The sequence below is a fragment of the Cryptomeria japonica genome, chromosome 4 (assembly GCF_030272615.1).
Source record: "Cryptomeria japonica chromosome 4, Sugi_1.0, whole genome shotgun sequence".
Classification (NCBI taxonomy): Eukaryota; Viridiplantae; Streptophyta; class Pinopsida; order Cupressales; family Cupressaceae; genus Cryptomeria; species Cryptomeria japonica.
This window is the reverse complement of record NC_081408.1, coordinates 513,048,285-513,120,373: the sequence shown is the minus strand read 5'-3', so window position 1 is coordinate 513,120,373 and position 72,089 is coordinate 513,048,285.

Genomic DNA, 72,089 nt, shown 5'->3' with positions numbered 1-72,089 from the left:
GAAAACGGTCAATGAAGCTGGAAAGGACTGGCACATTCAGCTAAATCCTTCTCTTTGGGCATACCTAACTAGCGTCCGCACTCCAACAGGGGAAACTCCATATTGTCTAGTCTATGGATCAGAAGTTATATTACCTATAGAAGAAGAGATGCCTTTGTTACTACTTATCAAGTTGCCATTAGTTCTATATCCAAAGTCATTCTATATACTCCAGTCGGTTACTACTACCAAAATATTCAGTCGGTAAGAACATAGCAGTCAATTATAGAAGAAACTAGTCACAAAGCCTAGTATTCACCTAGCTATCTATCGAGTAACATTCCATGTCTACCGAGTAGCAATAATGATACACTGAGTGAAATGTGTTATCAGATTCATTGAACCTAGACACACATGGAAAAACGTGTTACAAGATCAAGGAATGACAAACCGTTATCACATTGGAAATTGCACTTAAAGATTTTGTATGATTTCAAGGTCATCTATCCAATGAAATATTTTGCATGGTTATTCATTCGATAAATCATGTTTTTAAGATCGAAGCAATGAACTTGATCACCAACATAAGATATCTATTTATACAGTATGAATTGAGGATCAGAGTGATGAGACGAATGTGTGTAAAGCAAGACACATGTGACAAATAAGGAAGCACTGAGTATTGCATCTGTCAGAGACACAGAGCTCACCGAGAAGCATTTCAGAGAATAGTCAAGGAATAGAGTAAACAAAAGGGTTTATCGAGTTACTCTATGGGTTACCGAGGTATTCTATAAGCAAGGTAATCTCATTTTGAGCACATAGAATCTGCTATAACATTCCAGATTTAAAGTTGCAGATATTTGAAAAGATTTTATTGTAATATTTTGAAGTTGTAAGAGAAACCTTTAATAGGGTAAAAGACTCTAACAAAGTCTATAAATTGTAAAGCCTTTAACCAGGTGCGACATTTAGAATAAGTGTTGTAAAATCCTTTAGCAAGTTAGATCTAACGATCTTAATACTCCTAACAGGGTAAGCTATCAAAAATAGCTGAACATGTAGCTCTAACCGAGCAACCTTTATTATTGCAGTAGTGAAGTTGTGGGTGCCATCCCCACCACAGTTTTTCTCTCTAACCAAGAGTTTCTGCGTAACCAAATTATATGTGTTATGGAGTGAATCATGTATGATTGTTATTTATTTATTTTAGCTTTATGTTATGTTACAATAGTTTTTGGTTTATGCATAATAGTAAAGATATTGTTAAAGAAAGGATTTGAAGTACTTATTCACCCCTCCCCTCTCAGTACATTAGCTTTCCATATTGGGCCTAACAATTGGTGTCAGAGCTTCAATCTTGGAAAAGAGTTTAACAGCCTAAAGAGAAAGATCTTATCAATGGAAGGCTATAAACAATCTCGGAGAATTGTGTATCTGCAAGAAGAGTTAGATCATGCTAATCAAGTGATTGGAGACATGCAAAGACAAATGCAAAAATCATTGAAAGTTAGAAGAAGATTATTTGATGATTTGCAAGACTCTCAAGAGTTAGTGGGACAAATTGAAACATCATCTGAAGAGACTAAAGAAATGATTGAAGAATTGAAGGAAAAGAACAAAGAACTGACTGATCAACTAAAAGGAATGAAAAGAGGACATGAACATTTCAGCATAAAGATGACTGAAAATCTTGATGCATTGAGGACAACTGAGGATAAAGTAAGAGATCTAGAAAGAGAAACTCAACAGCTTAAAGCATTAGTATCAGAAAAGAATGATGATATCACAAGGTTGATTGGGATTTAACAAAAAATGTCAGATCAGTTGGGATATGCACATCATGAAGCAAATTTGAAAGATGAAGAGAATCAAGCATTGAAACTTGAAGTATGAAGGTTGACCAATGAACTTGAAATAGAGAAGAAATCCAAGGAAACATTGAAAAAGAGTTATGAAGCATCAAAGATGTTGGATGAGAAACTTAATACAAAGAGACCCAACAAAGTTGCAGGACTCGGTTACAAAGGAAAAGACTCTACCGAGAAGGGAATTCATATTACCGAGAGAGGAGAATTATCAAAGCAAGTTGGAAATAAGAAGAATATCAAAGAAAAGAAGCCTATTTGCAACTACTGTGGAAAACAAGGTCACACTGCTAACATGTGCCAAATCAGAAAAGGTAAGTAACCGAATGTCACTTTGTCTAATGGTTATTGTCACAATTGCAATAAATATGGTCACACATCTAACCAATCTAAGACAAAGTCTGCTAGCAATTATCAGAAGGCAAAATTCAAAGGGTTTTGTAAAAATTGCAATAGATATGGACATAGTACCGAGGAGTGTTTGTTTAAGCAAAAGAACTATATGTGGTTTGCACACCGAGCAAATCCTAGAGGCTACCAAACCCACACAGATCCTTACCGACAATATTCTGCAGTACCATGGGATTACAATACAAGGATACGGTGTGAATGTTGTGGAAGATATGGACATATAAGTGCCAACTTCTTTATACGGTTTAGAATGAACAACCGAAGATCATGGAGAAATCTTGGTAGGGCATGTTTTCATTGTCACAAAGTTGGACACTTGGCTAGAGATTGTAAGGATCAACCTAGAGGAGACACCGAGGAAATAAAAGGCAAATTACAGATGATTTGGAAAAAGAAGGAAATTGTGTCAAATGAAGAAAGCACCTTATCTACCAAGCTAGGTGCACCTATTCCAAATTAATCGGTAAAGGTATGAAGGGACTACATTCTCTCAAAGGTTAAATCTTAACAGTTCCTATTTTATCATGTACTTAATTCAAAATCTGCATAATTAAAGATGCATTAGAAAATTTGAAATTTTATCAAGTCTTTTGGAATCCTGTCAAGTCGGTAAATACAGGAAGTCTGGCTACTTGGTAAAAGCATAAAAAGGAAGTGGCACCAAGTGCATTTAATGTTTTCTGACCTAACTGCACGAAGCCCGATAAGGTATAATGTATACTTAAAACTTTTGCATGGTCATTTTACACTCACCAAGTTTATAAGAAAGTAGAGCAAAGCGATTCAAAGGCGATCAAACCACCTCTTGAGCGAATTTCAAAGGTATTTACATCAATCACAATGCACTGTCAAGATAGTTTACCGATCATATCAAATTGTTATTATTTGCTAAGTAAAAAGCGTTTGCCATTTGAAAGTCTTCAAACCCTAAGGATCTTTTGTTAGTATTTATCTGAAATCTGCAATGGCACCTAAGATCCAGAAGCCCATTGTTGTTGAGAACATTGAAAAGCCCTCACTGAAATACTCTTTAACTCCCAAAGTTGCATCTGAACCGGATGATAAAATTGCATTCTCACTCATTCCGGATAGAGTTTTATTAGTTGAAGATGTGAGATTCTTCACTAAGTGTCGAGTTGAGGAATTAGGTCATGTTGAGATGAAAGACATATATGATGAATTGTGTACCGATGGTAAAATGGATAGCAAATTTGAACACATCAAAGTCAAGGGATTGACCGAAGCCCTAACCTACCCGCGAGTCTTCAAACCCCAGTGGGTCAAGTTTGTTCTGAGTAGAGTTCATGATGACTTCATGTGGCTAGAAGAGCAACCGTTTAAGATCACCAATAAAATCATCCATTTGATCACCGGTTACCCTATTTATGATCATGCCTGAGCTTAGAAAATGATATTACAGAAGGAATTGATCAGTCTAACCGGAGTAGAATCTGATTGCAGAGGACTGAAACTAAACAATGTGACAGATGCAGAGCTGAATTTTGCCATGAGAGTGATAGGTTATTGTTTCTTCCAATCAGCAAGGGAAAATAGTGTACCCTGTGTAGCAGTCGACTTAGCATATAAAATTGTGAAGAAAGACATGAAAATTGATTTATGCGAGGTATTGTTGAAAAACATGTTTGAGAATCTCAATACCACAAGGAAGCCGAAGAAGAAGAACTCGGCTAATATACTAAAGTTTTGATCACTTCTGGTATGCATGTTTTTCTATTTTGAGAAATTCTTTCCATCAGTTGGTAATGTTGTTTGGGAGCTACACCGACCAATCACCCATCAAATCAATGACTTCATCAAGAAGCTAGGTGATAAATTTAATGATATTATGGATGATTATTTCAGCAAGTTTCAGGAGAAGATGCATAATAGATATAGAATTCCACCCAAGTTAGTGGAGAAATAGAAGGATGACATATGCTTTGAAGTAGACACCAACTGCTTCTATGTTAATGTTGTGAAACTGAGAACTCAATCTTTGCCACCTATGGGTTATGAGATTAATTTTGACATCACACAACAACAGATAGATGCTTTTCTTACATTACCAAGGCATGCTACTGAGCTGAGATACGGTACATATGAAGAAGTAAAAGAAAAAGTTAAGATGAGCATTGTAGTGCCCAAGGCTACAAGGAAGGCAACAAAAATGATCGAGGTATTAATGGAGAAATTTGGAGAAGGTTCTTCCTCCACACCTATCAAGGGCACTCTAGCCATCACCAAAGAGGAATCTGAAGCCCAAGAGGCAGCTATTACATTGAGCACCGAGTTGCCTAAAGGAAAAGTTTTGAAAAGAAAGAAACAGGATACATCAAAAGTATCACTGACTCCTCCAACAAAGCGACCAAACACAAGAGCATCTGCAGCATCACCGAGTAAGAAACCAAAAAATGTTGTCACACCCAAGGTAACAAAAACATATAAGAAATCTACTCAGAGACTCATTTTGGCTAAAGAGTCTAGTGACACTGAATCTGAAGACAAAAACAAATTTCAGATTGTCAAGAGTAAAAAGGATAATGTACATAGTGTTGAAAATTTTTGTGCTAATCTGAAGCAATATGGTGGATTTGGATAATTTAGATATGTAAAATATGAATCCATAAATGATGCAAAAAAGAGACAAATTGAAGAAGTCATAATTTGCACTCTTTTGAAATTTTGATTGGTCCCATTGGAAGTAACTAATTCTCTTCCAAAAGAATTGTATGCACATATTGATAACAGGTGGACATATGCCATGGACTCAAAAAAGTAGATGAGAGAAAGAAGTCTGGTACATCTCTTTCCAGACATGTCGGTAGATGAAATCAAAGAACATTTGAAAAACTACCACAAAAAATTTCTGGTCAAGCAAAGAGCTTTAAAATTGATGAATGGACTTTATTTGGATGTAGAAAATGAAACCAAGGAAAAATGGTAGGAAATCTTTCGAATCAAGAATGCTGGTGAACAAGCTGAAGTTGAAATAGTTGATGTCACTGAGCAAGATCCTGATATCACTGAGCAAGACCCTGCTAACACTATACAAGTTGATGAGGATATCATGGACACCGAGGGACCAGAACAAGAAATGATAGAAGGGAATGCATATGCTCAACTGGTTTCAAGTGAATCCATTTTGGAACAAGTTCAGCCCTATCCTCCGGTCAATCAGCCTACTTCAATCGAGGCCCCTCAGGATACAGAACAAGGCACAAAAGGTCATAAGTCAATAGCAGGAGAAGCTACTTCTCAAGAATAGACCTCTCAAGCTCCATCTAACACTGAAAATGTTACAACGGAGACACCAAAGGACACTACAGAGGCTAAAGAAACCAACCAAAGTGTTGCCTCTACCGAGAAACCTACCGAGAGTCAACAAACCTCTCAAGCCCTTGTTTTAGTTCAACCAGTGAAAGGTAAAGAAAAGAAAATGAAAAAACATAGTTTCAAATTAGATTTGTCAAAATCAATAGTGTTGCCCAATGTTGATATATCCAAATTAAAAGGACAAACACTCATTGAATTCAGTGAACTATGCAAAGCCAAAGCCAAACAGGAAAAACATATGGCTATTCAAAAGAAAAATAATGTACTTCAGAAGGTGAAAGCACTCTTAACAAATATACTACCTAAAGCAATAGTGACAAAAGATGTCGCCATCCATATTCAACTGGATGAACTCCTAACTAAGATAGAGACATCTGGAGTAGATGCATCTAAATATTTGAGCAAATTAAAGGACAGGGAGATCATTGCTAAAATGATTGAAGAAGTACAGAAAGCTATTGCTATTGGCAAAGTTTAACTTGTCAAATTTATTGCTGAGTTGTACCCTCAACTCAAGCACATTCTTTATTTATTTTAGAAACTCTGTACATTCTCTTTAATCATTAAGGACATAAAAAATAAAAGAGAAGTAATTGACAAAGAGATCACCGATCTCTCAAATAAGTTGACCACTGAGCCCAATTCTATTCAACAATTCTATACAAAGTTACAAAAGCTCATGGCTCAACAATTGGAACTCAGGAATGAAGAGCACAAGATAAGGATGGACATAATGACTCTTCAAACATTATTCATTCCTCATCTTTCATCCGTCCAAGAACATCTCCACAAGGTTACCTCCCTATCCACTCAGCAAGAGGGAAGCACTTTAGATGGACTCATTTCACTGTTAGATGACATTACAACTCATAATTCACTTATGGACAGTGTCAAGGATGCCCTCTCTATCGCTCTCATCAATGCAAAGAGAAAGTATAAATCCATTTTTGACCAGTTGCCCCCACCGAATGGTAACAAAATTTTGATGTTTGTCAAAAAGGGGGAGTGAGTATAGCATCAAAGTATCAAAGGGGAATGTTATATACAGGGGGAGTATACCGAGCAAAACAGAGTATCCATATGTACAGTTAATTTTGACAGCACCGACCGGTGATCACTGAGCAGTAAACCAAGAAGTTAACACAGAATATTGATCACCGAGCATGCAAAATCAGAGTTTTTATAGTATATTGATAAGGGGAGTATATCTGAATATATTATTTCATTGACAAAAGTATATACTATCAGTTTTGTCAAAATTTTGTAAGTATATAGATTTTTGAGTTACGACATTGAAAGTAGTTTTGTCAAACATCTCAACTAATGTCAAAAGGGGAGATTGTTACTACTTATCAAGTTGCCATTAGTTTTATATCCAGAGTCATTCTATATACTCTAGTCGGTTACTACTACGGAAATATTCAGTCGGTAAGAACAGAACAGTCGGTTATAGAAGAAAGCAGTCAGAGAGCCTAGTATTCACTCAGCTATCTACCGAGTAACATTCCATGTCTACTGAGTAGCAATAATGATACATTGAGTGAAACGTGTTATAAAATTCATTAAACCTAGACACACATGGGAAAACATGTTACAAGATCAAGAAACAACGAACTGTTATCACATTGGAAATTGCACTTAAAGATTTTGTATGATTTTGAGGTCATCTATCCAATGAAATATTTTGCATGGTTATTCATTCAATAAATCATGTTTGTAAGATCAAAGCAATGAACTTGATCACCGACATAAGATATCTATTTATACAGGATGAATTGAGGATCAGAGTGATGAGAAGAATGTGTGTAAAGCAAGACACATGTGACAGATAAGTAAGCACTAAGTATTGCGACTGTCAGAGACACATAGGTCACCGAGAAGCATTTCAGAGAATAGTCAAGGAACAGAGTAAATAGAAGGGTTTACCAAGTTACTCTATGGGTTACCAAGGTATGCTATAAGCAAGGTAATCTCATTTTGAGCACATAGAATCTGCTATAACATTTCAGATATAAAGTTGCAGATATTTGTAAAGATTTTATTGTAATATTTTGAAGTTGTAAGAGAAACCTTTAATAGGGTAAAAGACCCTAACAAAGTCTATAAATTGTAAAGCCTTTAACCAGGTGCAACATTTAGAATAAGTGTTGTAAAATCCTTTAGCAAGGTAGATCTAACAATCTCAATACTCCTAACAGGGTAAGCTATCAGAAATAGCTGAACATGTATCTCTAATCGAGCAACCTTTATTATTGTAGTAGTGAAGTTGTGGGTGCCATCCCCACCGCATTTTCTCTCTCTAACCAAGAGTTTCTACGTAACCAAAATATATGTGTTATGGAGTGAATCATGTATGATTGTTATTTATTTGTTTTAGCTTTATGTTATGTTACAACAGTTTTTGGTTTATGCATAACAGTAAAGATATTGTTAGAGAAAGGATTTGAAGTACTGATTCACCCCTCCCCTCTCAGTATATTAGCTTTCCATATTGGGCCTAACAGCCTTCTCGATGAGTATCCTTGCACGGTCTTATACTAGAAGAAGAACAACGAGTCTCTCGACTCTAGGAACTAGAACTGATTCAGGAACATCACTAAAATGCAACAAAACATTTGAAAGTATACCAACAAAGAATGGAAAGAAGCTATAACCACAGAGTCAAGCCACGTATTTTCTAGATTGGAGATATAGTTCTAAGGGAGAATCCAAGAAATTAGCAAGATAGGGAAAAGAAGGGAAAATTTGAACCAAATTGGCTAGGACCTTTTGTCATAGTAGCAACATATGGATCAAGAGCATACAATTTATCTACCCCTGAAGGTGATTGGTTTGGTGAACCTATTAATTCTATCCATCTCAAGAAATTCTATGCTTGAGATATAAAGTCCTGAAAAATAATCAACCAAAAAAGCATATAAAGCCCTGAAAAAAAATCAATAAAAAGAATATCAAATCCAAAAAATTGAAATAAATTTATATGGTGAAAACCTGGTAAACAGGCACTATCTAAGAAATAGGTTCCTTCATCTATGAGATCACTTTGCGCATCTATCTAATCCATCCTATCACATCTATCACTTCCATAATATCCTAGCTTATCCACTCCATCTTTCGCATCCATTGCTCTGAACCATTTAGCAAGAAATATGCAACTTACCAATAGTTATCAATCTTTGACATACTTATCGTAGTCACTATCCTAGATTTTATCAACATCAATCATATCTACATTTGTATCCCTCCATGGTTTGGATCTTGATCAACTCATACATCCATAATAAATTATTGTTTCCGTTGGGGGCAAAATCCTAATTCCTTTTGCTAAGGTGATCTTTTGCATATTTGAAAATCCCAAAACATTTAGAAAATTTAGAAAAACCAAAAACACCTAGGATTTTGAAACAGATAGCGATTAAACAAAGCAAAAAAAATCAAGGCATTTCATCAACAATTGAATCATGCAACTCAGAAACTAAAGAATCAACTAACAAGTAACAAAGGATTATCAAAGATCATTCATCAAGATGATTATATCAATTAATGACCATAAGAACATGTGAATGACATACAAGATTCAATGTTTATATCTTGATTTTATTGCTAATCATGTACTATATGCAACTCAAGGATGTCCATGACTAGAGAAGCTATGATGGGGCATCATTATTCTCTTTGATTGTTGTTTGTGGTTTATCTCTTACTATGGTATGAATCTATCTTAGGATATGATCGACAAAAGATCAAGGAGGATGTTTTAAGTCATGCATGAAAGGAGATAATCCTTGTCTATTCTACAAGCAATACTCAGGTCAACTTGATTCATTATATCAAGTTCCTTGTATTAACTTTCTATATCAAAATCCATGTAAGAAATACTCAGGTCATCTTGAATCATTTTCTGAAGTTGGTTGTATTTTCTTACAGCATTTAAAGCTCAATACTGAAATCAAGCACTGTTACAAGATCACATATGAAGAATGGCGGTACAATTTTTAGTTAGCTCATTTTTTTTAGTTGCATTATATGAATTCATTTGTTAGTTGCATTATAAGCATATCATTTCATTAACAGATCAATGGTCATAAATAAAGATTGAGTATACTTGGACAAATAAAAAACAATTTTCATTTGATCATTATAGGTGCATTCATTTTAGAATCATTTTAGATCATTATAGATTTCATTTAGTTGTATATAAATCATTTACATTTCAAATAAGTGCATTTCATTCATGATGTAGTGTATTATCATTATTATTTACATTACCATTCCATTAACGATCATTTAGTTGCATCTTTGCACTTAGATTCATAATCATTATAAACATTACATATAAAATAAAAAATATTTCAGATAGATCATTTGCATCATCGTAAGCATTAAAACAATCATTCTTTTGCATTCCATATAGATCATTGCATTTAAAGATAATCATCATTTTCATTTGCATCCAAAACCAAAAATAAATACAAAAACATATAAATTGCATCCATATCATTATCACATAGAATAACATGCATAAAGAAACATCATCCATATAATCAAAGAATATAATCACAACATATAGATCATCATCAAATAAAAGTAAAAAACAAGCATAAAGATCATCATCATATAGAATCCATGTCTGCATATAGATCATCATAAAACAATAAAAGTACGAGTATAAAATGATATAAAATAAATAATACAAGTGCCTCAAATCAAGTCACGAATGTCCTGTACCATTACCACCTGACTCTGTCCATCTCTGTGGCTATGGGCAAGAAGATCCTCTAGATGTTTGTCTCCCATGATCACTACTCCTTTGAGGAGGTCCCATGACCCCACCACTGCTAGTATCCATCAACACGGTGGTCTGATAGCTACCTGCTCTCTGGCTCTCTATAACTGCCTCCTCATATCATCGCCGCCAGTGGGAAGTCTCCTTCCCAGCCCAAACTAATGCTCTATTAGTGTCAACCGAGAGAGTACCTGATCCAACCTGCTGAATGTGATCAAGAAGGCCCTGAATATTCTACTATCTCCTAACAACTATATCCCTCTCAGTCATAAGAGTCTTCACCCGTGCTTGAAGCTAATCAATATGTGCTCTCAGACTATCTATAGTATCCTACCCTAACACATCATGCTCTGGTGCATCTTGCTCTGGCACATCATGCACTAGTGCATCCTGCTCTGGTAAATCCTGCTATGGTGCATGAACCCCAATCCCCTCACCACCAACCTATCACACTGCTGGAATCTTAGTCCGAGTAACTCTCCAAACCTATCATCTAATTAGGGGAACATGATCCTCAGGATCCTGATCATATCCACTATGCACTGCAATAACCCTAGGATCTGGCTGAATCTGTCCAAAATCAATTCATCTCTCGCAACCCCCATCTAGTCCAGTCACCCTACCTCCTGTCAATGGAAACCCTCTCGGTGATCTCATACCTTCCCTACCATGCTCCCTCCTAATCTGTCCAACATCACTCCCACCCATAGGAAGTATTCTCTCAATCTTGCCAGCCGGTCCAAACGGTCCTCCACGTACTCTCAATCGACCTCCCCTCTATCTAGGTGACCTCCCACCACCACCACCACCTCCATCCCCACCCTCATCTCCACCTCTCTCAGCATCATAAGAAACTCTAAGCTCTCATCTCCGTCTACGTCTCCTAGAAACTGGATCATCTGAGTTATCATCATCATCTCTTGATCTAGGAGGAGGATTGCTGGATCAGTAATATGAGGAAATGGATGAACTAATATGTACTGTGCATAATTTGCAGTAACCATAGGATCAAGAATATGTAATCTCATATCATAATCCACTCTTAGAGTAGCAACAAACTCTCCATGAGGAATCTCAAATGACAACGAAGGTCCCCAATCTCGCTTATCTCTTTATCGCCTGGCATATATCGTCACACCAGTAGGCATAGGATGAATGATCCCAAACTATCTCAAAATACAACCAATCAATTGTCTCTCAATAATATAAGGTGTCTGACCAATGAGATATCTACTCTGCATGATAAATGGTAATGTATGTGCATCATCCATCCATGGCTCACAATCAAGATATGGTCTCCAAGTAATGCCATCCAATGAATCCAACACCCAATGCCAATACTCCATCTTTCCTAGCTTATGCTGAGTAAGGATACCTACATAGAAATACACATATGGCTGCCTCTCTCCATGAACTTTGTGATGGATAGGCCACGTAATAGCAATGTGCTCCCAGCACCAGATCTGCAATAAAGTGCATCCTGTAGATAAACTCACACTCTCATCATACACTACCTAGTGAAGATCATGATATAAATGTCCCAACATGCAAACACCCCAAGCATATCGAGTATGATGTTGCATCATACTCAGGAGAATCTCACCCCATCCAACCAAAAAGCCTTGTGATCTCCTATCAAGACATATAAATCCTCCAATCAGACCAACAAGAATAACAGAAAGAGCCCCGTAATAAATTACCATATCTACCCATCGGATCTCTCCTCTACCAATGCTATCATCAACAAACATGACTCTGCAAGCCTCTGTACCAATGCGATCCTGAAAAATCATACTGCACTAGCTCGCCGGTCACTAGGATATGTAGAATCCTGTACACATCCTCAAGAGTCACACTAATCTCACCTGTCGGCAAGTGGAAAGTGTTATGCTTGTTGTGCCATCTCTCAGCCAATGTCGTCAATAATCCTCTATTATGCATAATCTCAGGCATATACAACAAATGACGTAAACCACAGGCATCTATATGTCTAATCTTAGCTTGTGTCAACTCTGGAACTAAATGATGCACTGCTGGTAATTTCTCTCGACACTGGAGGACATCAAGTTTCTCCTATTTTGTTAAGAGAAATCAATCAATCAAATCAAAACTAAATCATCTATCTATCTATCTATCAAATCAAACTGAAGCAATCTATGCTATCTATCAATCAAATCAAAACTGAATCATCATCTATCTATCAAATCAAATTGAAGCAACTTATGCTATCAAAACATTTTAAAACCTAAAAATCATGGGTTTCTATCAATCACTGAGTTCACTCAAAACTCTGCTAAGCTCTTACATCAGAAACTTAATTGGTTTCTTAGAGCTACTCTATCAATCATGCTAATCAAAGCAATCCACTCTATCAATCACGCTAATCAAAGCAATTCATTCTATCAATCAAGCTAATTGAAGCAATCCTATTAATCAATCCAACAATCAAAGCTATCTATCGATCTATCAGTCATGTAATCGCTCAATCAAGACCCTATTACATCATCAATGCATATTAAACATGTTAAATCTAATCATCAAAGTGATTTTTAATCTTTGCACTTATCAAAAACATCAAATTGGAGCAAAAGCGCTATCCTATTGAGCAAAAGCGCTAAATCTAAAGGCATTTGTGCTAAACTAGAGCATATGCGCTATCTTTTTGAACAAATGTGATAGATCTACAAGCATACGTGCTAACCCATGCAAAAGTGCTACCTTTTTGAGCATACACGCTAACAAACGATGCATTTTCACTAAACCTAATTGCATATGTGCTAAAACAAATTGCAAAAGTGCTAACCTAACGCCGAATAAATTCAATTTTTTTTGAAAATTCAAAAATGAGCGAAAACATGAAAATTTGAATGCAAACTTGAAAACAAAGCTTGGGATATGATACCTGTCGGATATCCATGCTCGACAGGTCATTGATAACGTCGAACACACTCAAATTGATGATTCTCCATGGGAATCACCATTTCTCCACCTCAGCAAGAATATTTTCTCCACAAGCTGACAAGGATAACAATGAAATTAAAATTAGCCTTGGTTAAATTTTGTTTTTTGATCAGTAAAAGGCCGAAGCCGAATATTTTATTAAATTTAAAAACCTAATACAACCCAGCTCACTAGGGGCACTGGTAGGAAAGAGCTGGGTGGAGAAAACCTCCAGTCTTGCCCCATAAAAGTAGAAAAATTTAGTACATACACAACATCCAACAAGATAGGGTGAGATTAGAAGGAAATAGTCCTTTACTTAGTGTGGTAATGCATACAAACACCCCTTTTTAACAATCGGGGTAATAAATGAAGCTACAATTCATAAAATGACTAATAAACTTTCATCCTTTCGCATGATGGGTGCCAATACTTCTATCCAATTAGGATCTTCCCCTTTATGATACAAAATAAGCCTTTCCTTAATTGTTGTCTAGGATTTGGACAATTGCATTCCTGACACAAGATTTATCTTTGGTATCTGGTACTTCTTGTGAATCAATCTTACCTATTTCCTACATATTCAAGAACATGCTCCAACATATATAAAGTTACTGTAAAGGATATATGACCTTAATAATGACACTACCTTAGGAACCTTGAGATTACCATCTTGCAAGGTCCAGCTCTAAAACGTCTCATGCTGCATAAAACCTTGAACCTTCTGAAATGAAATTCAAGTTATAGAGGATTCTAATTTCCTATATAAACTCAGGCAAACAGTACCGCAAATATTATTCTGAGCTGTAAGAAACTTTCTTATTATAAGCATTTTTACAACAATAAAGATATTACCTGACTCCAGTTGTTGAGTGGGAACAGAAGGGGATCTGCAGATTAGTATTTAACACTAAGCATATCTGCTCAAGGCAACAAATATTAATTTATTTACTTTAATAATGAATTGAATCTAGGCAGTGTTAGTACACAGAATTTAGAACCTTATAACCACGAGAGAAGGCTAAGCATCACATTTACCTTAGAAAGTAGAGTTTATCATTAAGTCTAATTAATACAGGCTTCCTTATATTTTCTATTTAGTGGGTACAGTATCATATATACCTCTATCCATACTTTAAGCTATGACAAAGTTTTCAAAACTCCTACTTCTTGACTGCTATTCATTGCTATATCTTGAGCATAGAATTATTGTATCCTTATCCTTTTTAGCTGGAAGCTTGTTTTCAATTAGTCATTAATCCATTTTGCATTGTATTTATTACAATCTTAGAGTGAAGACTCCATTCCCATCTTGATGCTCGGAAGGGGTACTTCGAATGGGATAATCTCGCCAACTAACTAGAAAGGGAAATAACTAAGCTCCACCATATACAAACTATCAGAGCTTGATATCCCCAGATTTAAAAGAAATGATGACAAAGAAAAGTTTTAATTACTAACTTAGTTATAGGTCTGTATCCCCTCCATTTCCAATCCTACCCATACCACAAACCTTAGTTTATTTTCGTAACCATCAATCTAAATGTAATATTTCTACGATTTCACCATCAGCTCCTCTATTAGCCAAGTTGTTAGCATATTTATTTCCTTCTCTATAAATATGGTTTATCGTAAAATGATTAAAGTCTCTCAAAATATCCATTACACGATGAATATAACCATTGAGAAACCAATTAGGAGTACTCCCTTTTCTTACCGCATTAACTATAATAGCCGAGTCTCCTTCAATCTCAATGCTATCCAGACCCAACCTCCTACAGAGGAGAAGTCCCTCAGTGAGTGCATATACCTCAGCTAAATTGTTGGATGTTATTCCCAATGGTTTAGCTAAACTTGCTACTATTCTCCCTTCCCAATCATGAATACAACACCCGAATCCTGCTTTCCCTGAGTTACCACGCGAAGCCCCATCAAAGTTAAGGTTATACCAACCTTGATGGGGAGCCTGCCATACACATTCCTGTCTAGCCTGTTTTTTATCCCTACTTTCTTTTCCTATGAATGGAGGAATCTTAAGACCAAACCATCAATTTCTAATAGAATCATCCCATGGAGAGAAAAAATGATCACTATTAGGAAGTGAATTTTTGCTATTAACTACTTCTACAATACATGCCTCTATTTTGTTCCATAGTCTATCGACATCCAATTTTGAATCTTTAAATAGTCATCTATTTCTCTCCATCCATATCTCCCATATCAAGAGAGAAGGAGATGTCTCCCAAAGTATGCTATAAATTTTTTTTCCTTTATTTCTTGGCCAACATTGAAACAGACTCACCAAATCCTCTGGAATGGCCGATATCCAGTCCATCCGAGTTATGAGCTTCTGCCAACACTGCATTGTGTATTTACAATGTAACAAATTATGATTAACATATTCTTCATCTTTCTCATAGAGCACACATCTAGAAGGTCCATGGGACCCCATCTTCCTGAACCATTCCGTAGTTAGAATTCTTTTATGAAGGGAAGCCCATGCAAACATACCCACTTTTGGTAAACAATTCTTATTCTAGCACAGATCTAGGGGAAGGTGAGATTTCTTGTGTTGTGATCCATGGATGTTCATATAACCATCCTTAGTATTGTACTCACCATTCTTAGCTCTAGCCCAAACAATCCTATTTGGTTCAAATCTAGGGGTAATCCTTCTATTCAAAAGAGCATTATTCAATCTGTCTAGGAATACTGGAGGTAATCCAAGATTATCCCAGGGTTTCCACTACCAACCCAAGGCTGGATTACCATCTTTGAGGTCTATATAATCACACAGATGAATGTCCCTCTTAATGATAATATCATCAATTAACGGGTCATTCTCTAGTAGAGGTCTCAGAGGGGGATAAGCTCCCCATGAGTCATCTCAAAACAAAGCCTCCCTCCCATTACCAATATCCCAAGTTATCCCTCCTAAGATGATGTCTCTACATTTGAGCATAAAGTTCCATATTTTAGATCCCTTTGGTGTATTTTTGTGTCTAAAAATGCTTAAAGGATCCAAGCCATTTAGGTATTTGAATCTAAGAATTTTAACCCATGTGGCCCCTGGGTTCTTGTGCATGCGCCAAACCAATTTAGCTCCCAATGCCAAGTTCTAATGCCTTGTGTCTTTGAAATTCAGGCCTCCCCTGTCCTTTGATTTACATAAGTGATTCCAAGCAATTAACACCATTTTCTTCTTGTCCTCTGAGCCCTGCCAAAAGAAATTCCTAATTATCTTGACTACCTTGTCCCTCACCCCCGCAGACATACTGAAACACATCATTTGATAAATAGGTATCGCCGATAATACTGATCTGATCATTGTGGCTTTTCCAACTGCTAAGAGCCATTTACCCTTTCAGGATTTGACCTTTTTGTCCAGGTTACACAAAATATTATCCCAAAGCTTCGTTGAGCTGTTACCTTTGTCTAGAGGCATTCCTAAATATTTACATGGAAATGCACCTTTTCAAAACCCTAAATATCTACAAATATAATCCTCAATTATTCTAGTTGAATTAAAAAAGAAAATATCTGATTTTAATCTATTAATAAGTTGGCCTGAAGCATCAGAGTAGGAGTCCAAAATCTTCTTGATTGTCACTGCCTCTCTAATGCTAGTTGCCCCGCATATAAGATTGTCATCCACAAATTGTTGATGTGACAAAGGATCTACTCCTTGTGTAATTCTGAGTCCACGCAGTTCTCCGTTACTTTTTGCCGAGTTGATAGCTTTGCCTAATGCTTCAGCCATGATAATATAAAGAAAGGGGGATAATGGATCCCCTTGCCCGATTCCTTGGGATATCCCAAAATAACCTTTTGGAGATCCGTTAATCAACAGTATTGAGAATCTTGGGCTAGAAATGCATCCAAATATCAGATTTATCCATTGTCTTGAGAAGCTAAAGGTTTCTAGACATTGACATAGGAATCGCCAATCTACCTTATTGTAGGCTTTGCTAATATCCAGTTTAATAAGCATACTTGGATCATGATTCATTTGAACCGAATGAATGGCTTCATGTGCCAAGATTACCCTGTCCAATATAGACCTACCCGGAACAAAACCTGTTTGCTCCTCCGAGATAATATACGGTAAGATCTTTTTGAGCCTATTCGCTAATGTCTTAGTGAGTAATTTGTAAAAAGTATTACATAGGGATATTGGTCTAAAGTCGTTAAAGGTTTCAAGCCCAGTCTTCTTTGGAATAAGGGCTATAAATGTATTATTGATTTCTTTCAATATGTTTCCAGAGTTCCTAATACCTTCCAGAACATCTACTACTTCTTGCCCTATGAAAGACCAACACTTTTGAAAGAAAAGGGCAGGAAATCCATCCAGCCCTAGGGCCTTATTAGGATTAAGGCTTTTTAATGCAAGCTCTACTTCAGCATAAGTAAATTTCACATTCAAATTCCTATTCTGATCCTGAGTTATTATACGCGGAATATTAGATAACATGTTCTTCTACGCTATAAGATTGGAGCTCTCATTACTATTAAGGATACTCTTAAAATAATCCACTGCCTCCTTAGCTATGCCTTCCAGATCTTCAATCCTATTCCCACTGGTGTCCTTGATAGTCATGATCCTATTTACCATACTTCTTGCCTTAGTGCTATTATGAAAAAATTTCATGTTTTTATCTCCTTCTGCTAGCCATATTTCTCTTGATTTCTGTTTCCAAAAGATTTCTTCCTTTGATAATATGTCTTCATAATGCTGCCTACATTCCTTCTGCTCTAAATATTATGTCTGATCCATACCTATCCTCATAATTGCCTCATTTATTGCTGCTAATCGCTGTTCTAGACTCCTTTTCTTTTCAAATATATCTCCAAAACTATCTCTATTCCATTCCATAAGCTTTTTCTTAACATATTTAAGTTTTGATACGAAGATATAAGCTTTTGATCCCTCAAAGGAGCTTTCCCCCTGCCATTTCTCTATCAATTATAAATGATTCTCATCTTTTAACCACATTTTTTCGAATAAAAAAGGATATCTTGATGGTTGTCTATGTTCTACCAAAGTAAGTTAGACGGGTAAGCAATCCGAACCAATTGTTGATAAGATGGACGAACAGATATCAAAGTCAAAATTTGCAAGGTTTCCCTTAAAGAAAAACCTGTCTAACTTTTCAGCAATAAAGGTTGCCCCCGATCGTCTATTGGACCATGTATACTCTCCATTAGTAGTTTGAATTTCCATATAGTGGTTATTTTGTAGCCATTCCCGAAACTCTCTAATCGTTTGAGTTTCCTTTGTGGATCCTCCTTGCTTATTAGACATATTTAGAACTGCATTGAAGTCCCCCCCAAGAAATATCTGTTCACCACTAAAATCCTATGCGAGTCTGTCTATCTCTGCCCATACCTCCCTTTTTTCATGCAAAATTTTTGGACCATAAATATTGATGATAATGAAAGTTAGTTTACTCTTTAAACTCTGTACCTTGCCACAAATCCAATTACTACTACTCCCCATTTTGGAGAATAACACCCATCTAGGATCCCACAGTACTCCTAATCCACCTAAAGCCCCACTCGAGGGAACACCTACTACCTCCCAAATTCCTACTTTTTTCTTGAGAGACTTATATCCTTCTTCATCTAATTTTGTTTCCTGTATCAGCATTATGTCTCCTTCAAGAGAAGATAGACAACGTTTCAATATACACTACTTGTTAGGGGCATTAATACCCTTAACATTCCATGTAATTACCTTCATGGTGCCTTGGGAAGGTTCTTCCCCTTCCCTACATCGAAAAGTGAAGTAATTTTGGCCTGGCCTACTGCTAAGCTATCCATAAACCGTAGCTCCATTAAGGATTTTCTCCCCCTCTTTTTTGCATTCTTGGCACAATTTAGGGATTTCTTCCTTTCTTCAGTTTCACTAAGACCATAGGGCATTGTTCTTATTTTAGGAGTCTCATTATTCAGACACCCCATGTTCGCATCCTTGTCCTTTTCCAAGGATTCTAATACTTTTCCCAAAATATCCTGGTCTGATCTACCTTTTTCCATATCTTACCCCATGTAATTCGGATCGAGGCAAAGAAAATCATTAATGTTATCTAAATCCTCAATCCTACTATCTATATTTTTGTCTTCAAACTTCTCATCCATATTCTCCACTTCCTTCATAAACCAGTCACCATCCAAAGAGCCATCCTTGATATTACTAAGCTCCTTGACCACCATCTCTCTTACTGCTTCCGCTTGATCTTTAACCTTAACTAGAGAATCTCTGTATTCCTCTATGCTGATGTCCTTCAGTTCCTTTTCCCCTAAAATGTTATTCATATTACTATCCATCCCCATACCTCCTGTATTGCACTGAGTCTTGGCCTCTTTCGAATCATCCACAATTATATCCCTTACTTCCTTAATCTGATCTACCGTAGGAATCTCATCTAGCTTTCCATTCTCCTAATCTACAAGATTGGGGTCTAAAGAAGGTTCAATTACAAACCCTCCCTTATCATTATTTAAATATACAGAAACAGGCCACTTGTTTACATTCCCAATAGGCTGAGGGATACAAAATTTTGAAAAATCCACCTGTGCTTCTATAATTTCTGTAAGAAGGGTGGGTTCTATTATAAAAGATGCCGCTCTACTTTTAATTACTATGGGTTTCAAGGACTTCACGGTGGTATTAATTCTAACTATAATTGCTTTGTCTGATTGGGGGAAAATAGAGTCCATTGTACCTACATAAGTTCCAAACATATTACCAATTTTCCTGAAATATTCATCATTATGGAGCTCTACAGGCAAATTTTTTAAAATGATCGCTCTTCCCACCAATTTTTTTTTTAAGTTGCTAGGACTGAATGATGGGGACCAATCAATAAAGGAAAAATCTATCCCTCTAAACCTAGGGCAACCACCCTATAACAAATTATCCTTCATTTCCTTATTTATACAGCTAATGAAGATAAATTCATTCGGAAGTAAGACTATACCTACCTAGTTGGAGAATGTTGTCTTGAACCATTATGCAATTCTCTTAGAAGACGCTCCATAACTGTTCCATCTTGTGAAGACTCCATATTCTTTACACATCTCTTGCATTCTCTCAACCATTCCATCATGGATTTCTAGAGTCATCGCATTCGCATAGGGTTTGGTTGAAGGTTCACCTACTTCCTGAGGATTTGGACAGAGTGATCTGCGATGTGGAGGAGAATAAACATCAACTTTAGGGACTGAGCGCACCTTCTCATGCTTTGCAAATTTAGGTTCTTCCTTGACTTCCTTCTTATCCTGAAGATGATTAAAATTGTTGGCTATGGGAATCGGGTATCTATGGTCACCCATCCCTAGATTCCTCCCAAAACTTTGCACATTATGTCTATAGTTCGTCGTCCTCCCGTTCTTTTGATATGTAACCATTTTCCATTGCTTGTCGTCCATAATAGGGTTTGGAAATTGATTGGTTGCATGTTCCGAGCCAAAAACTGACTGTCGCCCATACCGTCTCCACTCTTTTGTTGCAGAATCTGGATTAGAATTACGACCTCGTGTTCCATGGAAGAACCTAGGTCACCAAATTTGGGAGTTCGCCCAAGTGTGAGTCGTGAAAGGGTTATAATCGTAGGGAGAACCCAAGCACCGTGATGGCAGAAAATATTTCATTTTTTGGAAAACCTCAAGCTGTTTTTTACCTCTATCTTTCCAGAATTTGTTGTTCACATTATTCGCAATGTTTGTTTGCAGAGCCATATTTTTCTAGAAAGATAATACAACCTTGGTTAATTTTATATTTACTATTTGAAGAGTAATTAATTTGAAATGGGGCAATTTAATTTGTTTTTTCCAAATGAATTTAATCGACTAAATTTTTATCAATTATCATGAGATCAATCATTCAAAACAGAATTTTTGAAAATTTCACGATCAATTTTTTGAGGGGGCACACAATCAAGATTTTTATCTCTATCACGCGCATTATCGAGACTTGATTTAATCTTTGAAACAATGTTGTCTTGACATTATTTCAAAGAGGGGCAAAATGTATACACATAAAAATGGCTAAGAGCAATTAAATAAATATTTTATATTTATTTAATAATTATTCTTCTATTAAATAGTTAATTTGAAAAGATTAATTTATTTAATTCATTTTCGTATCTTTCTATTAATTAATATTTATTAATTAATTCATCTATCCTATTCTTCTAATTAATTAAATATCTAATATTTAATTATTCCTCTAACCAAGTTAATTGAATATCTAAATATTTAATTATCTCCTCCAATCAATTAAATATCCAATATTTAATAGTTATTCTCCTATCCTATAGTCTCAAATATTAAATAATTTCTTAAATTATTTAATCCCCCTCTTCCAACTCACCTTCCATCTCCACTTCGTCTTCCCTTTGCCAACTCATCAAACATGTGGCCAAGGAAATTAATATTTCTTAAATATTAATTCATCATTTATCTCGAACTTCCAAATTTAATGAAAATTATGTATGTACATATATTTCATAACCATTTCCTATATTCTCTCCAACACCCTCTACATCTTAGGAAGGACTTGAGTCCACTTGTCCTATCATGCCTAAATTTCCTCTAACCATCCCTAGATTCTCTCAGTCAGCAACCCAGTCAAAGTCTTAGGTGAGATGAGTGACACTTGTCTTCTCCTTCCCCCTTTCTCTCAACCTTCACCTTTGCTCACAACCATTCAAATCTGCAGATCTGATCATGACCGTTTATCTGAGCCACATCATCTAATCATCTCAAGGTCTATAAAATCAAGAGCTTCAATTGAGAGAGAGAGTTAGTCTTTAAAATCAATCATATGCATCCGTGAGTTTTTGAAGCAAATAGAAAATAACAAATATCATATAGCATATAGCATTATCATGTAGTATTGCATATCATAGTATCAGTTAACTATAAGTTATCAGTCCATTCTTCATATGCCATCTTAGAAGCCATCAATGCATTGTCTGAGAGCACACTATCTACAACCAAGAACAATGAAGTTAGGACACAATGAGACATAAATCATGAAGGTAAAATAATGTTTTATTTTAATGTGTATTTCATGTAGTTTCATTGGTTGAATTTGGATTTCCTAAATGCATTTTCATTTGTATTTTGTGAAACTAATTTATTATAGGTAACATTCTAAGGATGAAATTCAAGCTCACACATTTTGGCACCCACCGTGGGGCTCATGGACCTCGCATATACTTTTAAAAATCTCGCAAAAAGTTAAATTAATGCATTTGTAATGCAAATTCATGCATGTATGAATTCTGACAAGGCTTTTGTTCCTCAGGTTAGCGCATTTGAAGCACATGTTAGCGCATGTGTCATGTAGGTTAGTGCTTTTGTCTAAAAGTTTGCACATTTGCATTACAGGATCGCGCATTTGTGTCTTAGGTTAGCGCATATGTCAAAGAAATCGCACTTTTGTATCCACAGAGCAACGCTTTTGTAGTCTAGGTTGGCGCTTTTGATCTGCAGGTTAGCGCTTTTGAGCAAAATGGTAACGCATATGTTAGATTAGCGCTTCTGGTCACAAACTGACAAAAAATTTCTTGTAGGTCCGAATGTCCAAGAAATCAGATTTTACAGATTAGTAACATGCATGTGCAGAATGGTAGTTAAGACAAATTTTATGCATTTCATCATCTAGTTAATTAAAAGTCTTGTTTTGGGAAGTAACATATCATATCTTGTTCATCTAGTTTAACTAAAAGAATGAATTGACAGCGTGCAACTTGCATTTTTTTTAGTATTTTCTCTAAAAATAGTTGCACATAGACTTTTAAGAGGTCTAAAATAAACACCATGCTTTTTGGAGCATCATCTCCAAATAGGACTTAGCCAACAATTGCTTTAAAAAGGTTAAAAAGAACGCTTGTATTCTGTGTCTCGAAAGTGGTAGGTGTATGCTGTCCCCTTAATTGGGTGACCAAAAAGCCAAACCCACTCTTTTATGCTTTCTTTACTTTCAAGCTATCAAATCCTTTAGAGGGTCTGCCTTCCTGAGCTTCCTTGAGGGGGCCAGTGAGAGGGGAATGACCTAAAGTGGAAACGGGCTAATACTGAGTCCTTCCAATCCACTATAAATAAATCGTGTTTGTGACAAAAGTGAGATAAGAGGCACAACAAAGAATTTTAAAGAAAAAAGCCCTAAAATAACATGAGAACTAGAAGAGAAAAAGAATTTTAAACCTTTATTTTCCCTCCTTCCTTCCCAAACTTGACCTTTCATGTGGAATAAGGCTTTAAAGAGACCTTCTTAACAAAACTTATCAATGTTTTATTTATTTGACATTTTTAAATATTAATAACCTTTTGATTATTATTTTGCCTCTTTATTCCTCTAAAATCCTTTTAATAAGACCTAAGGAATATCTTAAGGCTATTTTTGACTTGGAAGTAAAAAATAGGCAACAAGCATATTGGGGAATTCAAAGATGCACTAGTATGAAACCATATTCAACATCAAGATGTGGTGTGTTGACTTTTTCCATACTCTCTAGGAGAAAATGAATACAACTAGTATTTGACATTACCTAACAACTCTATCACCAATTGAGATATTTTGGAAGAAGCTTTCATTGCTCAATTTAGAGTGTATGTAGACCCCACTACTCTTTACCATTAATTTACCTCTTTGAAAAAGCAACCAAATAAACCTTTAGCCACTTTCAATATTGAGTTATAGAAGGAAAATAAGAGTTTACAAGATCCTTATCAAATCACAAAAGCAGTGGGCATAGAGGCATATTTTAGAGTTATAGATCCATGGATCACAATGTTCATAAAAAAGGTTGTTGAAGTACCAAATATAAATACCTTGGCTAAAGTGTACCAAGAGATGAATCAGACATCTGGGGGATATGACATAACCTTCCATTGGAGATGACTTATAAAAATTACAACCAAATGCCCGGTCCTGGGCCATCTATAGCAGTGGGAGCTCCCACAATGAATCCAATTCTTTTATATGGAGCACCACAAGCTATGAACCAATAAACCATAATACAAGCCTTACCTTGGTCTATAACCAACCCTGTCAATTCTCAAAGCAATATGAATGATCAAAGACATGGAATGGCACACTAGCAGAACATTTCCAACGTTGTAGTAGAAATCAAATGTCTGGCCCATCCTATTCCAACCAAGGTACTCACCTCTCAGCATAAGTAGAGGCACTCAAGATGATGCTCTCTTATGTTACCACCGAACTGAGTCAATTAAAAGTGAAACCCTCGAGTGGATACAACCATTCTCAATAATATAATAACCAAAGAGGTTATCAGAATCAAAATCAGAACCAAAGGTATAACCAAAGCCATACAATCAACAATGGAACATTGGTCCAATTAACGAGGGAGTAAATCATGATCATCCTAATGCTAGAGATAACATGAATGTCACTCAAACTGTTAACATGGATGAAATGAACTTAATGACTAATTGGTGAAAAATGCACTTGACTACATCCCATTTGAAAGTTGCCCAAATTGAAAAGGTTATAAGAATTTCCCAAGCAAATGCACAACCTAAAGGTAAATTTACAAATTGATGAACTCGACAGGGTAGACACTACCATGTTGGTTTATACCTTCCTCTTTCGGGAAGAAGAAGATGTTGAACCTGAACCACGGGTCTATGATGCTCAATCTTTTCAAAACACTAGGAATACTTATTGATGCACATGAAAGTGGAACAAGCCAAAAAAAAAAAGCTCAAGTAATCAATAGGTTAGTCTTCAACCAAAACTACAACAAATGAACTTCAAACCTTCACAATACATATCAAAGAAGAATAAAGCATACAATAGAAGTAAATAACAAGCCAAATAAGAGAGAAAATACTCCATAAGAAGCTCCCATTGTGCACTCAATGTCTCTCCCTTGTTCTTCTCCTCTCCAAGATCCAAAGCTTTCTTGAGTGTAGCCCTTAGTTTTTAGCACGAAGCCATGGATGCCAAATGAAGGATTGAATATGGTTGAGAACGAAATACTATTGCTATGAAAATGCACAAATGGAAATGTTATGCTATGAGAAAGATTAAAATATTATGTGACAATAGTAACAATTCTCACAATGCTCTCATTTTTGCGTGTGGAGAGGGTTCCTTTTATAGGCAAAATGGTTGATTGAATGGTCAAGATTGATCTGGCTTAGCAATGACTAGGATTTCATGATCCTCAATCCATGTTTGCAACTTCCAGCAATGCAATGGTGACAAGTGGCATCATGAGAGGGATTAGAAGAATCTTGAAGAAGGTTTAGTGAGAAAGTGGGTTTTGCAAGTGGGTGATATATTTGGGATTTTTAAATAAATAATTTTTTTATTCAAAATAATAGGTGCAACTTGCATTTGTTGGAGAATGCAAGTGGATGGGATTATTTTAAAATAAGTGCTTAATTTTTTTAAATGAGAGGAAAGGGGAATTAAGTAAATTTATGAAATGTATTTAATTAAATTAGAAGAATAGGATTGAAATGAATTAATTGAATGCGAATTTAATTAATAGAAGAACATTAGTGTATTAAACAAATACTAAATATTTATTTAATTTAATGGACAAATTAATGTGTCTACATTTTTTATAATAACAAACTCAAACTTGAGGATGGCGACTAGGAGTGGTGGATGTCGATGGGCGGATAGAAATTTTGAAAATGTTTACTAGAACAGGATCCAGAATAGTGACAGAGGATGGAATAAGTTTTTTTAGGGAGTTGGTGGAGGGTACATAGGTCAGAAGGGAAATCACTTTTAGGGTATACGTCATCAGTTATCTTTGCAACAATATCCACAGTTCAAAAGAATTTTCAAGAAAAAGTAACCAGTCTTTGATATCTGCGAGGATACTTGGCCTGATTATTCTTGCAAATTAGACAAAGACAAAGAATTTTTGGAAAATATGTGAAAGGATTCTGAGGCGGATCTCAAATTTAGTAGCTCCCATGAGGGTTACTTGAATGGGAAGATCCCTTCTTTTTTATCCTGGCCAAACACCATACCCCTGCGTAAGCCTTTTATTTCATGACCAAATACTATGCCTCTTCATTAACCTACTTTTTTGTCATACCCAAATAATATTCCCTTTCATGATGATGGGAGCTCTCAATTTTCAAATTCTAAAGGTAGAGAACCCTTCAATCCAAATCTCACAAAGAATTCTAAGTGGCAGCCAAGTGTGGAAGCTATCAATCGTCCTCCATAACAAACCCTAAAAGTCTAGAGGAGAAAACAAGCATTGAAAAAATCTGCTCAAGGCATGGATGCACCTGCTAATGTTCACCCTAGCCAACATGATCCAAACTGTTTGGTTACTTTGCCTGATCATTTACTTCTCTCGCAAATTTCACATCTCAAGAATCGAGTGCTCATTGGTAAGTTTTGGAATTCCCCACCCTCTCCCTCTATTTGATCGACATGGGCAAAAACATTTTGGAAAGGGATCAAAGAGGTCTTTAACATTGATAGTGGATTCTATTTCTTTACTGCAATTTTTGAGTCAAAAGTAGACAGAGACCTAGTCCATAGATTTAAAGGTTGGTTGTGTAAGGGCTTTGGACACTTTACAGTCCCATGGATACCAAACTTTAAGGCATATTTAGATATTTGTAAGTTTGCCCCTTTCTGGATTTTGTTTCCTTCGTTACCTTTGGAATATAGAGACTTGGATTTAATTGAGATCTTTTCAAATTAGTTGGGAATTTTTGTTAAACATGATCTCATTCCCTTTGAATTGACTCATCTTCCAATTCAAGGGTGCTTACTTTTAGATCTTTCAAAACTATTTCTAGGTAGTATGTCAGTTGTTGCTAAATTTGGAGGATGGAAGCAATCCATTATTATAGAGAATTCTAAAATAATTGACCACCATTTTGAATTTTTGGGTCATTTTAATTCTCAATGTCAAGGGTCTGATTGCTCATCTATAAGGGTCTACGATGAAAATTCCTCTAATCCCTTATTCTTCTCACTTTTTAATACTTCAGATCAAGGATGTGACTCCAATCTTGAGGTGAACTTTGTGAATAGAACTGCAATTCCTAGCAAATAGGGTACACATGTTGCACAGGAAGAGCATAATTTCTATCTTATTGCAAAAAATTTGAGAAACATTTCCCCATTTTTCGATAAGAATATTGTACTATATGTTTCCTAGCTTATTAATCAAGAGAAATATATTTTGATCCATCCTTGACTTAAATCTCCTCAGACTCCTAATGATTATATCAATATTGAGGTAAGTCATATCAACACTCAGGTGCATAATACTAAGGAATCTTTGTAGCCATTGTTAGAGAGTTTCATTAAGAGGAATTTGGGTTTTTCATCAACACCTTTTACACATATGGAGGATTTAGTTCACAAGATAGTCACTAAGAACCAACCAATTGACATTATGTCTACTTTTAAGAAGGGAAATTTCAAACAAAAGTGTAAACTTCAATGGCATCAACAATAAGAATCACAAAGACCTCTAGAAAAGTTAGAGCAAGTTTTTGATTATTTGATGCAATCAATAGGATCCCAATTGTTTAATGATATTGCAAAGGAAGCATTAAATGAAGATGATGATTCATATAATTTGCCAACCTCTCAACAAGATGCACAACATTCCTCTCCCCTACCTTTTATGGAAGTGGATAAAAAAACCACCCAAGATGATCATGATAAACAAAATGAATTGCATTTTGACTTCTCCTAGTAAGATGATCATGATAAACATCACGAATTGGACTTTTATTTCTCCCAACAAGATGATCATGATAAAAAACATGAATTAGAGTTTGATTTCTTACAACATCTTTCTATCTCTTAGTCCCCTCCTAATCTATCTCAGGCTCAGAGTACTCCAAAGCCAAGAGGGAGAAAACCAAAATCAGTTAAAATGAAGAAGGAAATTGAGGCAGGCATCCAAACCACCTTAAAAGAGGAAATTTTCTGTCACTAAGAGGTAGAGCAGGGTATGTTACTCTCCTAGGCTTCAATAAAAATTATTTCATGGAATGTCAGAGGTATTAATGCCTCTGACAAGAGAAGTCGGGTCAAGAAACAACTTGATTTGTCAGGGGCTAACATTATTTTGCTACAAGAAACAAAAATTTCCCAAGACACCTTTCAAGCAACAGTTCAAAAATGATCTAACTGGAAAGTTGCCCATGTTCCTGCTTTGGGTGCTTCTGGAGGTCCTATGACCCTCTGGAATCTAAAATCACTTACTGCAGAAGTATTCAATGAAGAGAGTAATTGGGAATTATGAATATACAAAGTTTTGACCTTTCTTTCATGTTAATCAATTTTTATGGTCCTACTCCCACTCATGACAAAAAGAGACTCTAGGACACTTCGATAGTCTTCATTCGATAGTTTGCAAATAAAAAAAAATATACTAGCTAGAGATTTTAATGCAATTGTTTCAAGTAAAGAAAAAGAAGATGGAATCTTCCCTCCCCCTAAGACCATTGAGGACTTGTGGGTTTTATTTTTGACAATGACTTGAGAAACATCATACCTAAGAATGTTCACTTCACATGGACAAATAAAAGAAAATAAAAATCACAGATTGCAGAGAGACTAGACAAATTTCTCATCTTGCATAAATGGCTTTCTCACAACTACAATCTTGAAACAAATATCTTGCCTCTTATATGCTCAGATCAAATTTCCATCTCAGTAAAAATTTCAACTAATGTCATGACTTCACTACATTGAACTTCCTTCAAATTTCAAAGAATGTGATTTAGAAATCCATATTTTCTTCCCCTATTGTGTCAGTGGTGGGTTAGTGCACCCTTACATAATGACACCAAAATGTTCCAATTTCATAGGAAGATACAATATGTAAAATTGCAAATCAAAGAGTAGAATGTATGAGTTTTTAAGAACTTTTTTACTGAAAAAGAAGCTATTAAAAAAGAGTTGACTAAAATTCATGATCATATTATTCTTCATGGTTTGGATCCACCTACGCCTGATAAGAAAAAAAATCTACAATAAATATGAGAAGAACTATGCAAAAGAGAGGAAACAAATTGGCGACAAAAATATAGGGCATTAGCTTCAATTTTTGCAATCAATGATGTTGTAACAGGTATTAAACTTACCAATTTTAAGGATATTCAAGAAGAAGGTATTAATTTATTCAAAAAACTTCTAGCTCCTCCTCCTTCACCTAATCTAGATATGAATCCCAATGAGCAAGAAAATTTAGGTAGCATTCAATGCATCATTAATCAAAAAAATAATGAGGATCTTATGAAATCGTTTATTGGAGAAGAAGTTACAGGGGTGGTTTTTTCATTAGCTCTAGATAAAGCATCAGGCCCTGATGGATTCACTGGTCTCTTCTTCCTAAAATGTTGGGATGTATTAAGTCTTGATCTATTGGCAACACTTGAGGAATCAAGAAGAAGCACTTATATTCTAACAAACTTTAATGCCACAAATGGAGCAATTCTACCCAAAATCAAGAACCCTAAGACATTTGTAGAATTCAGGCCTATTTCTTTATGCAATACAATTTACAAAAAAATAACAAAAGCAATTTACTTGAGATTACAACACTTAATCCCAAAAATCATTTTCTTGGAGCAAGATGGCTTTGTTCCAGGTAGGGAGACCATGGAAGGGGCATTAGTTGCACATGAAGTTCTTCACTCAATTCATACATCTCAGTTGTCTTCTTTTGTGGTTAGACTTGATATGATGAAAGCATATGACATAGTAGACTAGGGTTTCCTTTTAAAAGTTCTTCATAAATGGTGTAAATGGATCAAGGCATGTATTTCAAGTGCATTTTTTTTATAATCGTAAATGAGGCACCAATGGGTTTCTTTGTAGCTACTAAAGGGATTAGGTAAGGAGATCCTCTATCTCCTTTTTTATTCATTATCATGGCAGAAGCTTTTAGCAGGTTAGTGAGATATAATAATGAAAGAGGTGTTTGGCAAGGTGTCCACATTACATCTACATCTATCTCAGTCACACACACTCTTTTTGCAGATGACACCCTTTTATATGGAAAGTCAATTATCCCTAAGGATAAATAGATGAAAAGTAGTTTTGGAAATGTATAATTCAACTTCAGGTCAGAAAATAAATGCTCACAAATCAAAGATTTACATTTTTAACACAAGAGCAGCCGTCCAAAGAAAGATTGTCAAAATCGTGTGTTTCAAGGTTGACTAGCTCCCTTCTACATATTTAGGTATCCCCTTTTTTATGGGATCAAACAAGCCATCTTATTAGACTAGTGTTATTGAAAGGATTAAATCTAGGGTTTCAGCTTGGAAAGCTAGGTGGCTTTCCCTCTCAGACCACATTCTCCTCATTAAAATTGTCCTCACAGCCATTCTGAATTATTTTATTTCTGTACTCAAGGCCTCTAAATTAGTGATCCTCCAAATTGAGAAAATCATTAGGAATTTTTTATTGAAAGGAAATCTGTCTGAGGAAAAAAAGATTCCTTTAGTTTTACTAAGTAACATGCCTTTTGGTAAGAAAATGGGAGGAGTAGGGCTGCATGACTTGTCCAAGCACAATAAATCTTTTGGAGGAAAATTAGTTTGGAAAATGTACTTAATTCATAATAATAAAAGGTGTCAAATCATGCAAGTAAAGTATCTAGACTCTCCTAACCCCCTTAGAGTTCTAACTATTTCTATTCCTCCAGATGGGTCAGCTATGTAGAATTTCATGATGTCATATAGGGAAGTGGTAATGACATATATATCTTGGCAAGTGCACAATGGCGAATCAATCCATGGAATGGTTACCCCCCTTAGTCCATCTACACCAATTGCAAGATGTAGTCCCAATATTTATTCATTCATGGGGATCTAGATTAATTGACTACATAAATGGAATTGAGTTACACTTAGGGAAGGTTATTTGGAAATATATTACAAAGTTACTCATTGAAGATAGTCAAAGGAGGTTAGTTTAGAAACTACTATAAAAAAGAATAGTGTTCTTATCAAACAAAGATGATAAAGTCATAAGGGCACCAGCTAAGGATAGTATTTTCTCTATCAAAACTAGGTACTCAGCATTGCAGCACATGTTGGATCAACAACAAGTGCACATAGCATAGTATTTCTATTGGAATAACATAGTTTTACCAAAGGCAGGGTGCTTCTCTTGGTTGGCTCTTCAAAATAAAATTCTAACTAGTGACAAGATAGTTAATTTGCAAATTGCACAACCCTTTTTTTGTGTTTTATGTGATAATATTAATGAATATGTTGACCATTTATTTATACAATGCTCATTCACTCAACAATATTGGTATTTCATTATGGAGAAATTGGACCTTTCTCAGCCTTTACCAAACATAATTTGGTATTTATTTCAATCATGGCCTACTCTCTGTAAGTCATCCCTGCTCTCTTGCATTTGGAAGGTTATCCCAGCCATAGTCCTATGGTCCATTTGGTGGAAGCATATTAAAAGAATTTTTAGAAAAGTTATATCTCCTACTCAGAAAGTACAAGAGGTAATTGAGAAAACTATTTCATAACTAGTTAATGCATATGTACAAAAGCATTACAATGGTATCTCGCTCTTTACTTCATGGGATGGCAACATTATGAAGAGCTGGAAATTAATTTGCTTACCACCTATAGCCAATTTGTCATCATCCTCTAAACCAAAGGCTGACAGATCCCTCATTACTTGGTAGCCTCCACACCAAAACTTTGTAAAGGTATATTTTGATGGGTCTTCTCGAGAAAATCCAGGTGAATCAGGAATTGACATCTGTATTAGGGACCATTTAGGTGATTTGAAATCTTTCAAATACTTTGCATTACCACTAGGGACTAATAATATGGTTGAAGCCTAAGCACTCTTGAGTGGCTTGATACTTGCCAAATCTTTGGGATACTCTAGAAATCATATTGAAGGGGACTCTTCAATAATTATTAATGCATGCAAAAACAAAAAATCTATCAATTGGTATATTAACTATATTTTGATGCAAACTTGGGCCCTTTTGGATTCCTTTGAATCGTACTACATATCACACTCATGCAAAGAGGATAACAGGCTAGCAGACAACCTACCAAATATGGGTTGTAATAAAATACAAGTGGAATCGACGATAGATGACACTGATTTAAAACTATTCCTTCACCTAGAGGACATTGTAAAGGAGGAGTTGTGTTCAACAAAGAGGAAGTATTCATGAAATATAACCATTCCATTTATAACAAAGTATCTAAAATAATCTCATGAAAAATGGTAGTTTTTATTAAACATTTTGCCACTTACAAGGCATCGAGTATGATGAGCTAGCTATGTTTTATGAAAAAGGCAATCATTAAGGATGAGCATCATTATAGAGAAAGATTTAAATTTTGCATTCATTTGATAGGAAATGATAACAAATAATACTTGGCAGGGGGAAAACTTATATGAACGTTTCATTCATCAGAGTCCTATGTTCACATGTGCGAAAGGCCTTTTCGCATTGTTAAGGGGGCTAATATGTGATGTGTTATTACATGAAATAAATTATGCTTCATAGGATTCCAAAGCTGACAATGTGTGTAAGATTACCATATATGGTGTATTCATTTGCCTCCATAGGTAATTATGTTCTCTCAAGTTTAAAGAAATAGGTGGTAATTTTTGTCATAGAAATTGCATAATAAATCTCCCTAAGTTTACTCCGCCTTCTACATTGATATAAAAAAGAAATAAAAAGGGTCCAAAGTGCTCTGTAAAATAAGCCCTGTTTCAAATTTAGCAAAGCCCATCTTCCTTGAACAAAGGCGAATTTCAAATAGCTTGTTAGTATTTAGGTTTTTGATTGGTGCCCATGGAGTATATGCCACAGAGCTACATGGTGAACATTTCAGTTGCATAATGGGAAATGCCTTTCACAAAATAAATTTCAGATGAAATTCTAGGGCAAGTGTTCAAAGTCCACAATTATCAAGTTAGGAAATGTGTTAAAAGGCTAATTGGGGATGAAATTCTATATTTTTGTCATAATGCCCTAAATTTGTTACAATTGTTGGCTTATCTCGAGTTAATTGCAAGTAGGGTTCTAAGAGAAGAATTTCTTCCTGCCAACAAACTCTTTCTTGCGGTGTAGCATTGCAATTTTTGGAGAGGGCAAGCACATATTGGGGGTCTTTTTCCCCGCCACTTTCTCCTCAATAGTCATGCTTATATCTCAGTTTATGATAATATAAAACACACATTGGACATGTAGAGTGTTAGGTTCATTCAACAAGCATTGGATAGACACAATAGGGTGCTTGGGCAATATATGATAGAGAGACTTTATATAAAGATTAATGCGCTCTTATTTTTATTATGCCATGACAATGCAGACAATGTCCCTCCTTCTCAATATCCTTTGATTGCTCACAACTTTCATGACCAAGTTAATGTCCCCCCTCCCCAACACCCTCTTGTTGTTCAATACTCTCACATTCACGACAATAATTAACCTCCAATCTTGGATCTTAACAATCCTCCAAGGATGGTAAATGCAGATGATTTAGAGACAACCAATAACTCAGAATTGGCACTTGCATAAGAAGTCGAGGTTCCTCAACAACAACATGATGGAAATGAAGTTGACTTGCAAGCCATGGAGGATCGAGGATAGTTGTGTATAATGTTTTTTTGCGGGTGGTATGTAAAGCCTTCTCTGTGATTATGTCTTGATCAATTTTTTCAACCTCAGTAACTTGGTGAATTGGTCATTTTGTTATGACGCTATTCATGATTGTATGGGAACATTTTATGGCCTTGACCAATCAAGTAATTTTTGTTAGAGTAAAGTAATTAATTAACTTTGCTCTCCTCTTAAGATTTCCCTTTATGCACATATTAGTCATTTAATAATTAATATTTAATTATTAAATGCTCACACCTTAGGGTTAGGTTTTCCTTTTGGTGTTGATCTCCTTTATAAGGATTGATCTCTTGTATTATTCATATTCTTGATTCATATTTTTCTCTGATAATATCTTTTCTCTTTGTCAGAGCCAAAACCCTTGTATTTGTTCTCTCTCTTTCTCTGTGACAGGTTTCTTGCATGCAGGTTTCTTTTGGGTTCTGTGGATTTGTATTTCTCAAATCCTACATGGTATCAGAGCTGGATCTGCTGCAGCTTGTTCAGACTTTTGAAAGATTTTGAGATCCAGGTTTTGGTTGCATCAGATCTGTGTTTGTATTCTGTTTTTTATTTTGGAATAGGGGGTATTTTTTTTTCGGTGCACTTTGAGCCCAAACGGACCTCACCGTTGAGCTCGTAGCGCCCAAAAACCCCTATTTCCATATAAAATTCGTCCGATTTGGACACAGTTGCACCAGGAGGCAAATTTTTTTTGGCCCCAAGGCCGTACGGCCCTAGGGCACGACAATCGAGGCGAAAATTTCAAAAAAATTAAACAAAAATCGTAGTTTTTGTTTAAATCGGGCGCAGCCTCTTTTGGAGGCACGCGCAGCCCGGCGGCCACCGCCGCCGGCGGTAACCCCCATCGCGCCCCCGCTGCACCGCCTGCCGCCCACCGCGCCGCCCACCGAGAACCCCCGCCCGAGCGCCGCCCGCCCGCAGCCAGCGCGCCGCCCGCCGCTAGCTGCGCCGCCGCCTCCTGCGCCCGCCCTTGGTCGCCCAGCGGACCAGGGGCTTATTTTTTTTAAGCCCTTGAGGGCTTAAAGGGTCTATTTGGGCTCTTTTGAAGCAGTTTTACTAAATCGGGTATAACTCTGGTATTTTAGCTTGGATTTTCGAATGAAAATAGGTGTTGGAAAGCTGGTTCCGAGCCCAATCTAAAAGATGCAGATCTTTTTTTCTGATTTTTCCGTTTTGCAGTGTTTTTTGCAAGTCGAAGTCAGAACAATTTTTTTGCACTCCAGGAGCCATATCTTTTGCATACGGACTCCGTTTTTCGAAAGCGAATAGGCGTCGGAAAGGTGGTTCTATGCTCTTTCCAGATCTATAGTCTATTTCATCAGAAAAATCTTCAGGTGCTCCAAATTTTGTCTCAACCCGTTATTGCTTTCTATCATTTTCTGGCTTTCAATTTGTACTGGGGATTAGTTTTTTGCATTGTGGGGGGGTGTTTTCTCTTGCTTTCTGTTATTTACATCAGAAAACTAGAATTTACAAACACCAATACAAAAAAAATCAAACCCCCTTCTGCATCTTCTGTCTAGTTCTGAAAGACCACTTAATAATAATTAAAATTTCAGAGCAGTTGAGGCACAGTTCACAGGATGGCAGACAGACCTATTGAATCTCTCACACCGCATAATTACCACACTTGGAAGGGTTGCATGATGACTCTTCTCCAGTAAAAAGGGTTATGGTCCTGTTTGGATGAGGTTCAGCCTCAGTTGACACGTCCTTTTGAGATTATGCAGCACAGGAACAATATGGATCAGGCTATGGGATTGATGGCTTTACACATTTCCGACAGTCTCCAGTTTCATCTTGAGGGTTGTATCACTCCTCGAGCCATTTGGACCAAGTTTGAGGGACTTTTTGGTACTATCAACGAGTTCAGAGCTTTGCAGCTTGAGGCAGAGTTAACTTCCTTGGTACCTGATTCATTTCCTTCTATTGAGGACTTTCTGATGAAGTTCAAACAACAAAGATCTATCTTGCAAGGTTGTGGTAAGACTAAGACTGATACAGAGTGCATTTTCCTGATTCTCTCTAAGCTTCGGGGTCCATTTCAGATCTTCTCTTCGACCTTCTATTCCACCATGGATGCCTTGGGTGCTTGACATGTCATGCCTTCTTTTGAGGTCTTTTGTGATCGTCTGACTCGTGAGCAAGCTAAGCTTAAGCAGTTGGATTCACTTTCAGGTTCACAGAACCAAGCATTGGTAGCCCAGTCCTCCAAAGGAAAACAGAAGCAGAAACCGAAGCCTAAGAAAGATTCAGAGGCTAGTGAGAATCCCTCCAAGCCACCACCTAAGTCTGATTCAAAACCACAATTCAATTCTAAACAGGGCAAATCTTCAAAGTCTGGTGAGTCTTCCTCCAAGACTAAGAAGAAATCAAGTGATCCTTGCAGTTTTTGTGGCAAGGAAGGACATCCCGTTTCCAGGTGTTGGAAACATTTAGAGGCTTTGGAGGAAGCCATGCAACAGCATAATATCAGTGCACCACAGCCTCCTTCACAGCCCACAGGGAAAGGTCATGCTCTTTCTGCACGAGCATTGTCCTCAGCGTCCACTTGGATTCTAGATTCTGGTGCCTCTCACCATATGACACACACACAGGATTTGGTCACCGCTCTTGCTCCTACAGGCACTCGACATATTGCAGTTGGTGACTCAGCACAACTTTCCATTCAGGGTTCTGGTACTGTTTCATTGGATGGTGGTTCTCTTCAGGATGTGCTTTTGGTTCCTGACATTTCGACAAACCTTCTATCTGTTTATCAGATTTGCCACTCTGGCTCTGGTAAGACAGTTGAGTTCTCTCCACATGATGTGGTTATTCGAGATCTTCATGATCCTGACTTGGTTGTGGCTACTGGGAGTGTGGATTCTGCATCTCACTTATATAGTTTTGATGGCTTTGAGAGTTCAGACACTGTTGGTTCCTCTCTTATAGCACATGCAGATTCAGTGAGCAGGCTTTGGCATGAGCGTTTTGGTCATGTCAATTACAGATATCTACAGCAGATGAGTACACAGGCACTTGTGATTGGGCTTCCACAGATTTCTTGTACAGATGGTGTATGTCATGGTTGTGTCCTTGACAAACATCATCAAGATCTTTTTCCTAAGGGTCGAGCCTCTCGTGCTAGGGCAGCCCTAGAGTTGGTACACAGTGATCTTATGTCCTTTCCGACTCCTTCTTTTTCAGGGGCCCGTTATGTACTCACTTTTATTGATGACTTCTCCAGACGTACATGGGTGTACTTTCTTAAGTACAAGTCTGATGTCTTTGACTCTTTCAGGAAGTTTAAGACATTTGTGGAGAAGCAATCTGGACTTTCTATCAGGAGGATACGCACAGATAATGGGGGGGAGTATGTAAATCAGGCTTTCAGAGATTTTTGCACTGAGCATGGTTTACAGCATCAGTTTACAGTTCCTTATACCCCTCAACAGAATGGTGTTGCTGAGAGAAAGAACAGAACCTTACGAGAGATGGCAAATTGTATGATACAGTCTCAAGCTATGAGTTCTTCATTTTGGGCTGAGGCAGTCAATTGTGCCAATTATATTCAGAACCGGATGCCCCATAAGGCATTACGACATATAACTCCTGAGGAGGCTTGGACCCATGTCAAGCCTGATGTTTCTACATTCCGAGTTTTTGGTAGTGAGGCTTGGGCATTTATTCCTGATGCTCAGCGGATAGCCATGGAGAGGAAGAGCCGACCACTCATATTTGTTGGCTACTGTGAGGATGTTAAGGCATACAGGTTGTTTGATCCTGATTCTAGAGAGGTCTTGTTTCGGCGGGATGTCCAGTTTGATGAGTGCTATCCTCAGATGGATTCTCCATCACCAGCTTCTCCCTCATTGCCTACTCCTTCCTCTTCATCTCTTGAGGATTACTTATCTCTTGAGGATGATGTAGATCATGATCCACCATCTCCACCACCACCAGTTGCTCCGTCTTTGCCGAAGTGGGCCCGTGATACTGTTGATGCAGCTGGTTCTTTGGCAGGTGATCCTTCAGATACTCGTCGCACTCGTGCTCAGACATCTGGTTCTAGTCTTTTGAGTCATACCCTTTCAGATGATCCTCAAAAGTTTTCAGAGGCGACAGGACACCCAGAGTGGGATAGGGCCATGGATGAGGAGTATTCTTCTTTGATGAAGAATCATACTTGGGATCTTTGTTCTCTTCCTAAGGGAAGAAAGTTGGTTCGGTGCAAGTGGGTGTATCGTACCAAGTATGCTGCAGATGGTTCTATTGATAAGTATAAGGCCCGTCTTGTTGCGAAGGGGTTTTCTCAGGTAGAGGGTATTGACTACTCTGAGACCTTTGCTCCTGTCACCAAGATGAATTCTATACGCTTGGTACTTTCACTTGCAGCTTCACAGGGATGGACAGTGTTTCAGATGGATGTGAAGAGTGCCTTCTTGCATGGAGACCTACATGAGGAGATCTATATGGAGCAGCCTCAGGGTTTTGTGCAGGACACTTCTTTGGTTTGCAGACTTCGACGTTCATTGTATGGTCTCAAACAAGCCCCCAGGGCTTGGTATGAGAAGATGGACTCCTTCTTGCTTTCCTCGCACTTCACACGCTGTCATTCCGATCACACAGTCTATATTCAGCGTCAGGAGGGTGATCTTTTGATTCTAGTGCTATATGTAGATGATCTCATCATTACAGGTAGCTCATCCTCCATGATTCAGAGTGTTCAGAGAGCTTTGATGGAGCAGTTTGAGATGACCGATCTTGGTCTCTTGCACTTCTTTCTGGGTCTACAGGTTATTCAGTCTTCGGATGGGATTTCCATTTTTCAGGAGAAGTATGCTCTTGATATGCTTCAGCGATTTGGCATGCTTGATTGCAAGTCTGCCCCCACTCCATTTCAGTCAGGTGTTGTTTTGTCTTCCACTTGCTCTACTCCTTCAGTAGACCCCACTTTATACAGGCAGTTGGTTGGCAATCTGTTGTACCTGACACATTCTCGTCCTGATCTTTCCTTTGCGGTTGGCCTTGTCTCTCGGTTCTCCCATGATCCTCATGAGAGCCATTGGCAAGCAGCCAAACGTATTTTGAGATATATTCAGGGCACCACACATTATGGCATTCACTACTCTTCAGGATCCCCTCATATCATTGGCTTCACTGACTCCGATTGGGCTGGTGATGTCAATGATCGGAAGTCTACTTCTGGCTTCGTTTTTTGCCTTGGTTCTGGTCCTATCACATGGTCTTGCAAGAAGCAATCTGCTATTGCATTATCATCTACAGAGGCTGAGTACCGTGCAGCAGTGTTAGCCAGTCAGGAGGTTTTATGGCTTCGGCAATCGATGACAGAGTTTGGGTTTCCTCCAGATTGTCCCACTATTCTTTGGTGTGACAACCAGAGTGCCATTCACATTTCTCGCAACCCAGTGGAGCATCAGCGGACAAAGCATATTGAAATCCACATGCACTTCATCAGACAGTTGATTCAGGATGGTTCTCTCATCTTGGAGTATATTCCTACAGAGGAGCAGGTTGCAGACATCTTCACTAAACCTTTGGCATCTCCACGCTATCTTCAGTTGCGCTCAATGCTTGGGGTGAAGGAAGTTGTCCTTGGGGGGTCTCAGTGAGGCCTTCCTTCCTTCATTCATGTTTTCTTTTCAGCATGATTCTTTATCTCTTTTTGGAGAGGAGTTTTTTCCCACTGGGTTTTCTCCTTTACGCCACTTTATAGAGATTTTCTTGTATTTGGGTACCTCATCAGGCCTTGTTGCCGGGACCCTCTTTTGCATTGTAGTTCCTTTTCTTTCTTCTGCATTGTTTGTAGCTGCATTGTAGCTCATCTTAAGGGGGGGTGTTAGAGTAAAGTAATTAATTAACTTTGCTCTCCTCTTAAGATTTCCCTTTATGCACATATTAGTCATTTAATAATTAATATTTAATTATTAAATGCTCACACCTTAGGGTTAGGTTTTCCTTTTGGTGTTGATCTCCTTTATAAGGATTGATCTCTTGTATTATTCATATTCTTGATTCATATTTTTCTCTGATAATATCTTTTCTCTTTGTCAGAGCCAAAACCCTTGTATTTGTTCTCTCTCTTTCTCTGTGACAGGTTTCTTGCATGCAGGTTTCTTTTGGGTTCTGTGGATTTGTATTTCTCAAATCCTACAATTTTGGCCTTGTATAAACAAAAATTAAATTTGTAATTAGGTTAGTAGTAGAAGTTTTTTAGTTAATTATCTACTGGATTGTAACTCGAGATATAACCAATGTTTTTCTTTTTGGTTCCTTCCTCTCGGTATGCTCTTCAGACCAGATTTTGTAATCTATTACTATATTAATATATATTAGTGGCTTGCCACTTTTGCCAAAAAAAAAAGTGTTTACATTTGCCTCTCTTTGAGACGGTGCAATTTATCAAGCCATTTTAAAGAAAAATAGATAGGTATGGTACATGCCCCAGCATGCACCAAGTTGGTGGCTAGGTATGCCCCCTCGAGAGATGGGATGAAATTTTGAAAATTCGGGCGATCTCTCAAAAATTTTAAGAAAATTAGGTATGGTAGATAGAGGATTTTGGAATGAATGAGGGTGAATGAAAAATAGTAGAGAATAATGGAAAGCCAGTAAGTACCCTTAGGTCATGTAGGAGATATGATGCAAATGTGGTGTTGTGGTGCATTTGATTGATATTGTTCAATTGATCAATATTGTTTTTACAATTTGGTACAATTGGTTGAATTGCCTTAATTTTAGTCAAAGCATGACAGTTGATGTCATTTGTTCGCTTGGATAGGATAAAGTCTATGTAATTGAGTCAAATTGACCTATTGGAAGAGAAAGATTAAATGAGAGAATTGATCAATCAAGTCAAGAAGTTGTCAACTGAAGTGACCTATTTGAAAGGTCAAAATAGCTAGATACAAAATATACAAAGAAGTTACCAAGGGAATTACCAAGGACAAGGTCCTTCTGGGTATCAAAAGGATAATTAGAATTATCAAGGGAACAATCAAGGTTTCCAAAACAACAACCAAGCTTTCTAGAAGAAGACATGGAATACCAGACCTAATAATGGCACTGTGCCATCTCCCTTGGATAATCAACCCGTTGCTGATAATCATCCTCGAGACAAGGTATTTTTAGGAAAAGTTTCTCTGTCAGGATGGAGCAGATTGCACAATACCAGTCAACATTCTAAACTACAATGCCATGAGTTTTGAGTAGCTGCAAATATTTTTTGGAATGAAAAAATAAATTCAGAGGCTGAAGATTCCTAAGTAATTGGATAAGAATTGGTTCCTGTAACAAGGTATGATCAAGCTTTAGTCATTTAGAATGTCAAATCATACCATCCCAATCAAAGATTCCTACCCGTGTCTACTAATGACCTAGTTGAGTCACCATAATGTCAACTAGAGGTCCAAGTTGCATCAAACCAACAATTCTCAGCTAATGGCTACAATTTCCCTCCATTATACAACAATCTCTTGGTAGAAGGAACTAAAGAAGTACAAGCCTTCCAACAAATGTTTGGAAACCAACCTAGGATATACCAAAGAAATACTCATTATATTGAGCCCTTAACCATGTCTATTCCTCCAAATAATTTCTAGATGTCATCAAACCACAATGCTACCAATTACCCAACTGCCCCTAGGGATTCTCCCGAGTACCGTCAGCAGACTATCCAATCTAATAGAACAAGGCTAGGGAATGCATCACAAGTCGAGCAAAGGCAACCAACAATTCTTCAGCCACAACTAACTCAAGCACAAACACAAGATTGTCCCAAAGAGGAGTTGAAAAGATTAAGTTCATTTGTATTAGAGGAATTTAAGAAAATAAAAGTTAGCTTGCCCTTAATCAAGTTACCAAATTTTTTTTGAGATTAGAGATACCCTTTTAAGAAGTTTAAATGAAACTGTTGCTCCAAGAACTCCTCCACAAGACACAACAAATCGAGGATCATTCAATTCTCCTACCAATACTAATGTTATCCAAAATGAACTAGAGATGTCATTCGATGCTCCACAATAGCCTCCTAATTTTGTAGGAATGATCCAAATATCATCTGAGAATCAAAAGGGTGTGACACAAGAAGAGGTCCTTAGGGACATAGATATATTTCAAGAGTATGTTTTAATGAATGAGTTGCCATAAGCCTCATAGAAGATTGGATTTCCTTCAAGGAAACAAGAAGAGGAGAAACCTGAGAAACATCATGTAGTCTTCTACCAGGATAAAGATGAGTCTGCCCCATTCTTATTGTCAATAAGAATATTTGGCAAAATGATACACAATTACTTAGTTAATTCTGGTGCCTCTAGAAACATAATGTCTCTAGATGTTTGTAAAAATTTGGGACTTGTTCCTACAAGGACTAATAAGAAAGTCACACAGCTAGATAAAAAAGAGGTCCTTGTCATGGGAGAATTGAATAACATCCACATGTAGCTAGCAGTAGACCCGAGAGTTCAAAGTTGTATCGACATTTCTTTCGTAGATGTTCTTGATGGATATGACATGTTGTTGAGCAGAGATCGGTCAAGAAGGCTGAAATATTATATTTCCACTGACTTCTCGCACATGTGGCTACCATGGAAAGGAGTTCCTAATCAAATTAAAATTGATAGCACACCAAGACTTAAATTGATAATTACAAAGCATGAAGAAAATAATGAGATATTGTTTCTCAAGACAAACCTAGGATCCTACGGACCTAAGGTGAATGAAGTCTTGATGTTGCGGACATAATCTAATGGAAAGAGAACCAGTGGAGGATTAGACCCTGCAATGATTGAAGACCAAAACAAAGACGAGAAACTATTTGAGATTTTCAAATATTTAATCTAGATGAGTATATGCCAGAAAGTAGAGTTGAGAAGAAAGATTCATGAACTACTATTAACCAACTAGTGTTAGATCCATGACACATCTCACTCAGAGTTCACTTGGAAGATGTACCACAAAGAAATCAAAGAAGCTCATCAAATTCTTCTACAATTTGTAGATCCCAAAAGTGACACAGAGAGTAAAGAAGATCATCAGAAGCATGAATCTCAAGAAAACATAGTTGAATACACAAAAGAAGATCAATTACAAGACTCTTGCAATCATACCTTTGAAATCCAAGCTTCATCGTCCTCTTGAATAATCAAGAAAGAGCTTGAAGGTGAAATAGACCAATTGATAAATTGCCTTGATTATAGTGCCATTAAGAAGAAAGTCCCACCATCTTCTCCAATAAAAGAACAAGTTTTACTATCATCTCAGTCAGAAGAGCAAGTTTAGATCCTGAGATTTGATGGATCCCATTCAAAAAAGGGAGGAAGAATCGGGTTCAAGTTAACTAGTCCCAATGGGGAAATTTATCTCATAGCTCACAGACTCTAGTTTCCCTGCACTAATAATGTAGTCGAATATGAATCATTGGTTCATGGGTTATTGTTCGCTATAAGAAAAGGAGCCAAAATTTTGCATGCCTTTGGAGATTCAGAGATAGTAGTGAGACAAGTAAGGAAGTAGTATGTCTGTCATGACAAAATATTATCTCATTATTGTAACCGAGTTTGGGATCTCATTGAGAGCTTTGATGCTTTAAATATTCAGTTAGTAGGGTGGGCAGATAATCAAATTGCCAATTCTTTAGCCAAGGCAACAAGTTCACTTGAACCTCTCTCTATAGAGAGCATGGATCAGTTTTCCATAGAATTGTCATCAATTCCATCAATCCTAACCAATTTCACAAATTTCCAAATGTTTGATGATAATGATCATATTCAAGATTTTTTTACAAATTCAAATGTATTTGCAACTCAGATAATTGATGAGGATGAGATAGTAGAAGAGGTTGAATTTGATGATGATGGCATCTTGAATCTGAAAACAAACATCATCCCCAAAGGAATGATACATCTAAAAAGGATGTTTGATCAAGACCAAATAAATAAAATGAAGAATCAAAAGATCGATGGCGACCAATATGAAAAAGTAAATATGCGAAACAAAGAGTAAAGTTTGCACACCAGAATAAATAACTGGAATAATTCAAAGCCTGAAGGAATTTGTTGATGTCATAGCATGGAGTTATGAAGATCTAAAAAATTATGATACCTCTATCATAACACACACAATTCCTCTCAAGAAGGACAATAAGCCCTTCAAACAACACCAAAGGCCAATCAATCCACTGTTAGAACCCCTTATCCATCAGGAAGTAAAGAAATTATTGACAACAGGGATTATATTCATAGTATGCCATTCAACGTGGGTCACCAACCTAGTCCTAGTCAAAAAGAAGAATGGAGAAATCAGATTATGTGTTGATTTCTAGAATTTGAACAGAGCCTCAAAAAAGGACAATTACCCCCTACCATCTCTTGATGAAGTTTTACAAATTGTGAATGGGTCGCAGATGATGTCCTTTTTGGATAGATATTCAGTCTACAATCAGGTACTTGTTCAATATGAAGATAGGATGAAGACAAAATTCATGACAAAATGGGGAACATTTGCTTACAAAAGGGTGCCCTTTGGGCTAATCAAGTAGGGGCCACATTTTAGAGGGCCATGGATATTGCCTTCAGAGATATAATTGGAAAGTGTATAATCATCTACATGGATGATCTCACTGTGTTCTCAAAGGAAATAAAGGATCATGTTGACGACCTCAGAAAGATATTTTAGAGGTGTAGAAGGTATGGGATTTCCTTAAATCCAAAGAAGTGCATATTTGGGGTTACCGAAGGCAAATTGTTGGGACACTTACTTACAAAGAAGGGCATATTGATTGATCCTTAATGCATAGAAGCTATTTCTAGAGTCAATTTACCCACCAAGCAAAAGGAATTGAGATCTTTATTTAGAAAGATCAATTTTGTCAAAAAGTTTATCACCGATTTTGCTGAAATACTAAAACCCTTGAATGAAATGTTGAAAAATAATGCAAGGATAGAATGGACACCATAGGAAAAGAAAGCATTTGAAGAAATTAAGAAAGTCATAGCTGATGTTCTTGTCTTGGTCAGCCCAGATTACACCAAGTTGTTTTACTTAGATTATTTTGCATCAGAGAAATCATGTTCTACAATACTCATGCAGTGAACAAAGGAGAAAGATAAGCATCCTATAGCTTTCATGAGTTCACCTCTCAAGGATGCAGAATTGAGGTACCCCAATATTGAGAAACAGTCTTATGCATTGGTAAAGGCCATTAAAAAGTTCAGGCACTATATTTTAAGAAGTAAGATTTTTTCCATCATTCTTGATGTCGCGGTTAAGACACTCCTGATGCAAAATGAGCTAGGAGAAAGATGAGGAAAGTGGGTCGCCACTATCTAGGAATATGATATTGAGCTATAGTTGATGATGCTAGTAAGTGGGAAAGATTTGACACAAACTATGGCTATTGAAGGACCCAGATTGGTGCAACAAACATATGTTTTAACCGATACTCCACAAGAGGAATGGTACCATGATATAATGCCATATCTGTTGAGTCACATATATCCTTCTCCCATGAACTCAGCCCAGAAAAGAGCTTTCAAGATCAAGTGTCAACTTTATATGCTTCAAGGATCAATCCTTTATAGGAATAATCATGAGGGGATCTACCTCATATGTGTGGGAGATGATGAAGTGAAAAGAATAATGGAATACTTCCACTCCAAATTTGGAACGGGTCATGGATGAAGTCAAGCAACCACACACCAGATCTTGAGAGTCACATATTATTGGCCTATTGTTTTTAAAGATGCATATAAGCATATGAAGACCTGCCACACTTGCCAAGTTGTTGCAACACGAGAGAAGAATCCCACTATGCCATTACAGCCAATCACAGAGGTGAAACCATTTTCTATGTGGGGACTTGATTTTATTGGTGCAATAAACCCACCATCATCAGCACAACATAAATAGATTTTGACTACAACTAATCACTACACTAGATGGTCTGAAGCTCAAGCTTTGAATAATTGTACAACAGATGTAGTTACTAAATTCCTAGAAGAACACATTATCACAAGATTTGGATGTCCTAATGCTCTAGTATGTGACAATCATTCCACTTTCACCTCTTTAAGATTTTCAAACTAGGCATTCGATTATGGGATCACCCTAAAGTTATTTTCAAATTATTATCCTCAAGGTAATGGACTAGCAAAGTCAACTAACAAGAATCTACTCAGCGTAATCAAGAGATTGTTAGAGAATAACTCAAAAGACTGGCATACTCAACTAAGATTTTCTCTATGGGCAGACAGGACAAGAGCCAAAAGATCATGGACACTTCTTTGTATCATTTGTTTTATGGACAGGATCCAATTTTTCCAATCCAATTGAGGATTCCAACACTAAAATTTATGCAAGAATATTTGGATCCATAAGAGAGAGTTCAGCTCTGTCTTTCACAACTACTGCTATTAGAAGAACAGAGAGAGAAATACCTAGAGAATTTTGCAAAATATCAAGGGACCATCAAGAGATGGTTTTATAGACATGCTACTATAAAGGCATTCAGAATTTATGATCTGGTCCTTTATTGGGACAAAGACCACAAACGGAGGGGAGATAATGACAAGTTTGATTTCCTCTAGAAAGGACCGTATCAAATTGCAGAGATATTGGGAGAGAATGCATTCAAGTTGAAAACTCTAACATGAGAAGACATTTTGTTGCCCATCAATGGGCAGTATCTGAAACATTATTTCAAGCCCTGAGTTCCATGGTGGAACTTATTTTGTACATAGTTAGAGTAGTTGTCTTGCTTTGGTAGTTTATTTGCTTGTTCCCATTTTCTTAGATTATTTTGCTTTTGCTTGCTTAGTCATCTTTGATTTTGCTTGCTTTCACATGCTTTAGGTTAGAAATAAAAAGGATTCCCATTAGCGAAAGGGTGATGTTGCATAACACACACACTCTGGTTTGACCCTGCTAAGTTGTGTTTGGGATATTTCTTTTGGTAAATATTTGTGGAGAACTTGTGAATCTTAGATTAATTATTCCTAAAGTATCTTAAAGTTGGGATTGATAATTGACTAGAGAGAGAATCATCTATTGTGTCTTGACACTGAATCTTTCAATAATTGTATCTTACACACAACAAATTATTTGAGTCATTTTGGTTTCCTAGGTGAAATCATGGCAAGCAAAACAACAGAAAAAAATCAAAAGTCTTACTTCAGCGCCACTATAATGCTGAAGCCCATTGTGAGCTTCATTTCTTACGAGCCAAAGTGTGGAAATATGTGAAAAGAAAAGACTATCAAGAAAGAATAAAAGAAAAGGAACAAAATCAAAATACTTGGCTTTTGGGTTTGCAGAAATCTATATAGGTGTACCATCAAAGAAAAACATAAATCGCTAGAAGTAGAGAAATATCCATGAGATTATAGAGATAACCTCGTCGGGGCTATGGATGCTCACTAGCAGTGAGGCTCTATCCAAGGATGCTTTTGAAGTTAAGAAAAAATAACACTTAAACTATACATTGTTATAATGGTCTTTTGAGATGGGAATGAATGCATTTTCACACACTTGTAATTGGAGGATGAAATATCTTGATATAGTTTAGGATTCCTCTTCCTTTTTGGGTACCCTTCTTGACCAGCAGGTAAGTTAGCTGCAATTAATTTTTGATTCTAAGTTTGAAATGGGTTTTATCTTGGAAATGTCCAAGAACATTTCCCATGTGGAGTCGCCAGATGTTGTGACCTTTTCACACATCACCCCATTGTAAACGGGGATGCTCCCTTTTTCCTTCTTTCTAGGGTTTTTGTTAGTCCCTTGTGACCTCTCACTTCAAGTTTGTCTATTTTGAGCAACTTGATTTTTGAACATTATGAGTCAGTTTGTGCAAGCCATGGTTAAAACAAAATCTAGATGTCGTCATTGTGTCTAGGAAGCCCAAAGGATGAAGATCACAATTAATTTGAGCTAATTTGGACAACTTTCTATTTTTAGAAAGTTTTTCTTTTTTCTTTTTCCTATTTTTTAGGAAGTTTTGTTTTTGGCATTTTGAGCACAATCCCCAAAATGGCTATTTTTAGAAAAAATTTCCTATTTTTTAGGGAACCTTGCTTTTTCTATATTTAAAAAGTGGATCTAGGGTTTGCACTGTTTACACCGAGATCCACTAAAATGATCGACAAATTCCTCCTAAAATCCAAGTTTTGACCCAAAAAACTAATCTCCTAAATTTTAGGAATTCAGTGAATGATTGAAGCACACTTCTCAAATTTCAAGGTGATCCAGTAAAAATTGCACACGTTATGGAGATTTCAAGTTTTGATCGTGTGGTTCTTGACAATGATGAAGTCTGCCCTTGTTTAAGGTTGTGGTTCTTGAGATCCACCAAGACCACCTAGGAAAAGGTGAGGTGGGTCATCAACTTGAAAAAGTCCACCCTACGATGAAGTTGAAGGTGCAAGCAAATGTTGAAGTTCGCCCTAAGTAAAGAGCATCAAACTTGATTAAGTCTACCTTAGATAAGGGGCTAGTAAGAAAGTCCGCCTTCCAAAGGGTCATACATCAAGCCAAGTCCATCCTAAGGCATATCATTTCATGCATGAAGCTAACGAAGTCCACCGTTGGAGAGTGTGGTGTGCATGAAAGATATGAATTCCACCCCATGGACATAAAAAATGTGGTGCACAAGTTTGAAGAACTTCGCCCTCTTTGGTGCATGAAATTAGTTAAGTCCACTCTCACTGATCACAAGTTGAGATGAAGTCTTCCTAAGGTCATGAGCATATGGCTCCTAAGTGTGAAGAATTCTTCCCTAGCATGACACATAATGCACAATGATAATGAAGTCTGCTCTACCTTTGATTGAAGAAGAAACAAGCCTAAGAAAGTCTGCCCAAGAGAGATACATGCTAAGTTTGAGAAAAAGAAATATTCTCGGATGATGTCAGCAAGATTTGATGATGAAGTTTGAATTGAGACCAAATTGGAAAGTTTTTCAGAGAAGAATATTGCAGATTTAGTTCGAATTATGGACTGAAAATAAATTTAGAAACTTGCATTCGAAAGACAAGATGAAGTTCAAACTTTCTTAAGAGATGGCAAGTCAACTGAGCACCAAAATTGGAAACTTTCTAAGTTATTCAAATCGAGCCCATTAACTGAATGTCCAAGTTCAATGTATGAAGGACAAATTAGAAATAAAATTTAGAAGATCCTCTATGTTTCTAAATGAAGAATTCGAACTCCAATACAAATTCCTTTCATTCTCTCATTTTATCATGTGAAGTTCGAATTTCAAGAACAAGTTGAGAGGTATTTTGAGATGAGTTTTGTGTAGGTTGAGAATATTTTAAAGAGTTTTTCTACAGATTAAAGTAATTTCAAGAAGGATTTCAAGCATAAGTCTGAGATTTTCAACCATTTTTCACAAGATGCACACAAATTTTGGAGGGACCTTGACTATTTGGAAGAAAAATTCATTAATTTGCTGATTAACATTTGATTTTTCATCCTCCAAGTAGCTTCTTTTCTCACTCTTCTTCTTTCTTTGAAGGTGAAAATTAGTTTTGAATGTAGGGTATTGGGTTTTGAACCCAACTTTTTTCTCAAAGTTTAAAGAGAAAGAATAAATTTAGTAGATTTCCCTTTCTTTCTTTCTCATTTTCCGCCTTTAAACAAGTTAGAATAAATTTCAAGGAGTTTGAATGAACTTAAATTTTTCCAAATTATGATTTTCAAATTGAAATCAAACTAAAAACTCCTCAAGTTTAATGTTTTTCAAGGGATTTTCTTAAAAAATTTAAAATATCGAAGTATTTGAAAATCAAATTTTCAAGGCTAAGTGTTGAGAAGAGAGTAAACTATAAATTAATTACCCTCCAAACTCTGAAATTGCACCTAAAATGTAGATTATAACTTAAGTTTATTTGTTTTCTTATGCAGATTTGGATGACCTTCAAAGTGGGGACATCACACAAAATGAAGTTTCTAGTGAAAAAAGATTCCCCTCTGGAATTGAAGATGAATTTTAAATGGAAGCAAGTTGGTGACACAAACTTGGGTCACATCAACCTCTAGGAATTTAAGAAGAGAATGTATGGCATAGGCGTTTAGTTACCTACTGTAATTGCATGAAGGATGATGAACAATGGAATTGTACAAGCTACTGGCTTCCTTCTACCAATGAAGTGTACTAAGTTATTAGCAGAATGCTCCAAACATTACAACCCAACAAGCAAAGAAATAGTATCCCCTAATGGAAGAATCCTAGAAAACATCGGAGAAGTAGCGATCAGAGAAGCATTATGTATCCTCGAGTACCACAAAATTGTTTACATAACCAGGGATGAGGTGACATAATTGTACAAGGATCACATAGAGGAATATAAAGCTAACATCAACCATCAATGGTTGGAAAAGCCAAGGAAAGGAAGTTCTAAAATACCCAAACTCCTTGTACGGGCATACTTCAAGGAAGATTATGGAGACCTCATCGTCCTATCGAACATGGTTATGGGAAGCCAAGAGGGTGCTCCTTTTGAAACTACTTTATCCATGAGGTCACCATTGGAGTGAAGATGATTAATTGAGCAAGGATTATTAATGATAACCTTGATGATCAATTGAGAAATTTAGAAAAGAATAGGACTTTCTCCATGAGTTCCTACTTGTTCTATTCTTTAGCCAGAACATATAGGTACAGAGGTATTGTATGTAGAGGCATTGTCGGGAACAAAGAAAACCAGTTTCATGTTTATGACCATTATCCCCAGCTGCACTTAGAAGAAAAGTTCCACTTGAAGAGAGTTAATGATGCATTCTTGATGTATATCACTAGAACCCTTCTAAGGGGTACCCATTAGTGAATCTCTCACGAGTAGATGGACTTCAATAGTAGATTTGGATATTGGTTTATCCAGTACCCCAAATTCACTTATCCGAGGATTCATGGATTCTTAGGACAACCATACAAATTGCCTATGTTTCCCACAAACAGAATGGTACTACTCGACGTAGTACGACAGTTAGAAAATTTTATGAGTGTCAAGAAGAAGAAGAAGAAGATAGGAGCATCTTTGCTTACTATTGGGAATGGATTAGAAACATTTCCTTGATCCCAAGTTGTTGCATTTGTTGATAAGGAGATCCAGTGGTACCCATTTTTCTAGTACCGGGCTAGGAGTCATTTTGACCCTTTTCATAAAATGAGGAAAGTAAATGAAGTGAAATTCGAGCATAGGCCAGACTTAGAAGAGTATTAGGATGACACTATTGAAAGCTTCAACATAAGGAGGAGGTTGTGGTCTATAATTCCACTAAATTCAATTAGAGTTTTTGAAGTATTCGGGGTAGCGCGGACCAGCTTGAGGAGGATAGTGAGTATGAGCAACTGCATTATGTTGTCTTGAAAAATGAGCCCCTTGCCCCTATTGATTAGTCAAATGTTGCGAGGTTTAACCTTGGAGATCTTATGAGGCCAGTAATTGAATATTCCAAATGGTGGGAAACTCAAAAGACAAAGGAACTTAAGGTGAAGAATGCTACTTTCACATATAATCTTATGGGGAGAGATGAATCTATGTCCTCGAATCATGGTGTAATGTCCAGTGGCCATAGGAACCTTGAAAGTGTGGGATTGAATAAAAGAAAAGAGCCCACTGCAAATTCATTAAGGGAAAAAGGAAAGAAGGCCACTGGAGAGGTAGATGTAGGCTGACTACAACAGTCAAGAGAAGGTCACTCGGCCATAAGTGCTTTCTCTACCATGCCACTGAGAGTGATAATTGATGAGCAAGAGCAATATTTTGAGATAGAAGAACAAGAAATGAGAGTTCCTTCTCCTATCATTGAGGAGATCGTGGAGAAACTAGTTCAGCTCCCATTTTAGGAACCAAGACAAGAATTCAAAGTGTTGAATTTATCAAAGTTGAGGACCTGGAGCAGCCAAGAGAATTCTTGGATGGAATAGTCACTAGATTGAAGGAGGTAGAATATAATTTTGATGAGAGTGGCGTGGAGCAGTCAACCATTCCTGATTGGTTGAGAGAAAGAATGAAAGCCAAAGTTCCTGAAGAGGTTCACTTTATAGACAATACATCTGAACTTTTGGCTGAGTTAGATAAATCCAGTGTTGCCATATGCACAGAGCTTGATGACATGATGATATTGCATGTTGTCATTGATGTCAATATGCTGATGAGTGAACTGATATATTGAAGAAGCAAACTGGCAAGAGAATCGGTATATGTGAAAAAGTGAAGCAGTATGTTGGAATGAGAACTGGTATATGGGAAGTTTTGTATTGAGGTTTTATTTGGCATAACTACCGGTTGGTAGTCTCAGCTTCAGGGTTTTTGGTTGATGCATTCCAAGCCTATGATATTCAACCTATGACATCTTGTGATGAAGTTATAATTGTAATGAAGATCAGATCATGTTGCCATGTCATCCCTGTGCGAGTGAAGGATTTCCTTAAGTATCTTGCATGGAGATTGATCCTATCTACCTCAGGGATGTGTGAGGTCTCTGTAAATGGTGGAGAGAGTGTGATGGGATATCAACTTCCTAAAGCTGCAAAGAATGAACGTTGGAGAACATCTTGAGATCTGTTCAAGACTGTTGTATTCAATACAATATAATTAATGGTCAGGATTGAACTGATCGAATTGTTAAACCTAAATGTTTAAGGGTTTAGGGTTTATGCTACCAACCTATCTATTTCTTATAAGGTCGATGATGTTTTTCATTTTGAAGTTGTTGGCAAATGTTATGTGTGTATCCAAGTGAAGAGATACTTGATCCTTGCCAGACCGAAGAAGTGTGTTGATACCTGCAGAGTGTGATTGCAGAAGCAAAGGAGCTAAAGAGGATTTGCCTTGGCATTGTGTGTTGTTATCAAATCAGTGTATTACCTATTGACTTCTAACCATTTTAGCAGTTGGAAAATCCCTTAACCAAGTAGCTTTAATAGGATTTTGTTTAAATCCTTTAACAGGGTGACTCAATTCAATGAGTTCTTCAAATCCTCTTGCGAGGTAACCTTTAACCTGGTATTTAGCCATCCCTTAACCGGGTGATCCCTAGCAGGATCGGTTCCTAGCAGAACCTATTGTAAAAGTATTTAACCGGACTAGGCTCCTAATAGAGTGGACTTCAGAAGAGTTCAAAGAACAACTTGTGGGTATTCATCCCCATCGTGGTTTTCCCAGTTGGGTTTCCACGTGAAAAATCAATGTGTCATGTGTAATTCTTTTCATGTGATGGTTTAGTGTTTTATGTTAAGTGGTAATGCAAGTTGATTCAATGGTCATAAGTATTTTTGATGTATTACTTGCTTAAGCCTTTGGGTGAAGTTGTGATAAGGTAATAGGTCTTGAATTGACCTAGGTGTTACCAATTTGTGTGTTTCATAGTCACTATGTTGTTACCGATAGTGCTTTTATTTAGACCAGTATTATTGTTTATCGGTTAAGTGTAGTCTTTGCAGTCAAACTGGTTCAGGGAAAGTTTTTTTGTCTGTACTGATTCACCCCCCCCTCTCAGTACCGGTTTGGTACTAACTATTCATCATTATTCATCAATTGGTATCAGAGCTTCTTCTAGGCCCTCTGTGTTGTAAGCTTAACCGCTTGAGGAAAATATCCTACTCTAATGATGAAGAGGGAAGGTCCAAAGTTTAACAAAGATAACTTTAAGATATGGAAGGACAGAATGAAGATCTACATTAGAAGCATGGGTGCTCAACACTGGAACTATGTTGAGAATGCTTATGTTACTCCTACCGGTACTCTCACTGATGATCAAAGAAGAGAGCTTCAGGAGAATGGGCAAGTCATGGAAGCCCTAATCAGCAGTCTATCTGACATTGAGTTTATTGATGTTTAGGATAAAGACAATCCCAAATAAGTATGGGATGCTCTGGAGAATATCTATGATGGTGATGAGCATGTGAAACAAGCTAAGGAAGAGAGCCTTAGGGAAAAGTTTGAAGACATGCGGATGGTTGAAGGAGAGACCATTCAACAATATGGAATAAGAATCAAAACTGTTGTTGGAGACATCAAGAGTGTAGGAGGTAAAATAGATGATTCCACTATTGCTAGCAAAGTCTTGAGATCCTTGTTACCGGTCTATGCAATAAGGGTTGCTTCTATTCAGGAGTTGAGGTCTATAGACAAGACAAAGGTATCCCTAGACTCCATCATTGCTAAGTTGACCGCATATGAGATAAATAATTATGATGGCAGTGTTCAGAAGACTAAATCAACCTTTAGAGCATCTGTTGCACCAGCTAGAAAGGGAAAAGAAGCTAGTACCAGTTGTGAACCAAGACAAAGGAGAGAAATGGATGATGAGGAGATCCTGATAGAATTTGAAGCTCTTCTTGCCAAGAGACTTCCTAAGGGAACTAGTAAATACAGAGGTAAGCTCCATTTGAAATTCTTTTCTTGCAATAGGATAGGACACATTGTTGTAAACTGTCTTAATGGTGAAAATAAGGACAAACCAGAGAAGTTCAAGAAGTTCAAAGGAGGAAACAAGAGAAACTATTTTTTAGTAGTTGATGAAGGTGTCACTTATTAGGAATTAGAAGATGTGTCAAACAAGAAGGCTCTTGTCTCTCGCTCTGATAATTCCAATGAGTGGATTATTGATAGTGGTTGTTCTCACCATATGACTGGTGACCGGAGTAAATTTTTGTCTCTGGAAGACTATGATGGTGGTGTGGTCTGATTTCATAATGATGCATCATGTATGGTAAAAGGCACAAGGTCCATCTCTCTAAATGGAAAAAGCAGTGTTGATAATGTGTATTTGGTAGAAGGACTTAGGCACAACCTTTTAAGTGTTGCTCAGTTGAACGATAATGGACTCACTCTAGAATTCAAAGGTGGAGTGTGCAAAATAAAAGGAAAGAGTGGTGAACTAATGGCGACCTGTATGCAGACCGGAGGTAACTTATTTTAGCTGAATGCAAATATCAGTACATATCTAATGGCTAAGTTTGATGATAGCTGGATATGGCATAGGAGGCTCTACCATGTAAAATTTGATAATATTGTGTAGGCCAGTAAGATCAAGGCAATTAGAGGATTGCATGCGCTGAGAAAACTGGAGAATCCTCTGTGTAGAGAGTGTCAATTGGGGAAAATGTCTTCCTCAACCTTCAAAGGTAAATCTTTCGATTTAGATAATTTACTTGATCTTGTGCATACTGATTTGTGTGGACCTATGAAAACTAGGAGTGTGCAGGGAGATAGGTACTTTATGATTCTCACTGATGATTGATCAAGAGTGATGTGGGTCACATTCTTGAAAGATAAGTCTGAAGCTTTTGGAAAGTTCGAAGCCTTTAGAGCACTGGTTGAAAAATAAAGTGATAAGAGAATCAAATGCCTTAGAACTGACCAAGGAGGTGAGTTCACTTCTAGTGAGTTCAATAAGTACTGTGAAGAAAATGGCATCACGAGGCAACTGTCTGCCCCTCGGACTCTAGAGCAGAATGGCCTAGCAGAGAGGAACAACCGGACTGTAGTTGAAGCAGCTAGAACGTTGCTAATTCAAGGGAAAGTTGCTCACACTTTCTGGAGAGAAGCGGTGAGCACTGCAGTCTATACTATGAACCGAGTACTCATCAAGAAAGGTAAGGATAAAACTCCTTATGAGTATTGGACTGGTAAGACACCAGTGGTAAGCTACTTTAGAGTGTTTGGTAGCAAATTTTATATCAAGAGTGAACATTAGAGAAATTTTTATGCTAAATGTGATGAGGGAATATTCCTAGGGTATTTCACCAAGAGCAAAGCTCTCAAATGTTTCAACAATAGGACTCAGAGAATTGTTGAAAGTATTGTTGCTATTTTGGTATGGTTTTGTCATTGATGTCAACACCTACTAACACTTATCAACTCTGGCACTTTGGAGAATCGACAATGTTCACCGGCAAGCAAGTGACTTATGCACAGTCACCGGTATCTAGTTCACCTGCAGAATATAATGTTCACCGACACTTGGAATGATATGGAAAACACCTAGTTATGTCAAAGACATTGTTTGGACACCTTGTCTTGGAGATTTGTTCATTGGCACATTCATATTTGCATATTCGCTCTTACCGGCAAATAGGTCCAGAATAAGCACCGACAGATTTATCTATTCTAGATCAACATGACATGCTATGAAGATGTTTTATTATTGTTGTAAATGCATCAAGCCGACATGTTGAATCAGTTATTGCATCAAACATTGTTTTATTTGTAAAATGATTTTATTGTAATATCCTTTAGAGCCAACCTACTAAAATTGGTCTTAGGTTATGGTATAAATGTAAGATCTTATTTGTAAGATCGGATGTGGAATGCGAAAAGGAATTGTGTGAAGGTATATGCAAGAATAAGCATAGCTATACACACAGACATCATTTGAAGGTTGAAGAAGGGTTTTTATGAAGACAATAAGAACTACAACGATACTGAATCCAACATAGAAAGTGTTGGCATTATGTGAACTGGTATGTGGACATGATGACATTGTATGTTGTCATTGATGTCAATATGCTGAAGAAGAAAGAATCGGTATGTTACCAAGAATCGGTATATGTGAGAACCGGTATATGTGCCAAAGTGAAGTGGTATGTTTGTTCAAGGTGAACCGACATGTTGATATGGGAACCAGTACATGGAAGCTTTGTATAACTACCGGTTGGTAGGCTCAACTTCAGGGTTTCCGGTTGAAGTGCTTCAAGTCTATGTGACTCAACCGATGACTTTGTGTGATGAGTTAGCATTGTAACAAAGAACAGATCATGTTGCCACGTTAGCCTTGTGCACGTAAAGGATCTTGCATGAAGGAGATTGTTCCTATCTACCTCGGGAATGTGCGAAGTTTGTAAATAGTGAAAATGTGTGATGGGTTATCAGTCGCCATGAAAGTGGTGGTAAATGAATGATGGAGAACATCTTGAGATCGGTTCAAGACTGTTGCATTTAATGCAATGTTCTCAACGGTCAGGATTGAACCATTTGAATTTCTTAACCTAACAAGTTTAGGGTTTAGGGTTTATGCTACCGACCTATCTGTTTCCTATAAGGTCAATGTTGTGTTTCTTTCTGAGGGAGTTGGCAAAAGTTATTGTGTTTGTGTATCCAAGTGAAGAGATATGTGATTCTTGCTAGACTAGAGGAGAAAAGTGATACCCACAGAGTGTAAGTGTAGAAGGTGAAGAAGAGCTTAAGCGGATCTGCATTGGCATTGAGTGTTGTTCCCAGATCATTGTAATACCTATTGATCTCAAACCACTTCAATAGTTTGGAAATCCCTTAACAGGGTAGCTTTAACCGGCTTACTATAAATCCTTTAACAGGGTGACTCAAAACCATTGAGTTCTTAAAATCCTCCAACAAGGTAACCTTTAACAGGGTTTAACCCTTAATCGGGTATTCTAGCCATCCCTTAATCGGGTGATCCCTAATAGGATCGGTTCCTAACAGAACCTATTGTATCAGTCTTTAACTGGACAAGGCTCCTAATAGAGCAGACTACTAAAGAGTTCAAAAACACATCCCCACCGTGGTTTTTCCTAGTTCGGTTTCCACATGAAAAATATGCGTGTCATGTGTGGTGTTATTCATGTGATTGTTTAAGTGATTTGTGTCTGAAGGCAAATCATGTTGATCTAGTTGTTTATATATTTTTGATGATAGATTACTTGTTCATGCACTAGGGTGAAATGGAAATGAAGTATTAGATTATATGAAAAGATAAGTGTCCATCGATTTTTTCTTGTCTCAGTTATTCTGGGTTTTGCCGATTGTACTCTGTTTAAGACTGGTGTTGCTGATTGTTTGCCAAAGCACAGTGTTTGCTGACAAACCGGTTTTAGGAATGTGTTTTTGTCTGTACTGATTCACCCCCCCCTCTCAGTACCGGTTTGGTACTATTCATTCATCATTGAGTTATCAGAAAGATGCTAATTTGAGCAGTACATCCTTATTGGATTTAACCATCCAATTGTAGTTAGTGTGACTCCTAATTGTGTTTGAGCAGTGAGCTCTAGGTGCTTGGCCTTTGTGCATGTGCATACCCCATTTGTATACATACACTATCTATAGTAGTATCAGCTGATTGTGGGTAACGTTTCCCACCGTGGTTTTTCCCCTTACAGGGTTTCCACGTACAAAGATTGGTGTTATGTGTTGTGGATGTTATTGTGTTTCTATTTCATGCATTAATCTTTATCGGTACTACAATTAACTGTTAAAACTGTCTACTGGCATAAAACACTGGTTTACCGGTATTAAGCATTAAAGTTGGTTAAGTTGTCTTGGTTTGAATTTATTTGACAATTGATTCACCACCAACACCCCCCCCCCCCCCCCCCGCACCCTCTCAGTTATCCCCAGGACCTAACAATTGGTATCAGAGCCTAGTCCTCTTTTGCAGAAGTTTAACAGCTTGAGGAGATCCAATGTCTACCAACTATTTCAGGAAGGATAGTCCTAAACTTGATGGAACCAACTATGGCATATGGAAGATTAGAATGGAGACACATTTAAATTGCATTGGAAAGGACATCTGGGAAGTTACAAAGAATGGTTATACTACTCCTACTCTCAGTCAGCCTAATCCACCTACCTTAGGAAAAGATGAGGAAAATGATTGCAAAGCTAGAGAAGCACTTTTGAGCGCATTATCAGATCAGCAAATCATGGGATTATCAGATAGATCAACTGCTAGAGCTATTTGGGATAATTTGGAAACACTGAATGAAGGAGATTCCATAGTCAAAATTGCAAAACTTGAAAGCTTTCGGGTCAGGTATGAAGATTTGAAAATGGAAGAAGATAGGATTTCTACTTTTATGGAAAGAGTTAATGAAATTGTTGTGGGTATTAAATATTGTGGAGGAACCTTAAGTGAAGATGAAATTGTTTCAAAAGTTTTAAGAGGTTTGCCACTGGCATATAAAATGAAAGTTACTGCTAAATATGAGTTGAGAACAATGCCTAATACATTAGTAACTAGGGATACATTGATTGGAAAACTTTCAGCTTTTGAAATTGAGGAATTTGGTCTTGTTGCTACTATAAAGATAGATTTAGCTTTTAAAGTATCAACATCATCTGCACCATCATTTGACAAGTCTGATTAGAAAGCCTTTTATGCAAGACAACTTGAAGAAAGCGGGAGAGAAAATGAAGAACTTGAAGCACTATTTGCAAGGAAAATGCCTAAAGTTCCAGTTGTTACTATTTACTAAGTTGTCATTAGTTTTATGTCCAAAGTCATCCTATATACTCTAATCGGTTAATACTACCAAAATGTTCAGTCGGTAAGCACCAAGGGTGTCGGTTACAGAAGAAAGGCTAGTCATCGAGATGATATATACCGAGTTGTCTACCGAGTAAATCTCCTATGTCCACCGAGTAGCAAAGAAGGTATACCAAGTTAATTTGAACTGAGTGGAAACGTGTTACCAGATTCAATGAACCTGGACACATATGTGAAAATGTGTTACAAGATTCGAGAACAGGGAATCGCTATTTCATAGGAAATTGTACTCGATGATTTTGTATGATTTTGAGGAAGTTTATCCAATGAAATAATTTCTATGTTTATTCATTTGATAAAACATGTTTGTATAATCGATGTATGAACAAGATCATTGCCTTAGAGATCTATATATACAAAGTGTTTTGAATATCAAAAAAGAGAGAAGGAGGAAGATGATGAGTTGATAATGAAAATCTAGAGAGAAGAGGGAAGATGATGAGTTGATAATGAAAATCTAGAGAGAAGAGGGAAGATGATGAGTTGATAATGAAAATCTTGAGAGAAGTTAAGATGAGATGATTGAACAGAGGTATTCAGAGGTCACCGAGAAGATTTTCAGAATATAGTCTAAGGAATAGAGAATACAGAAGAGGTCACCGAGTTGATCTATCAATTACCGAGGTATGCTATGAGCATGGTAATTTCATATTGAGCACATAGTGTTTGTTATAACATTTCAAATGTAAAGTTTTAGATATTTTGTAAAGATTTTGATTGAATTATTTTGAGTTGTGTTAGAAACCTTTAACAGGGTAAAAAACTCTAACAAGGTCTATAAATTGTAAAGCCTTTAATCAGGTACAACATTTTTGTAAAAGTGTTTGTAAAATCCTTTAGCAAGGTAGATATAAAGATCTTAATACTCCTAACAGGGTAAGCTATCAGAAATAGCTAAATATGTAGCTCTAACTAAGCAACCTTTATAATTGCAGTAGTGAAGTTGTGGGTGCCATCCCCACCGTAGTTTTTCTCTCTAACCAAGAGTTTTTGCATAACGAAAATCTTTGTGTTATGGAGTGAAATGTGTATGGATGTTATTTCTATGATTATGTTTTAGCACTATATATTATGAGATCAACTTTACATAGTTTATGTTTATTAGTAAGATTTTTTTCAAAGAAAAGTTTTGAATGTACTGATTCACCCCTCCCCTCTCAGTACATTAGCTTTCCTTATTGGACCTAGAACTAGTTGGAAGTAAGTATGAAGGTAAAGCACCCTTTAAATGCTTTAACTGTAATAAGATTGGTCATATGGCTTCAAGATGCGCTGATAGACATGTTAGACTAAGAGAAGAAACTAGGAGAACATACAGGCCTAACCCTGAATATCAGAGATACAGATTTAAGAAGAATAAAGATAAATCTTGCTATCTTGCTAATGAAGGAGTGGCTGATGATTCTGATGAGGATCCAACAGACAATGGATGGGTTTTTGTTGCTATAACAGAAGATCAACTAACACCTACTGTTCAACCGATAGAATAGGCCTTGGCAGCTAAAATTGAAGTTAAGAATGAATGGATCATTGATTCAAGATGCTCACATCATATGACTGGTGATAAAAGTAAATTCTTAAACTATCAAGAATATAATGGAGGTCTAGTAAGATTTGGAGATGATAAGGCTTGCTTGATCAAAGGTAAAGGTACAGTATCTCTCGATGGTAAGCATAATACTGACAATGTTTACCATGTGGAAGGTTTAAAGCATAATCTTTTGAGTGTTTGTCAATTAGTTGAGAAAGGATTTCAGTTACAATTCAAGAATGGAAAATGCAAAATTATGAACAGAACTGGTTTGGAAATTGCAACCGGTAATCAAACTAGAGGTAATATATTTCATTTGAATAACAGTGAAAAGACATGCTTGATTGCACATATTGATGAAAGTTGGCTATGGCATAAGACACTCTGCCATGTAAATTTTGATTGCATGGTAAAATTTGGTACTATTAAGGCAATTCGAGAATTACCTAAGATTATTAAACATCACAATTCGGTATGTAAGGAATGCCAATTTGGAAAACAAGTTAGAGCTACTTTTAAAAGTATTCCAGAAAAATCAAATAATGCTCTTGACTTAATTCATATTGATTTATGTGGTCCATCTAGAACTAAAAGCTTACAAGGTGATAGATATTTCATGCTAATAATTGATGACTACTCTAGAATGTGTTGGGTTACTTTTCTCAGAGAAAAATCAGAAGCACTTGGGAAGTTCAAATTATTCAAAGCAATGGTAGAGAATGAAACCAGTAAGAAAATCAAATGTTTGAGATTAGATCGAGGAGGAGAATTTACATCTAAGGAATTTAATGCATTAGGTGAAGTGAATGGAATCAAAAGATAGTTATCAGCACCCCAAACACCCCAACAAAATGGAGTTGTTGAAAGGAAAAAGAAAACTATGTTGGATGCAGCCAAAAGTATGTTATCTGAAGCAAATCTACCACATGTATATTGGAGAGAGGCAGTCAGAGAAAACTATTTTATGATCTCTGAATTTGTGCCTAAATTATTTAAAGAGGCACATAAAGATGAAGACTGGATCAAGGCTACGGAAGAGGAACTTCACTAGATAGAAAAGAATGGTACATGGTCTTTGGTACCCAGACCTGAGCATAAAAATGTCATTGGCACCAAATGGGTTTTTCAAAAATAAGTTGAATGAAGATGGTACAATGGTAAAAAACAAAGCCAGACTGGTGTGTAAGGGATATGCTCAAGAAGAAGGAGAAGACTATGGAGAAACCTTTTCTCCAGTAGCTAGATTGGAAGGAGTTCATATGCTTCTTGGATACGCAGCCTTCAAGGGATTCAAAGTATATCAAATGGATGTAAAATTTGCATTCCTGAATGGAATACTTGAAGAGGAGGTTTATATAGAGTAACCAGATGGGTTTTCCCTATCGAAAGACAACGACATGGTGTGTAGGCTACATAAAGCCTTGTATGGATTGAAGCAAGCACCTAGAGCATGGTATGAACACTTACACTCCCATCTTGTGAAGATTAGATTTGAAAGAACAAGTGAAGATAGCAATATCTATTTGAAGTCAAAAGGATATCAGATTCTGATCTGTGAAGTATTTGTTGACATAATTTTTGGTGGAGATGACAAAGTGAGTCATGATTTTGCAAATGAGATGAAGAAGGAATTTGAGATGTCACTTATAGGGGAGATTAAGTTCTTGATTGGACTACATATTCAACAAATGAAAGATGGTATCTTTATCACTTAGTCTAAGTATATCAAAGAGGTGTTGAAGACCTTTGGCATGGAAGACAACAAACCGGTTGGTACACTGATGGTGACCGGTTGTAATTTGTCAAAAGAGGATGACTCAGCATTGGTAAATGAGAAGGAATACTGATCAATGATTGGTAAGTTGCACTATGTAGTACATAGAAGACCAGACATTGTAGATGCAGTGGGCATTACCGCATGGTTCCAGAAAAGTCCAAGAGAATCCCACTTGGTAGCAGTCAAGCAGATTCTTAGATATCTGAAGGGAACTATTGATTATGGATTATGGTATCCATACAGTAATGATTTCATCCTCAAAGTATTTACAAATGTTGATTGGGTTGGTAATGTGGATGACTGAAAGAGCACAACCGATGGTGCATTCTTTCTTAGTGGTAGACTAGTCTCATGGATGAGTAAGAAACAGAGTTGTATCTCTAAGTCTACAACAAAAGTGGAATATGTTGCAGCATTTATGAATTGCACCCAAACAATTTGGATGAAGCATATATTAAGTGGTTTCAAAGTTCCTGTATCTGAATTGGTAAGTATATTTTGTCACAACACAAGTGCAACTAATATTTCCAAGAATCCAACTTTACATGCTCGAACCAAACACTTCGAGCTCAAGTATCATTTCTTGAGGGAGAAGGTTCAGAACAAAGAAGTTGTATTGGAACATGTTTCCAGTAAGGATCAGTTAGCAGACATATTCACCAAGCCTCTACCAAAGGCCACATTTACCTATTTAAGAGGTGAATTAGGGGTGTTGCCCCTTCAAGAGGTAAAATAAAGGTGTGTGCTCCACATCAGTCATGTATTGCATTGATAAATTTGTTTTAGGATTGGTGTGCTAAAGGATGCTACTCCTTAGGGGTAGCAGCATAGTGGAACATAGCTATTTGTACCTCCACTTTGGCATTGTTGTCAAAGGAGAAGAAGATGTGAAGTGGAGAAGATATCTGTAGTATTGGGGAGAAGATTTGAAGCAGAGAGATATCTTTATATATTGCCATCAATGCCAAAGGGGGAGATTGTTGGCATATGTGCAGAGCTTGATGACATGATGATATTGTATGTTATCATTGATGTCAATATGTTGATGAGTGAACCGGTATATTGAATTAAGCAAACTAGCAAGAGAACCGGTATGATATTGTGAACCAGTATATGTGAAAAAGTGAAGCAGTATGTTGGAATGAGAACCAGTATATGGGAAGTTTTGTATTGAGGTTTCATTTGGCATAACTACCGGTTGGTAGTCTCAGCTTCAAGGTTTCCAGTTGATGCATTCCAAGCCTGTGTGATTCAACCAATGACATCTTGTGATGAAGTTAGCATTGTAATAAAGATTAGAACGTGTTTCCACGTCAGCCTTGTGCACGTGAAGTATTTCCTTGAGGATCTTGGATGGAGACTGATCCTATCTACCTCAGAAATGTGTGAAGTCTATGTAAACGGTGGAGAGCATGTGATGGATTATCAACTTCCTGAAGCGACAAAGAATGAACGTTGGAGAACGTCTTCAGATCTGTTCAAGATTGTCGTATTCAATACAGTATGATTAACGGTCAGGATTGAATAGACTGATTTGTTAAACCTAAATGTTTAAGGGTTTAGGGTTTATGCTACAGACCTATCTGTTTCCTATAAGGTTGATGATGTTTTTTATTTTGAAGTTGTTGGCAAATTTTATGTGTGTATTCAAGTGAAGAGATACTTGATCCTTTCCAGACTGAAGAATTATGTTGATACTTGCAGAGTGTGATTGCAAAAGCAAAGGAGCTAAAGAGGATTTACCTTGGCATTGTGTGTTGTTATTAGATCAGTGTATTACCTATTACATCTAACCATTTCAGCAGTTGGAAAATCCCTTAACCGGGTAACTTTAACAGGCTTTTGTTTAAATCCTTTAATAGGGTAACTCAATTCAATGAGTTCTTCAAATCCTCTTGCAAGGTAACCTTTAACAGGGTTCTAACCTTTAACCGGGTATTTAGCCATCCCTTAATTGGGTGATCCCTAGCAGGATCGGTTCCTAGCAGAACCTATTCTAAAAGTCTATAACTAGAGTAGGCTCCTAACAGAGTGGACTTCAGAAGAGTTCAAAGAATAGCTTGTGGGTATTCATCCCCACTGTGGTTTTCCTAGTTGGGTTCCATGTGAAAAATTAGTGTGTCATGTGTAATGCTTTTCATGTGATGGTTTAGTGTTTTATGTTAAGTGGTAATGCAAGTTGATTCAATGGTCATAAGTATTTTTGATGTATTACTTGCTTAAGCCTTTGGGTGAAGTTGTGATTAGGTATTAGGTCTTGAATTGACCTAGATGTTACCGGTTTGTGTGTTTTACAGTCACTGTGTTGTTACCGGTAGTGCTTTGATTTAGACTGGTATTACTATTTACTAGTTAAGTGCAGTCTTTGTAGTCAAACTAGTTTAGGGAAAGTTTTTTTGTTTGTACTAATTCACCCCCCCTCCTCTTAGTACTAGTTTGGTACTAACTATTCATCATTATTCATCATCTAGTAAGATGAAGCCGCCCAAGCCAGCCAAGAGATTCTCCTTGATCCAAAGAGATAGTCCAGGATACAGGACAATTCAGGTGGTAGTACCTAAGGTAGGGAAAACTCAGGATAACATCACTCGTGAGGATTATGAAATCACTATTGTGAACTTGGGTAAGCCTACTCAGGCCCAAGAGATCCAATATTTTGATGATTCTTGCAATTCCCTCAAGGAAATACTAAACAAGGAAAAGGAAAAAAGAAAGAAGGTTGAAGATGAGATTGAGCAATGGAAGAGATATGTTCAACATTTGACAAAACCTATAGATCAGGAGGAGGTACATGTTGCTCCATCCATACCTCTTCCACAAGAATCATTAAAGGATTATGAGGAAATGAAGATAACTTTTAGAGAAGCTAAAGAATGGACTGTTGATGCCTCAGAATGTGCTAACATACTCATTCAAAACCTAATATCAGCACATAACTCCACATCTTCCTTATTGAGCAGAATTCAAGACATAGTTGAAGCTTGGGAAAAGATTAAAGATATTCAGAGAAGAATCATTTCATATCTAAAAATAATCAGAGGACTTTCTTAGTAGGATATTATTGACAGAAAAGTCATCCAACCCAGTGACCTATATGATTTCAGCACTTGGTACTTTGTCTTGGTTACAAGGGTAGAATCTTTGAGAAAATCTAAGGCTAAGTGTTCAGCAATTGAAAAGACCATCAGAGATATTCAAGACAAGTTATTTTTTGTGGTAGCTAAGATATTGCAATAGGATGAGGTGTGAGAGAAGCATTTGCATGCAAAGAATTTGAGGGCCAAAGTTCAAGGAAACTTCTTCGAAGTGTTAGGGACAATTCTCAAGGAGGATCTCTCTAGAGTTTCAAGCTTCATACGCATAGATGAAAATTTTCTGACACAAGCAACTATTTGGGAAGACACTCTCACCACTTGTACTGATGATGTGGATATGGTCTACTTCCAAATTAGCAACTTGCCAAGTGTCACCATAGAGGAGGTGCGACTTCTTGTGTCCAAGTACATCAAATCTACAAAAAAGGAAACTAGACACTCACCTTAGTGAGAATAGCAGTTGCGCCACTTTCTCCTTCTTGTTCATTTGAACTATTAGAGCTTCGGGAAACCCTAATTAGGGTTTTAAACTTTTAATCTAAGCCCTTGATCATTGTTCAATCTCGGTTGTTCATAATTTATTGACTACTATATAAGGTTGTCTCCTCTCATTTGGAGAGTGTGAGGGTTTTTAAAAAAAGTTGCATGAAGGTCATTTTTTAGATAATATATTACATGCGTTCTTTCTCTTAAGGATTTGTAATCCCTATTGTTTGAGTGATTAAGCAAGGTCTTCAATTTATTCAACACATTAGTTTAGAATTTATTTCAAGTTGTTCGATTGAATGAAAGATCTAATAAGTATTCGTTTATAGTGTATCTTCGCTCATACTTTTGGTGAATGGATTATTTTCATTCACTATGGAAAGTTAGTCTGAGCTTTCCATTTTATAAGCACATCTCTTGAATATTGCATCCACTCTGTGTAAGTTGTCTTAAGTGAGGCGGAACAAAGTATAGTTTATTGAGTTCACCAAATCAATACATCTCTGGAATTCATAGGATTAGAGTAGAATTATCAACCCTTATCCCTTTTGTCTTTTTGAAAATCTTAAACCCCGAAAATCCCAAAAAGAGAGAGAAAGAGAGAGCTTTAATTGATAAATTCATCTAAGTCCCAAAGTTGTTGACAATTCGTTCAAACATAAGTCCCTTTGTGTATTACCAACAAATCACAACGCCCATTGAGCTTATCCACACGTCAAGACCTGACTAAAGAAACCTTGGAAATACCATATGATCTTGTAGCAATCTTAGCATAAATAGTGTTTTTTCAAGAGAGGGTAAATTAACTTTGGGTACTTTATTCTAATTTTTGGTAGATGATAAAAAAGACACCAACATGAGGAGAGGCCGCTTTTAGGTTAATCCTACTATGATCAGTGGTGTTTGGTGTTGTCTGTTTGTATCTTTTTGTTCCATGTTCATTTTCTCCCAAACTTTGTATGTACGAGGGGATGTTTGCTAACAATTTTGGTAGGCCAAATTGGAATTGTGGAGTTTCTACATGTAGTAGGGTTTTGTTTTTTGTTGGGAATCGTGGTTTTGGGGGTGTTTTTTGTGGTGATAGAACTCATGTGGTTTTATTATACTACCTATACTTGCATATTTGTAATATTTTATTTCCAAGTAATACAATACAAAAAATTATTGATAAAAAAATGAAATATCATGCAAGTTTTGAAATTGCATATTTAAATTATATATTTAATTCATTTTACTAATAGATTATATGTTTAATTTTTTTAAAATTTTATTTATTTTAATAATTATTATATTATAATATATAATATCAGTAAGTGATATTATAATATATTATATGAAAAATTTTATAACGTTACCTACATATGTATTTTGAAAAGTTAAATAATCACATTATTAAAATTTTCCTATAACATATATTATATAGTAATTATAATATAATAATTATTATTAAAATTAATTAGAATAAAATTTTAAAAAATTAAATATATAATTTCAAAAATAATTTTTTTTTTTTTTGGCAAGGTGGCAATGCCACTTGATATATTTTATTAATAATATATAATTTTTACAATATATTTAAAAACTGGTTCAAACTGAGCTCCCAGAGAAAAGAACCAGTAAGAAAAACTCTGGTCATTGCTCATTAGCATGCCTATAGAAGAGAAGTAGTGAACAATCCTCTAGCTAGAGCTAGTTACAAAATAGAGATCAACAAAGGAGCATGCAGGCACATTTACAAATAGGAGCATGCAAGCTCATTTTACAAAGTAGGATCATGCAAGCTTATTTACAAAATAAGGATATGAAAAAGAAATAACATAGGTTGCCCAATGAATAAAGAAGATAGCTCCAAAAAGAAAGAGGACTAAACCAATATCGAAGGACAGATCCATCTTCATGGGATATCTTGAAGGCTCTACAACAAAGAACTCCTGCAACCAAAATTGACATGCCCCTGCACCAAAAAACACCTGCAACCAATATATATATATATATACTATAGAATGCAGAGAATTTACAAGAAACACAAGGGTCCAAAACATAACTGACACCAACGACATGAGATTTGCGGTCCGCCATTATAGACAAATGCCAAAGGAGAAGAGGTGAATTTGGAAATGCTAGAGAGAAATGAAGCCTAAAATTTTTATATCGTAAATGAAAAGAAAGAGGAAATATATCATAAAAATATGACAAACCAAAAGAAACGGCATATAGAGATAATCATGAAAACAACGCACTAAACTTTAAATGGCATATGAAGGACGGATTCCCAATGTGAAAATAAATATCTCCAGATTTTGCACCAAAAGAGAGTACCAAACACAAGAACAACATCAATAACAACCAACTCATCATTAATGAATGCCAAGGGATGATCGAGTAAAGCAAAGTACCTCAAATCAAAACCAAATGGAATTATGAAAAGGAATACCTCACCAAGAGAAGAGAATATCAACTCATATAAACGAGAAATCATATAATAAGAAAGATTAAATACTCGACTCTCTATAGGCTATACTTAATAGATTTGGGAAGCTCATCAAATCACACCCCAATCGAGAGGAATCAATAACCGTTTTGTCACAACCCATATTAGTGAGGCAATCAGCCAATGCATTACCTTCATGATAAACATGTGAGATGATGAGGTGCTCAAACGTATCAAGAAGAGTCCATGTTTGTTCAAGAATATACTGGAAATGCCAATTATCAACTTTTCTTGCCTTGCAAGCATTAATGGCAATAGTCGAATCACCTTCAATATGACGGTATTTAAAATCAAAATATTTAGGCATAACAAGACCTTTTAAAAGAGCACAAGCCTCGGCCATATTATTGTTAGGCCTAATATGGAAAGCTAATGTACTGAGAGGGGAGGGGTGAATCAGTACTTCAAAACTTTTCTTCAACAATATCTTTACTGTTATGCATAAACTGAATAGTGTAGTAACATAACATAAAGCTAAAACAAATAAATAACAATCATACATGATTCACTCCATAACACTTATATTTTGGTTACGCAGAAATTCTTGGTTAGAGAGAAAAATTGCGGTGGGGATGGCACCCACAACTTCACTATTGCAATAATAAAGATTGCCTGGTTAGAGCTACATGTTTAGCTATTTTTGATAGCTTACCCTATTAGGAGTATCAAGATTTGTTAGATCTACCTTGCTAAAGGATTTTACAACACTTAATCTAAATGTTGCACCTGGTTAGAGGCTTTACAATTTATAGACTTGATTAGAGTCTTTTACCCTGTTAAAGGTTTCTCTTATAGTTTCAAAATATTACAATAAAATCATTACAAATATCTGCAACTTTACATCTGAAATGTTATAGCAGATTCTATGTGCTTAGATAAGATTACCTTGCTTATAGCATACCTCGGTAACCCATATAGTAACTTGATAAACCCCTTTGTTTACTCTATTCTTTGACTGTACTCTAAAAACCTTCTCGGTGACCTCTGTGTCTCTGTAACAGTCTTCATACACTCATGCACACACCTTGTTTAATCCTTAACTCATGTTGTATAAAAATATCTCTTATGTCGGTGATCCATTCATTGATTCGATCTTACAAACATGTTTTATCGAATGAATAACCATGTAAAATATTTCATGGGTTAGATGACCTTGTAATCATACACAATCCTTAAGTGCAATTTCCAATGTGATAATGGTTCTATGTTTCTCAATCTTGTAACACGTTTTCATATGTGTGTCTAGGTTCAATGAATCTGGTAACACATTTCACTTGATGTATATCAACTCGGTGTGTCATCTTTGTTGCTCGGTAAACATGAAATGATACTCGGTAGACAGCTCGGTGCTTACTGGGCTCTGTGACTACTTTCTTCTATTACCGACTGTGCTGTGCATACCGACTGAATATTTCAGTAGAGTTAATCAGCTAGAGTATATAGAATAAATTTGAACATAAGACTAAAGGAAATCTTAGTAAGTAGTAACAATCTCCCCTTTTGACATTAGTTAAGATGTTTGACAAAAACTACTTTCAAAGTTATAACTCAAAAATCTATATACTTGCAAAATTGACTAAACTGACAATATATACATTTGTCAATGAAATAGTATATTCGGATATACTCCCCTTATCAATATACTATACAATAGTCTGATTTTACATGCTTGGTGATCAATGATCAGTGTGTTGCTCTTGTTCTTTTCTTATTCTGCTATGTTCACTACTCAGTTCATTTCTCTTGGATACTCTGCTCGGTATACTCCCCCTGTATACTACACTCCTATTGTTTGATACTTTGAATACTATATCACTCCCCCTTTTTGACAAACATCAAAATTTAGTTACCATTCGGTGGTGGCAACTGGTCAAAAATGGATTTGTAATTTGTCCGTGCTTCTGTGAGAGCGACAGAGAGTGCATCTTTTACACTGTCCATTAAAGAACTTTGCGCTTGAATATCATCCAATAATGATATTAAGCCATCTAATGTGCTTCCCTCTTGTGTAGTAGATAGGTGAGTGGCTCAGTTAATCTGTTCTTGGACGGAGGGAAGATGAGGAAGGAATAATGTCTGAAGTGTCATTATATCCATCTAGATCTTGTGTTCTTCATTTCTTAGGTCCAATTGCTGAGCCATGAGTGGTTGTAACCTTGTATAAAAATTCTGAACTGAATTGGGCTCTAGGGTGAACTTGTTTGAGAGATCGGTGACCTCTTTCTCAATTGCTTCAGTTTTATTTTTGATGTCTTTAATGAATAAAGAAAATGTATAGAGTTTCTGAAATAAATAAAGAATGTGCTTGAGTTGATGGGACAACTCAGCAATAAATTTGACAAGTTTAGCTTTGCCAATAGCTATAGTTTTATGTACCTCTTCTATCATCTTTGCAGTGAGCTCTTTGTCTTTTAGCTTGCTTAAATATTCAGATGCATCGACTCTAGATGTCTCTATCTGATTAAGGAGTTCATCCAGTTGAATATGGATGGCTGCATCGATTGACACTGTAGCTGTAAGTAGCATATCTGTGAGTAGTGTCTTTACCTTCTGAAGTACTTTATTTTTCTTTTGTATGGCCATTTGTTTTTCTTGTTCGGCCTTTGCTTTGCATAGTTCACCGAACACTATTGGTTTTGACAAATCAACTTTGAAACTATGCTTTTTCATTTTCTTTTCTTTACCTTTCACTGATTGAACTAGGACAGTGGCTTATGAGGCTTGTTGACTCTTGGTAGGTTGCTCGGTAGAGGCAACACTTTGGTCAGTTACTTTAGCCTCTGAAGTGTCCTTTGGTGTCTCGCTGCATGTTGTCTTAGTTGCAACATTTGCAGTGCTAGAAGGTGCTTGAGAGGTCTTTTCTTGAGAAGTACCTTCTGCTGCTGTAGACTTGTGACCTTCGGTGCCTTGCTCTATATCCTAAGGGGCTTCAGTTGAGATAGGTTGATTGACTGGTGGATAAGGCTGAACTTGTTCCAAAACTGATTCACTAGATACAAGTTTTGCATATGCATTGCCTTCTATCATTTCCTGTTCAGGTGTCTTTGTATCCATGATATCTTCATCTATTTGAATGGTGTCATCAAGGTCTTGCTCGGTGACATCAGGATCTTGTTCGGTGACATCAACAATTTCATTTTCCGCTTGCTCATCGGCATCCTTGATTCGAAATATTTCCTGCCACTTTTTTTTTGTCTCATTTTCTACATCTAAGTAGAGTCCATTCATCAATTTTAAAGCTCTTTGTTTGACTTGGAAACATTTGTGGCAGTTTGTCAGATGTTCTTTGATTTCATCTACTGACATGTCTGGAAAGAGATGTACCAGACTTCTTTCTCTCATTTGCATTTCCGTGTCCATTGCATATTTCTACCTGTTATCAAAATGTGCATATAATTATTTTGGAAGAGAATTAGATACTTCCAATGGGACC